This window comes from Cyprinus carpio, chromosome A14 (genome assembly GCF_018340385.1).
Source record: "Cyprinus carpio isolate SPL01 chromosome A14, ASM1834038v1, whole genome shotgun sequence".
NCBI lineage: Eukaryota > Metazoa > Chordata > Actinopteri > Cypriniformes > Cyprinidae > Cyprinus > Cyprinus carpio.
Window position 1 is genome coordinate 12568992 of NC_056585.1, and position 72089 is coordinate 12641080.

The 72089-nt window shown below is 35.8% G+C and overlaps 1 protein-coding gene across 1 annotated transcript; it reads right to left on the reverse strand.

Annotated features, from left to right (window-relative positions):
* Positions 1–1067: 1067 nt before the first annotated feature.
* Positions 1068–36720, reverse strand: LOC122147420 (gamma-aminobutyric acid receptor subunit alpha-6-like). The gene is made up of 9 exons (XM_042769897.1): positions 36625–36720; positions 36332–36450; positions 32528–32595; positions 29808–30028; positions 29381–29463; positions 24415–24558; positions 14879–15031; positions 7198–7454; positions 1068–1845 (listed from the first exon to the last, which is right to left on the reverse strand). Exons 1-9 carry the CDS (start codon positions 36687–36689, stop codon positions 1315–1317), a joined length of 1641 nt encoding a protein of 546 aa, XP_042625831.1. The 5' UTR covers positions 36690–36720; the 3' UTR covers positions 1068–1314.
* Positions 36721–72089: the final 35369 nt, after the last annotated feature.

Here is a 72089-nt window from a genome sequence, read left to right on the forward strand (position 1 = left end):
AATTAAAAAATGACAATGCAAAAAATGACAACAACTCAAACAAAGCTATCATATGAAATCAGAAGTCATTTAGGCTACTTTTATGGTGCTTTTTTGTTATTATTGGACTTTGACATCAAACATTCTATTAAAAATGTTCTTTTCTTGTTCCATGGCACCATTTTTTAGTGATATTCCTTTTATTCTGAGATAATGAAGACCTCAACCAATCACTGTTAAAATCCAGTTTACACATACAAAAACAGCCCTATATGGATCGGTCGAGGTTTTCGTCATCTTCTGGCTCTTGTATGACAACATCAGTCTATTTAACCCTCTAACTGTTCTAAATGACTGCAGAACCATCTGGCCCCTGTGCGGTTGCCACAGCACCAGGCTCCAGGGGGCCCATTGGCACATGCTGTGTGCTTCAAATGGTGAAACTCCTTCCCTATATCACACTTCTTTCTTTATAGCAGAGAATGTATCAGCTATAAGATGAAAAAATACTGCAATAATGAAAACGAAACCCAAATCGAACTGAACTAAAAACAAGCCATTCAACTTCAAAAACAAAGAGAGAAAATCATAATTTGTGCTTTAACGACTTAATTTGTAACGACAAAAATTCTTATAGTCTCTTTAAAAAATAAAAGACATGCATATGTGTTTTCACCAATTAGGACACACTCCGTTCCAACATTTTCTCTCGGCGAGAGAACAAAGGATAGATACCATTCATGCCTGATAGTTTACATACACCATGATGTGGTTTAAAATTAGATTTCATCACAACTGAAAGAAATACATTGTGTATTATGTCAGAAATATGTCTTCTTGGCAGACATCCACATGGTCAGTTCAGATCTGTTGGGTTTCTGAAAATTCTGGTTTTTCCGAATGAAGGATTTTTTTCCCGAACTGTCTCTATATAATAATAATAATAATCTTTATGATTATAGACTAAACAACCCTGGTATTGATTTTTCTATTCAGTGGCATTGTTCCTCCTGACTGGAAATATGGCTATTCAAAAAGACAACAGATAAATCTATGATTCATTCCTGTGAGATTGCTTGGATTTTGTATTTATTTAATTATTTTTACTTATTATAATATATCCACATGCTTAATCTTGTGTATGGCCCTTTTGATTAAAAAAAAATAATAATAATATTATTTCACCCAGATAATCTCTCCGTGCGCTTGTGCAGTTTTTGTCTGCTGTAATATAATTTAGTTTCTTGGAATTGCTTGTTAATGTAATCCTTAAGAGGGCTCTTTATTTCATCTGACTTGTTGAAAAAAAGGTTCAAACATCCAAGCCTGTTCTTGTTAGCCTCCCTTTGCTTCCATGGTGTCTTTGGATAAGTAAACCACCCAGTAAACCATGTTGAATGCCCCAAAGGACACTGGGAATAAAATACGTGCATATTCATCGATCTTGCTGGCTCCTCCGGTTGGAGGAGTGGCAGGTTGAGGTGCAGCCTTGGTTTCCTTCTTTTTAATATTCTCTAATTTAGGCCCCAGGAGATGGTGAAGAGGGGCGGAGCCTGGAGTTGCACTGGGTGATGGTTTCTCTGGAACTGTTGGCGTTGAGGGTGGGGCCGGCGGTGTTGTCTTGGATGCAGAGGATGAAGTGGCTGCATTTAATTGGCTGGCAGAACTGGGGCTGAGACGTGATTGGCTGGAAAAACTGCTGGTACCCTCTGAGGTGGAAGATGATTGGCTGGTCAAGGTCGGTTTGGATGTGGCTGCTCCGCTCTTGCTAGACGTTTCGGTTCTTTGGGTCTTCTTGGAGTCTGGTTGAGACTGAACATTGGAGTTGACACGTTTCCGCAGGTTGCCATTAGTGTCTGAGTTTTGCTGTTGGAGAAATTGGAGAAGAGGTAACTATAATGCACAACAGACAACTGTCAATAACTGTCTGTATAATGCTGTTCAAGTTGAAATTAATAAAATTAGTTATTGAAAAAGCATGGTTTTCATTATTTACATACTTAGATCAAATAGTTCAGGCAAAATTTTAATTTGGTGTAAATGTACTGACCTTCAGGTCTTCCAAGATGTATATGAGTTTGTTTCTTTATTGGAACAGATTTGGAGAATTTAGCATTACATCACATGCTCATTAATGGATCCTCTGCAGTGAATGGGGGCTGTCATAATGAGAGTCCAAACAGCTGATAAAAACACATCACAATAATCCACAAGTAATCCCACACGTCTTCAGTCTAGCGTTTTAATGCTGACGTCGCTTCTTGCTGAAATACAAGTCCATAATCCATAACAATGCTTCCTTGGTGGATGTGGATCATTGTGATGTTTGGACTCTTATTCTGACGGCACCCATTCACTGCAGAGGATCCATTGGTGAGCAAGTGATGTAATGCTAAATTTCTCCAAATCTGTTCCTATGAATAAACAAATTCCTCTACATCTTGGATGATCTGAGGGCAAGTACATTTTTAGAAAAAGTTCATTTTGGGTGAACTATTTCTTTAAAATGAACAACACCGTGTAAATTTAAAACCTTAAAGCAAACAGAGCTACAAAAATAACACTTTGTCTTCTTTAATATGAAGCAATATAAAATCCAGTTATAGTTTAATAATCTTTTCAAAATGTGTTGATGACACTACTGCATTGCCACATCTGAGCTGCCAAACTTTCATTTTTAATGAGAAGACACCTTGCAACAGACTCTGAATCAAACTGGTCAAATCAAAGCTCATTCATAACCCATTTTAAGAAGCCATTTTACTGCAGCCAAAATAATAAAGACTTTATTAATTTACACAAATAATATTTCTGGTTGCACATTATGCATCATTGAAACCTTTTTAAACAAGATGTCAGGAACCAAATGAAGTGCACCATGCAGTGAGCATGTGTTTGTAATGCACAAATGAACAGACGTCATGCTTGCAGTAATGTTCAGGGCTGTAAGGAGCTTTTATGATCAGATGGTTTGCTCTTTGTGGGTGTGTGGAGGAGGAGGGTGGAGCTATTCTATAAACAGCTTTTTTTCATATAAACAAGGACAAGAGAGATCAGTCCACTCAGTGTGTATGTGTGTGTGTGTGTGCGCGCAAAAGTTTAACAAATCCCAATGATATCAAGGGGGGATATTTTACAGCAGGGGTTGATGGGAATTCATGGTTGAAAGTGCGTAACAGTTTTCCATAACAGTGCTGACACTTATATATATATATAATTTTTTTTAAAGGATCAGCATATTATGAGTCTCGGGCCGGCAATATCACGACTGCGGTGCCCTTGAGCAAGGCACCAAAACCCCAACTGCTCCCCGGGCACCGCAGCATAAATGGCTGGCCACTGCTCCGGGTGTGTGTTCACGGTGTGTGTGTGTTCACTGCTGTGTGTGTGCATTTGGATGGGTTAAATGGAATTCTGAGTATGGGTCACCGTACTTGGCTGTATGTCACGTCACTTTCACAAATAATATCTCACAATGATATATATTATATTCAAATGTCACATTTCATAATTAAATAATTAAATAAGTCATATATATATATTTTATTTAATCAATCTCATAACATGGCAATTATTTACATTTATTTCATTCACTTAAAATCTTTACTTGACAGTCCTAAATTAAATACTATACATTCTACAGAATTCTAGAGATTCTTCCCAAAGTCAGCATCTAAAATGTGAATATACAGTAAGAGGTGAATGTGTGTGTGTGTTTATATACTGAGTGCTGCTCTGTACATGAGATAAACATGTACTGGGATTATAATGAAGAGAGATCTTTCTTTTTCTCACTGGACCTGATAACCCAGTTTCACCCTGATATTTTTCACCATTTCCTCTGAGAAATGAACAGTTGGCAAAGTGTAATTGGTGTCTCATGGTGTGTGGAAAATATGTTAGCGCAAGCTGTGAGGAGAGACAGAAAGTCTTATACACTTATACACAGCTCTGAGAGATGTAAACTGTGTCCAAATTCCTGTACCTTCATATTGTGTACTATATTTGATGAATTTAACTTCTCCGTTGAAAAACATTGTGTGGGTATGCATGAATGCAATATAAATGCATTTTCAAACATACTGCATACTTTGACTGATGATCAGACACACAAAGAACACCGTCACTTTCTCAGGGCAAAATCTGCCATGTTGTTAAACAAGAACTTACTTTTTAACTATAAGAAACAAAATTCTTGGTATCTACAGTCACTTACACTTAAAAAGAACCTCCTGGTTCACACATATTTTACAACTAGATCCTCAGCTCTGATGGCCTCATGGGATAACAAAGTGTCAAGTTCAAATCTCAGCAGATGCAGTACTTGGACACAGGGGTTGAAAATGATTCCTAGGATTAAACCCATAATGCTGAGTTCATGTCATTTCCCTGATCATTTGTATATTTTACTTGTTTTTCCCGTCTCACCTTTCTTTCTGTCTAGGAAAAGAAAATGTTCTCTTCTGTTCTTTATTCCGGAAAAGAAAAACGTATTAAAGGCAGCTCATTAATCCGTGGTCGTGCTGTGGTCAGCGTGTACATACACAGACTTAAATTGCTCCATATTGGGATTTCCTCTTAATGTTCCTTAATGGGTTCAGATCAAGCTTATTAAAACCCAAGTGGGAATTTGCTTAGAATGAACTGAGCTCATTGATAGTACCATTTAATTGCAAGCACTGTCGTAGAAAATACAAATCCCCAATAAGACTGAGCTACATAAGCATTTTTTTTAATCCACTAAAACTAAAGTCAAAGTTTTTGAATAATTCTGTATTTTAAAATGGTTTATTTTTTATTTTTATATAAAACAAATTATTTTATTTTTGTTTTTATTTATTTATTTATTTAAGGAGGCCCTTATTCTCTCCAAGGCTGCATTTCTTTTCTCAAAAATAAATAAATAAATAAAGTAAAAACAGTAATATTGTGAAATATAATTATAATTTAGTACAACTTTCTAGTATAATTTAGTATTTTCAATAGTAATTTATTCCTATGATGCAAAGCTGAATTTTCAGCGTCATAACTCCAGTCTTCAGTGCCACATAATTCTTCATAAATCATTCTGATTTATGCTGATTTGGAGCTCATTTATTGTCAGTTATTATTGGGGCTAAATAATGGTTCTTATTATCAATGTTGAAAACAGTTGTGCAGATTCATACTTTTGTTGAAACTGATACATTTTTTCAGGATTCTTTGATAAACAGAAATTTCAAAAGAACAGCATTTATATGAAATATAAATCTTTTTAACATTTTTAAATGTCACTTTTGAACAATTTAATGCATCCTTGCTAAATAGAAATATTAATTAATACATTTTTTATTTATTTTATCTTACTGACCCCAAACCTGTGTTTGAATGGTAGTGTATCATAATTTCCACAACAACATGAAGCACTACAACTGTTTTCAACATTCATAATAATAAGAACTGTTTCTTGAGCAGCAAATCAGCATATTATTATGATTTCTGAAGGAACATGTGACACTGAAGACTGGAGTAATGATGCTGAAAATTCAGCTTTGCATCACAGAAATAAATTACATTTTAAAATAAAGAAAACAGCTCTTTTAAACTGTAATAATATTTCACAATAATACTCATTTTTACTTTGTTTCTGATTAAATAAATGCAGCCTTGGTGAGAATAAGAGACTTCTTTCAAAAATGAAATTATGAAAAAATGTTGTAAATTCCCAAGCTGGATTATTTGTAATGTGTATAAAGTCGAATGTACAGTTCCTGCTGTGCTGAGCTCACCGACTGAGTCATACGAGCTCTGTTAACCTGCATCTGCTCAGACGTTCACATTCACCGTAAAGATCCCCATCATTACTCAGCAAATAGAAATGTGTGTTATGAGGAGCAGAAGACAGAGAGGGAGAAAAGGGGGAAGAGAAATATTGGTGATTTGAGAGTCTTACAGAGAGCCACCATTAGATAAGGTACATTAACATCTTTAACAGCCTGTAGAAATAAACGACATAAAAACAGGCCTGAGATACATCACATCAACAGTTTGACAGACACACTTTCACTAAGTCTCACAGCTGTCAGCATGTGCCACTTCTAATCCACCATCTCAGTTTACGCACATTTTACGAAATCCACAGCTCACATGCACGCTCTCAATGTGCTGTCCTTTCACTTGAAATTTGCAAAACTGAATGGTCATCTTACAATGCAAAAACACAAAAATACAAAGCAAATGACTTAACTTGGTATTATTCCTTCCTCCCTCTCTTTACTTTTTTTGCATATTGCTTTTGCACATCATACTTTTTAATCTATACCAATAGTTAACTGAATAAAAGTTATAAATAAAAGTTAACTGCAGTTCATCCCAAAATTAAAAGAAGAAAACTAAGCCTATTTAAGTACTATTAACTTGATTACTGTAAAAATACAAATACTGAATATATATATATATATATATATTATATATATATTATATATATATATATATATATATATATATATATACTCATTATATAGTCAAAACTTATGAAAATCACAACTATATGCGAATAATGATAGTTAAAAAAAAGAAAAAAAAAATACAGAAAAAGGTATGCATTGCAGTAATGATAACCTGAATGCAGGATGTGCTTTGTCATGACAATAATGCAAAAAATAAAATAAAAAAATAAAATAAATAATGGCTCATGAAATAGATTTCCTTTTCTTTTTGCAAAAATAAAAATATTGTTTTTATTTTAATACTTATCTTTGTTTGCTTGCATTTTGTGTGCTGTTGATGATAAATAGCAATAACGCTTGCCATAAAATAGTAAACATAGAGGGTCATAATAAGCAGCTGCCAGACTTGGGTGAGCAAACTACACTTGCCATCAGTCTTATTTGGCAGAATGATAATACACAAGGTATCAATTACACATCTAATGCACATTTTGTTGGACCAGACCTGAAAAAGCTTTCTGCTTTTAATGGTAAGTGAAAATATATATTTTTTATCTACTAAAAATATCTTTCATGCTTCTTTCATGCTTCTAAGTACCCGTAAGCAGGAAGCTTTCAAGAGGACTTGAAGGCAGCATGAGAACAATGTGGCACATAAATAATTGAATTGATGTACAGCGTAACATTTCACACACTTTCAGACATGGCTCACCGCATCAAATTTTAAAGCCAGAACTACGTGTTTTATAATGTATACGTAGTCTCTGTAATGCGTGTAACATCATCTCACCTGTAGAACCTCCTCTGTGTCTTTAGCTTTGCCTGACTGTGTGGAGCTCTTGGTGGCGGCTGCGGCCTGTTTTCTCTTGGCTCTCTCTGCCTGAACGTTGGTGATGTAGTTCACAGCCGCAAACTCGATGAGAGCAGAGAAAACGAAAGCGAAACACACGGCGATGAACCAATCCATGGCAGTGGCATACGAGACCTTGGGCAGAGAGTGCCGAGCGCTGATGCTGAGGGTCGTCATTGTGAGAACAGTGGTGATACCTGTGAGAAAAGCACATTAAAAATATTTATTACAATCACTAGTAGCAAAGGTTACTAAATTGGGAGTGTGCAAGCTTGAACGTGCATGTGTGTGTTTATGGTTGTCTGTTACAAAAAAAGTGTGTGAATGTATGCCTGTGAACCACTTTATATGATGTGCTTTTGATAATTAACGTAGTCTGTGATGAATTGATATGAGCATACTGCTTTTTAATGGTAATTTCAAAATCTTTATTGCTTATAACGAGGTAAAATACTTCACCTCTGACTGCAAATCATAAATGTAAACAAACTGTTTGAGAATCACTCCAATAGTCCATGTGTCCATTAGCGATTTTGCCTTTATTCTCTTCTCTTTCATATCTAAGTTTCCCTCGGGAGTGCTTTAAAACTGACCATGGTACAACAGCGTAATTTGCTGAGAGTTTAACATCAAGTTGATGAGCAAAACTATTAGTGCTTCATCAGTTTACCACAAAAGTCCATAACATTAGGCTAACAGAAGCAATGGGTTATAAAGACACAAAAAGGCACAATGAAGCAATAATTGAAAGAAAGACACTTTATAGATAATGAAAACTGAGTCATCATTTACTCAGCTTTAGTCATTTTCAAACCTAAAGGAGTTTTAAGTAGACTATTCCTTTAAAGTCAACATGAAATGGTATTCACAACCAATTTTAAATCCATAACCAGATGCATCTCCATAAACCCAGCTAAACAGGGAAGATTCTCGAAGCTTTGGGTAACATCCTGGCAAGGTTTTCAAACCTTTATCCAGTAATGTTAATAGAACATTTGTTCAAAGTTATCTGGTCTTTAATAATGTTCTCAAAACGTTGGCATAAAAATCATTTATGCATTGTTCATGGAATGTTTTTTTCACCTGAAACGTCTAAGTTGGAAGATCATCTAACTTTTTTTTTTTTTTACATTAATGGAACCATTAGTAAAATGTTAAAACATATTTTTGTTAACTAGGAAACAAGATACACTCTTAAGGCACTCTTAAAAATAAAGCTTATTTTACTGGTATGGTACCATAAAGAACTTTTAACATCCATGAAACCTCGATTACGCAAAAGGTTCTTTGTAAAGGAAAAAGGTTCTTTAGATTAACATGTTCTTCACACTATGTTTCTATTAAAAACTGATCACTAAAAAGTCCTTTGGGGAACCAAAATGTTTATTCTATGGCATCACTGCAAAAATCCCCTTTTGAAACCTTTATTTTTTAAGAGCGAATAAGAAAAAAAGGTAGCGATTAGCGAAGGTCTTGATTTTATCCATCAAAAAGACCTGGGCTGTGAAAAACTTGACAAATAAAGGGATTTTTGATGTCAATTGAAAAAGAAAGTTATTTCAGCAGTTGTTGCGACATTTTGCTTGGAATAATGTGGATAACTTGGAATAACTGGCGCACACACAACAATACATAGGGGAAGCATTTTCCCTTTTTTTAATTTTATTATTTGCATGTGAATTTTTTTCAAATAAATAAATAAATAAATAAATAAATAAATAAAAACTCTGTTCTCTGCAACTAATGAACAATGTTCAGCTTTAAGAACTTCTCCAAGCGTTCATGTTCACGTCCACAGCTCTTCATGTTCTAGGTTTTTCGGTTTATTCAGTCATCCTGTGGGCCTGACATAAATGTTAAAGGTTAGATCCGAAATGAGGTAGATTTCTCCAGCAGTAACACTTTAAACCACCAGGGGGAGTCGGGAATTCACTCTCAACCTGAATGTCTTAAGTTGGAAGCGTTTTTCTCTGAGTGAAACTAAACCCTGCCACAGAGCAGTGAGCATGCCAGACGTGAGTCACACATATACACCAACACACAAATCACGGAGGCAGCCAGTATCCCTTCTCCTCCCACACACACACAGAATATCTCTCGACTCACACATGCACCCACATGCATACACTAATAAAACATAAGAAAACACACACACAAACCTCTCGCACATCAAGCCAGGCCCGTACACAATACAAACACACTCTCCCACATATTCTCTCTGTATTCTTGAGTTTGCAAGACGTTAGAAATAAACACGGACATAAAAAGGCGCTTTCACACTATTAATTTGTTGTTTGTTGGTTGGCGTGACAGCTGTTTTCTTTCCACTTGAAATGAAACCTGTCAAGAACATGTCAGGGTCAGATTTCAATTCAAAATCAAAATAATTGAAATAAGCTTAAAATAAAACCTATTTTTTATGACCATTTATATTGTTTGCATTAGTATTATTTTCATGACAACTAAGCACATTTGCATTTAATTCTCACTATCGTAATGCAAACAAAATCTCATTCTCTCATTACTGTAATGTGTAAAGAAATTATACATGATAGTCAGCTTTTATGCTGATTTTCACAAAAACACTGTATTACAGTACTTTTTATACTGTAATAGTGTAAAAATACAACACTGCTAAACTACAGCAATGAAAATCATCTAGTAATCACGAAAAAGTATTCATTACAATAACAAGAATTTATGTGGAGAGTGTTTAATTGTCAAATATAAAAATATAAATATAGATATAAAAATATAAATATAAATATAAAAATATTGAAAAATAAAAACAACCTAATGGTCCAAAAATAGAATTTATATATTAAACAATTTAATATATAATTTATATATGAAGGTTACATTTAAAAATATGGGAAAGTGTTTAATTGTCAGGTTTTTTTATTGTCTTATTCCAAATTGTTTTTAAATAAACTATATTTAAATTAAAATACAAAAAACGATAACACATCAGTGATAAAAGTAGTATGAATTTGTGGAGAATATGTTACATTTTAATAAAAAAATATTGAGAAATAATAACAACCTCATGGATGCAAAGCAGGCTTCATTTTCTTAATATTTAAATTTTTTAATGATTTGAATATTATAATAAATATAATTATTATTATTTTTTATTTTATATTTTATTAAAAATAAAATAATTTATTAAAATATTTGAATCATTATAAAAAATATTAAACCCAGCTAAATAAATAAATAAATAAATAAATTCTTGAATTTGGGGTGAACCATGACCTAGGCATGTTCTTTATACTGTATCTGCACCCTATCATATTATAAAACGCCTGTCTCAAAGCTGCTCGTCTCTGAAGAAAATGCGTTTGGTGAGCAGCATTCTTTGCATCTCTTTCCTCACACCTGCAGTAGACAAATACAAGTGCTGTTCCATGTATGTTAATTTTTGTAAGTAACAGGAAAAGGACAAAACCATAAATAAAACAGTGAAGTTAACATCCTCACCTGAGTTACTTAGCTACAGTGGTAAACAGATACTGCTAGTGCTCACGGTGGCTCTCAGACCTGCGGGATTTGCATCGAGCTCAGGTTCAAATCAAATCAAACCCATGGTGAAACTGCCTATAAGATGAGCTCAGAGCTCTGGAGAATAATCCACACTCTCTGGAAAACTTCACACGATCACAGCACACTCACAGACACCCACGTAGAGACCGATCTGGAGTGATCAATAGGTACATCACAGGCTACATTTAGCCAGGGGTGCTGGATGTGTTGTGCACTGCTGGATCCACAGTGCTGTGAGAGCTTTGCTTTAGTGCTCTTGTGCGACTGGCTGAGAAGAATGAGAGAGCTCTGTCACCGAAATGAGCAAAGACGGATAATGGAACAAACAAAAGGGGTTAGAAAGCAAGACACAACCTTCAATCAGCTGCTAACTAACAGAAAAAGTAACAAATTTATAGTAAACGTTTACCAAAAAAGACAATTCTGTCAATATTTCCTCACCCTCATGTCATACCTGTTTTTTTTTTTTTTTTAGTATTCTGTGAACTTGGCTTCTGAAGATGCACCATGACAGATTTGATGTCAATGACACCAAACAACATTGGTTTTCATTATATCATTAAATTTTTTTTGTTTGTTTTTTTTCACAGAAGGAAATTCAAACAAGTTTGAAACGACTTGAAAATAGTAAAAGATGAGTAAATAATGACAGTAATTACTATGATTATTTCAGTATTTTTACAGTATTCTAAATTTCTTTACCTGGCCCTTCCCCCCTTTTTTGGCAAGTGTTGCAAAAATTAAACACACTACTGTAGCTTTAAAATTAAATGTACTTGCCCTCTATGACACTTATGTACATTAGGTACTGTATACACTGCAAAAAAAATAAAATAAAAAAAAAAAAAAAATATTTTTTTTTCTTTTTTGTTTTCCAGTACAAAATATCTAAACATTCTTAGATCTATATATATATATATATATATATATATATATATCTATATATATATATATACATACATACATACATACATACCCGATTCCAAAAAAGTCGGGACACTGTACAAATTGTGAGTAAAAAAGGAATGGAATAATTTACAGACCTCATAAACTTATATTTTATTCATAATAGAATATAGATAACATATCAAATGTTGAAAGTGAGACATTTTAAAAAATCATGCCAAATATTGGCTCATTTTGGATTTCATGAGAGCTACACATTCCAAAAAAGTTGGGACAGGTAGCAATAAGAGGCCGGAAAAAGTTAAATGTACATATAAGGAACAGCTGGAGGACCAATTTGCAACTTATTAGGTCAATTGGCAACATGATTGGGTATAAAAAGAGCCTCACAGAGTGGCAGTGTCTCTCAGAAGTCAAGATGGGCAGAGGATCACCAATTTCTTTTTTGGAATTGGGTTTATATATATATATATATATATATATATATATATATATATATATATAAATCTGTCAATAGGGTAAGAAAAATAAACTCAATTCAAAGGGTAAACAAGATTATTTTTCTTACCCCACTGGCAAATATTTGGTCGTGTTTTAAGCATAAAGACTTCATTTTGACCACCTAGAAAATCATTTTTTGAAGTGTATTGCACGGATATGCAAATATTGGTCTTCATATGTCATTATGGTTCTCTGACATCATAACTTTGACTATTTCTGATCTTGACCCATTTTTACACCTTAAACATTCTGGGTAGACAAAAAAAAAAAAAAAAAAAAAAAAAAAAAAAAAAAAAAACACACTCCCAAACTAATTTCTAACTACATTGTGCTGACAAAGGTAGAAAAAAAAAAAACAATTAGTAATGGAGCCATTTGGAAGCCAGTAACCTTCCAAAATACACCAGGGCCATGTGTAGAGAAAGGGAAATATGGAAGCCATCCCAGAACAGATAAACAACAGATCATTGTGATCTCCTGCTGTGTCCATTCTGAACATGCACAGGACATCAAAAACCCACTCTGTCACTACCCAGAAACCCCTTCACTAAGCACACTTCCATCTAGGACATGAAAATCTGCTCCTCTGGCCTGGGTCCAAGCGCACCGTTCTGTTAGTAGCCATCTGAAGGTGGGTCATTGGTACATTTTTCCAGTGGAGAATGAGAGCATGCTATTCTCAGTATCTCTAGTGCCGCAGGTGAAGTGTGGAAGGAAACAGGAGGTGCATGCACGAGTGTACACGAGCATGAACGAGTGTCTGCGGATGTAGAAGTGTTTTGTTGTGTTTGAAGCAGATAGATAAGGTCACAGCACACAAGGGTATTCAGGACTGATCAGGCACATGGTGCTAAAATGCCTATAGAAATGAACAGGACAGTTTAGCACGAAGAAGAAAAGAGACTAGTAGTGTACAACTCCACACATGCACCACACACGAGAAAGGCCTTTTCTTTTTGTGCTGTGGTTTTGGCTGTACACAAAATAAGACATGAACATGGCGAGCTTGTTTCTAATTTTATGTTACAAAAAAAGTGTGTACATTCTGTGTGTATTTTGTTTTGTTTTTTTAGTCTTGTTTTCCAGTACAAATAATACTTATTTTTGTTTTTTTCTTTAATGAAGTATTTTTTTGTTGAGAAATAATATATTATTTATTATTAGAAGTTATTAAAATGAAAAGACTAATACTAGTACTTACCTTTTTCTTTTTCTTGTCTATCATATTCAAAAAAAAAAAAAAAAAAAAAAACCCTGGCTACGTGTTCTGTACTAGACTAACTGAGACTTGTCATAGCACTTGTATACCGTTGTTGTTCTCTCGTTGATCTGATTGTTTCTACTGTTCTCATTTGTAAGTCGCTTTGGATAAAAGCGTCTGCTAAATGATTAAATGTAAATGTAAATGTAAAACTAGATAAAATATGCCAGTGGGGTAAGAAAAATAAACTTAATTCAATGGAAAAAGTATTCTTTTTTTCTGACCCCATTGACTGATTTTTTTCTTTCTTTCTTGTTTCAATCATAAAACCCCCTAATTTTGATACACTGTTCAGAAAACACTCATTTGTATCTTCACTTAAGAATGTTTACATATTTTACTGGAAAACAAGACAAAATGAATGAGTAAATCATTTATTTGCAGTGTCTGAAACCATCTTTTGAAAATATGATTCAATAACTTTCACTGAATTAGAGAAAAACATTTTATATGAAATGTGAAACTATAATAGGCATACACTTGCTCACATTTTGTGTTAATACAAACACACAAAAACCAAACTCTCTCTCTCGTTTTCATAGTACTGGGAATCGCCAATTACCTCATGATACGATACACATGGTGACACATGTTATGATTCAGTAGCTCATGAGGCATCACAGCATTGTAATTGGATCAGGACTAAAGACTCACCAAACTAAAACACAAACAGAAATATCCCTACAGAAAGATAGATTCAAGTGTTTCACACTTATTCTGGGTAAAAAAAAAAAATGCTTATGCTCAACAAGGTTGCATTTATTTGATTAAAGATATAGTAAAACTGAAAAATATTTTTACAAATTAAAATAGCTGTTTTCTAATTGAATATATTTTAAAATCTAATTTATTCCTGTGATGCAAAGCTGAATTTTCAGCATCATTACTCTAGTCTTCAGTGTCACATGATCCTTCAGAAATCAATCTAATATGATCGTTTGTAATATTATAAATATCTTTACTGTCCCTTTAATGAATGTAATACGTCCTTAGTATGTAATATGTCCTGTAGTATTTCTTAAAAATAAAAAAGTACTGACCCCAAACTCTACTGTACAACAACAGTGTGCCTACTGACTTGTGAATGTGAGCATGTAAATCTGCTCTAGTTGTCGTATGATCATACTACTGTACATACTGTACAACAGAAAATGCAAAAAAGAAAGAAAGAAAGAAAGAAAGAAAGAAAGAAAGAAAGAAAGAAAGAAAGAAAATATTGAAAATTGTAAAATTACACAATGAAATAAAACAAAAATAAAAAAGGAAGAGAAGCATAAAGAAAGAGAAACGGATAGAGGGAACGAGGAAGATATGACAGAAGGAAGCAGCATTTTTGTCTGTATTTGCATGAAAATGGTGTTGGCGGCTCAGAGGGGGAAACGGTGCAGAAGATTTGAGAGTAACACGTACCAAAGACAGTTCTGGCGGGCACGGATTCCTTATTTATCCAGAAAGACACTTGAGAAAGGATTACAGTCATGATGCAGGGGATGTATGTCTGAATCATGAAGTAGCCAATTTTCCGTTTCAAGTGGAAGTAGACCGTCATTACCACATATTCACCTGAAAGAACAGAGAAACAGAAACATTACCCCAAGAGTGGACACACAAAGGAACAAGGTCAGAATGACAGCAAACAGCAAAGTTTTCTGGCTGTTAAACTGCGCTGGCAGATTCATCTTATTTTAACAGAATGAGGCTCAAAGCCTTATTGGGAAACAGCGCTCCAGTAATCAAAACGCATCCTGAATGCTCCAAATCTCTTATGTAATTTTGATCAAAAAGATGTAATAAATAAACAAATGCCATTGTTTTTTTCCCGCTTCTGTATCACTGAGGCGCACACTTGCTAAAAAAACCAAGGCTATCTGCAAGCGCTCATGCTGACCTTAACATTTAAGCTGACATTAGGCCTTGTGGCATGAGCAAAAATGGTTTTCTTTTAATCTAGTTTACGTTGTTATCAGATATTCTCCATATGCTTTGATCAGGTGACTCGGACACAGACCAGGTGTCTCTGAACATGTGCACACTGATAAGATGGACTTAAGGCTTGTGGTATTTGTAGCACACAGGACAAACGGTTAAGGCATAACATCTGTGGGGGCCTGATGTTTAAAATGTCATTTTCAATTAGAGTAAGCAGTATTAACAAAACTAGATTTGCATCTACAGAAAGAAATAACAGTTTTTGAGTTTACGGTAAGATTAGATTTCCGTGTCAATTAAATATGTTGTTTCACACAGAGCCACTAGCCCCTTTCACACAGTAATGCCTGTAAATTGCTGTAAAATTACCTGAAAGACTTTACCAGTAAATACAAAAATGTGCCGTTCACACAGGTAAGGATGTTCCGTCTTTTTTCTGGTAAAGCACCATTCACACATCAATTGCAAAATAATGGAAAATTCTGTGGCTTCATTAACTGGAAATGACGTCTAAACGGCTGCGCGTCCCGGTGTTGTGTTTGTAAACATGGAGGGGTTTAGACTGTCAGTGTTTTTACGGATGTTTTCATTTTTGTGTCAATGTTCAAATTCATGCAGCGCTTTTGGCCCTGAGAGGTCGTATTAGATGACTTTAGACATTTCTTTGACTTCCATAAACAGAGCGTCGTAATGTTGTTATTGTTGGAGAGTAGTAGTCTGTTTTCTGCGTGTTCTGAACTCATACCGGTAATAATGTGCTGCGTTCACACAGAGCACATTACCGTTAATTTTCTGGTAATGTTACAACTTCTCATACCGGTAAGTTGCCAGAACAAATTTACTGTTGTTTTATAAAAAAGGTCATGTTCACACATGATCTCTTAGCGGTAATTTACTGGTAATTTACCAGTAAAGACTATGTGTGAAAGGGGCAACCATTAAGACTAACAGTTTGTTCTAACCAGGCACAACAAGGTAAGTTTACAGCAGCCAGGGCTGGACTGGGACAAAAAATCAACCCTGGCATTTTTTGGTCCCAACAGCCCACCACTACAATAAGAATTGGTCCAGTCAGACAGCACCCATCTATGTACACTGACATTCAAAACACACACAAACACACACACACACACACACACACACACACACACACACACACACACACACACACACACCCACACACACACACTAACACGGTGTGTGTATTCCTACTGTGTATACCAGTTTAAGTGGACCAGTGTGCTCACTCGCTCTTAACTTGCTGTTAATAGTCAGTCAACTAATTGTCTACAAAAGGCTATCTACAAAAACTAGAGATGCACAGATTAAGATTTTTCAAAGGCGATTCAGACTGTCAGCAAATGGGCTGATTCTGATACTGATTGCTGATTTTTTTTTTTTTTTTTTTTTTTTAAGCAAGAGACAAGAAACAATGAAAGAGCACATGAACAAGCTGTTCATTTTCTCTATTACAGGCTGAACTGGGCTTTAAAAAATCTGTAGCCATTTGAAATTAGAAGCAACCACTGCATTTTAATCACAGTCCAAACGAAAATGCTACATATGTGTAGCATGAGAAGTTATTATTATTATTATTATTATTAATTTTTTTTTTTTTTTTTTTTTATTTATATTAATTTAAATTAGATTGTACTATAACAAGATTTAAAGCAAACAGTGGTCTGATTTTAAATTTGTGAAATTATGCTAAAAATGCAAATTCACCCTCTGACAGCAGGTGGAGCTTATGAAACAGCTCCAATATAGCATTTCCTGTAAACACGGAAGCGCTGCTCTAATAAATATTGCTTTAATATGTACTATTCGGAGGTAAGATGAAAAGAAAATGCCATATAAACTCTTCCTTCACAGATACATTCCTACTGTATAAACCTCCACCACAAATTAAGTCTTTTGAAATTGCGGACAGTGAATTTGCTCTGCCTTTAACATTACAGTATTTTCTCTGTTGAAGCGTTTGTTCTCTCCTCTTTGCGTTTGTCTTTATCGATATTTTGTCTTTGTTGTATTTCTGTTTATATGTGTTTTTTTTGTTTATTTACTTTTTTTTATATTTGTTTATGTTTATTTGTGTGGTGGGATATTTGTGTAGTCGGAGCAAGACACTTTCACATTGCGATTGTGTTTATACTGTCAGTACAGTACAGAAGAGAAACCAATGCACTGCTGTCCCTGCATGATGGGCCAAAGTATCGGCCCCAAAAAGTCACCTTTATTTATAGAGCGCTTTAAACAAAACAGATTGTGTCAAAGCAACTGAACAACATTAATTAGGAAAACAGTGTGTCAATAATGCAAAATGACAATTAAAGGCAGTTGATCATTGATTCAGTGATGTCATCATGCAGCTCAGCTCAGTTTAAATAGTATCTGTGCAATCATTTGCAATCAAGTCAACGATATCACTGTAAATGAAGTGTCCCCAACTAAGCAAGCCAGAGATGACAGCGGCAAGGAACCAAAACTCCATCGGTGACGGAATGGAGAAAAAACCTTGCGAGAAACCAGGCTCAGTCGGGGGGGTCAGTTCTCCTCTGGCCAGACGAAACCAGCAGTTCAATTCCAGGCTGCGTCAAAGTCAGATTGTGCAGAGGACTCAACTGGTTCCTGTGGTCTTGTTCCGGTGGTCATCTGAGACAAGGTCTTTACAGGGGATCTGTATCTGGGGCTCATCTAGTTGTCCTGGTCTCCGCTGACATTCAGGGCTGTAGAGGTCCTTTCTAGGTGCTGATCCACCATCTGGGCTGGATACGTACTGGATCCGGATGACTACAGTGACCAACTGACTTGGATACAGATTGGCTACGGTGACCTCGGAATAAGAGAGAAACAGATTAATATTAGCGTAGATGCCATTCTTCTAGCAAGTACATCGGGTTTTATGGGAAGTGTTCCCGGTTCCAGTTTACCTATTTAATGCAGCCTAAAAATCCTTTTACGGATTTGGATATTAGAAGCGTATTAGTGTGTTATGTGTAAGCCAGGTTAAAGAGATGGGTCTTTAATCTAGATTTAAACTGCAAGAGTGTGTCTGGCTCCCGAACAATGTTAGGTAGGCTATTCCAGAGTTTAGGCACTGTATAGGAAAAGGATCTGCCACCCGCAGTTGACTTTGATATTCTAGGTATTATTAAATTGCCAGAGTTTTGAGAATGCAGCGGACATGGAGGACTATAATGTAACAAGAACTCATTCAAATACTGAGGTGCTAAACCATTCAGGGCTTTATAAGTAATAAGCAAGATTTTAAAGTCTATACGATGTTTAATAGGGAGCCAGTGCAGTGTTGACAGAACTGGGCTAATATGGTCATACTTTCTGGTTTTAGTAAGAACTCTAGCTGCTGCATTTTGGACTAGCTGGAGTTTGTTTATTAAGCATGCAGAACAACCACCTAATAAAGCTTTACACTAATCTAACCTTGAGGTCATAAACGCATGGATTAACATTTCTGCATTTGACATTGAGAGCATAGGTCGTAATTTAGATATATTTTTGAGATGGAAAAATGCAGTTTTACAAATGCTAGAAACGTGGCTTTCTAAGGAATAAGATTTATTGATTTTTCATTAATTTAGCCACTGCATTGAATAAATACCAGGGGTTATGTTTGTTTTTTTCTAAAAGAGACGAAAAGTAATCAGATCCAGCAGTTTTTAATGCTTTTCTGTAGGATAGGTTACTTCCCGCCAAGCAATACAAAATACCTCTAGTTATGTTTTCCTCCAGCTGTGCTCCATTTTCCAGGCTGCTCTCTTTAGGGTGCGAATGTGCTGATTATACCACGGTGTCAGACTGTTTTCCTTAATCTTAATTAAGCGTAAAGGAGCAACTGTATTTAAAATGCTAGAAAAGAGAGAGTCCATAGTTTCTGGTACATCATCAAGTTGTTCTGAGGTTTTCTAAGGAATTGGGATACATCAGGAAGATTACTTACAAAGCAGTCTTTTGTGGTAGAAGTGATGGTTCTACAATACTTGTAACAAGAAGAAGAATTTACAGTTTTAGCTATATGAAGTTTGCACAAAACTAAATAATGATCTGAGATATCATCGCTTGGCTGCATAATTTTAACACCATCAACATCAATTCCATGTGACAGTATTAAATCTAGAGTATGGTTTCGACAATGAGTAGGTCCTAAGACATGTTGTCTAACCCCAATATAGATCAAAATGTCTATAAATGCTGATTCCAGTGCATCTTTTTCATTATCAACATGGATATTAAAATCTCCAACAATTAAAACTTTATCTGCAGCCAGCACTTACTCGGATATAAAATCAGCAAATTCTATAAAAAAGTCTGTATGATGCCCTGGTGGCCTGTATCCAGTAGCCAGTACAAACATCACAGGGGATTTATCAGTAACACTTGTTTCTCTGGACAATGTTATATGAAGCACCATAACTTCAATTGAGTTATACTTGAAGCCCGCCCTCTGAGAAATACTGAAACCATTGTTATAAACTGAAGCAACACCTCCCCCTTTACCTTTTGGACGTGGCTCATGTTTATAACAGTAATCTTGGGGGGTAGACTCATTTAAAATAATGTAATCATCAGGTTTTAGCCAGGTTTCTGTCAAACAGAGCACATCTAGGTTATGATCAGTGATCATATCATTTACAAAAAGTGCTTTCATAGAAAGGGACCTGATATTCAATAAGCCAGGCTTTATCATTTGTTTATCCGTATTGCATCTGTTTTTTTTTTATTTATTTTTTTTATTGAACCTCAGTTAAATTGCTACCCTTAAATTGGTATGTTTTTTTTGTATTTTCTAGTTCGGGGAACAGACACAGTCTCTATAGTGTGATATCTAGGGGAAAGAGTCTCTATGTGCTGAGAATTAACTGACTTCTGTGACGTGAGGCGGCTAGCAGACAGTCGGTTTGGCCAGTCTGTCTGCTTCCTGACCTAGGCCCCAGTTAGTCAAGTACAAACTCTAAGACTATGTGCCATATTTCTAGAGAGAAGAGCCGCACCACCCCAGGAGGGATGAAGATCATCTCTTTTCAACAGGTCAGGTCTGCCCCAAAAGCTCATCCCATTGTCTATGAAACCTATGTTATTCTGCGGGCACCACTTAGACATCCAGCCATTGAGTGATGGCAGTCTGCTGTGTATCTCATCACCACGGTAGGCAGGGTGGGGAACAGAGCATATTACAGTGTCTGACATCGTGCTTGCAAGTTCACACACCTCTTTTAATGTTATTTTTAGTGATCTCCGACTGGCGAAGTCGAACATCATTAGCGCCGGTGTGAATAACAGTCTTACTGTATTTATGTTTAGCATTAGCCAGCACTTTTAAATTTGCCAAGATGTCAGGCGCTCTGGCTCCCGGTAAACATTGGACTATGGGGGCTGGTGTCTCTATTTTCATGTTCCGTACAATAGAATCACCAATAACTAGAGCACTTTCATCAGGTTTCTCAGTGGGTGCTTCACTGAGTGGGGAGAACCTGTTGAATGTTTTGATCGGAACAGAAGAGTGGTGTTTAGACCCGCGACTATGCCGCCTCACAGTCACCCAGTTGTCCTGCTGCAGAGGCGCTGTTACCGGAACCAAACAATGTACTGGACTCCCTGAGCAAGTCGCATCCAAAGCCGTATATAGAGCTCTCACATTCTTACTGTCCTCAATTAAAGTTTGGATGCATGTCTCTAATTCTAAAATCTTCTCTGTCGGCCTAACTAATTCCCTGCATTTATCACATGTGAATCCCTCGTTGCCAACAGAGAGAGATAACCTATACATGTGGCAAGCGGTGCAAATAACAATAGCAGGATAAGCCATTACTTACCGTGATTGACGAATGATTCTTACCAGAGTTGTTTGATGAAGTTGTGAAAAAAATACGGAGTGAGAGAGAAAAGAAACGGAGCGAGAGAGAGGAGATGAGAAAAGAAAACAGCGATAGGCACGAATGGAAACACTAATGACAAGCTAACGAATGCTAACGCGCTGCAGGTGCGCTGCACTCGCGGATTTAGAATAAAAGCGAACAATCAAATTAATCAGATTAGATTGATAGATAATATTAGAAATATGGTGGGAATTAAGTTATATTTTATCACTTTAAACAAGAGAGAGTAATAGTAAGATTCTACAGAAAAACAAAGCTACACGGAGCTACGATCACCAGCATCATCATCAAACCAGCAGCACAGCAAACAGGAAGCAGGATTAACACTTTAAGTAATTCAAGTAGTTAAATTCAAATAATTTAAGTAATGTCAACGTGACACAAATAACCCTGAAATGACGAAGCTTCCCTGATACTCATTTGATACTCCTTCAGCGTGTCGGCCCTCCCGGAAAATGCCCTATACAGTGGGAAAAAATATTTATTTGATCCCCTGCTGATTTTGTAAGAGTTTGCCCACTTACAAAGAAATGAAGGGTCTGTAATTTTTATGGTAGGTTTAATTTAAAGGATTGAGACAAAATACCAAAAAAAAAAAAAAAAAAATTTGATTTGCATTTCAGTGAGTGAAATAAGTATTTGATCCCAAAGCAAAACATGACTTAGTACTTGGTGCAGAAACCCTTGCTGGCAAGCACAGGGGTAAGACCTTTTTTTTGTAGATGGTCACAAAGTTCGCACACATCTCAGGAGGGATTTTGATCCAATTCTCTTTACAAATCCTTTTCTAAGTCCTTAAGGTTTCTTGGCTATCATTTGGCAACTTGAAGTTTCAGCTCCCTCCACAGATTTTCTATAGAATTGAGGTCTAAAGGCTGGCAAAATCACTCCATGACCTTAATGTGCTTCTTCTTGAGCCACTCCTTTGTTGCCTTGGCGGTATGTTTCGGGTCATTGTCATGCTGGAAGACCCATCCATGAATCCTCTTCAGTGTTCTGGCTGAGGGAAGGAGGTTCTCGTCCAAGATTTTGCAGTACATGGCCCCGGCCATTTACCCCTCAATGCGGTGAAGTCGTCCTATACCCTTAGCAGAAAAACAGCCCCAAAGTGTAATGTTTCCGCCACCGTGCTTGACTGTAGGGATGGTGTTCATGGGTTCATGGTCAGCATTTCTCTCCCTCCAAACATGGCGAGTCAAGTTAATGACAAAGAGCTCAATTTTAGTCCTATTTGGCCTCAGCACTTTCTCCCGAGCCTTCTCTGAATCATTTAGATTTTCTTTGGCAAACTTAAAACGGGCGGTTCATGTGCCTTCTTGAGCAGGGGGACCTTGCAGGCACCTTTCTCATGATCATCCTTACCCCATGAGGCGAGATCTTGCATGGAGCTCCAGACCGAGACCGATTGGTGGTTGTTTTGTATTTCTTCCATTTCCGAAAAATCTCACCAACTGTTGTCTCCTTCTCACCAAGCTTCTTGCTGATGGTCTTGTAGCCCAATCAAGCCTTGTGCAGATCTACAATCTTGTCTCTGACATCCTTTGACAGCTCTTTGGTCTTGCCAGTGGTGATGAGAAAAGTTGGAATGGAAGATACAGATTGTGTGGACAGGTGTCTTATACACCTAACGAGCTGACATTATGAGTAACTTCTTAAAGTGTTCTTAATCTGTGCTCCACATGGGCACATAACCAATCTGTGGGAGCCAGAATTCTTGCTGGTTGGTAGGAGATCAAATACTTATTTCACTCACTGAAATGCAAATCAATTTCTAACCTTTATATAATGTGTTTTTTTATTTTTTATTTTTCTGGATTTTTTGGTTGATATTCTGTCTCTATCCGTTAAAATAAACCTACCATAAAAAATTACAGACCCTTCATTTCTTTGTAAGTGGGCAAACTTACAAAATCAGTAGGGGATCAAATCAGTATTTTCCCCACTGTATGCCAGATGGCCAGTTCGCCCCTGACAGCAACAAGGCCTTTTGTTGTACTAAAAGTGAAAGTGCTGCATATTGTGACATAACAACATCCAATCAGAGCTTTTTTTTAATATATGGTTATGGAGATTTTATTTACCAGTGGTTTACAGATGGATGACAACATAGATAGAACCCAAGCAATTGACAAAATGTCCTGTCATGTGATCAGGACTGGTTTGGACACGTTGCTATAAATGGTTAAAAATAAAAAAACTTGACCAATCATCATTCTAATATGAAAATAGATATAAGAAAGAATTTAGAATGCAAAAATTGTGATGTCATTGCCCTTAATGCTGAAAGTTCTATCAATAAAAAACTGTTATACTTTAAATAAATGAAACATTACAAAACCCCAAAACAAACTGATTCTCTCTCTTTTTTTTTTTTTTTTTTTTTTATTAAATGAGGTATATATTGTGACCTGAATTAAACACAGAAATGTAATATATAGAGATTGGTGTTTAGACTAAATCCCAACCACAGTGTTTGAGAAATATCAATACACTTCAGCATTGCAAGCACTACATTACTGTTCAACAGTTTGGGGGGTCAGTACAATTTCTTTGAAAGAAATGAATACTTTTCTTCAGCAAGGATGTATTAAATTGATCAAAGCTGTCAGTAAATATATTTACAATGCAAGATTTCTAATTTAAATGCTGTTATTGGACCTTACTATTAATCAAAGAATCCTAAAACAATGTTTCCACAAAAATTTGAAGTAGCACAACTGTTTTCAACATTGATAATAATAATAAGCAAATCAGCACACTAGAATGATTTCTGAAGGATCATGTGACACATGTGACTGAAGTAATGATTCTGAAAATTGTTTTCCATCACAGCAATAAATTACATTTCAAAATATTTTCAAATACAAAACAATTATTTTAAATGTAATAATACTTTACAGTATTACTGTATTTGATTAAATAAATGCAGCTAAAACAGTTATTTTAAATTGAATTTCACACAGTTATTTTGATCAAATTGCGGCCTTGGTGATAATAATAAGAGACTTCTTTCAAAAACAATCCTACAGACCCCAAACATTTGAACGGTGGTATCCTGTATATTGCAAGATATTTGTAGCAAAAATGTTGGTGTCACTGTGAGAGTATGTTATGTGTCTGTACCTGTGATAGATTTTACAGTCTCGCTTGACACAGTCTGTCCGATCAGGTCGTACTGTACCAGGCTGGACGATTCAGGTGGGACTTCCACAGAATGCTGCGGGCCTTTGGTCCAGGTGTAGATCATCTCAGTCTTTGGGTAGGCATCTGACACACAAAACAGAGCTGTCATAACAAGACCCTACATGATACAGTATATAGAATATATGTGAATATATGTGTATAACACTAACAATCAGACCATATCTGTGGCATTGTGTGTATCCCAGTGGAAATTAAAAAGACTAATGTGATTAAAAAGAGAGTAAATGGACACTCCTGCTGCTTTTTTTCAGTACAAATATCTAAACATTTTTAAATGACAATGCATCCACTAGAGAAGTAAAAATTACTTTAGATATTACGTTTTCCTTTCTGAAAAAATCTGATCAAAATTAAGTGCGTTTATGCTTCCAAACAAGAACAATTATCTGCCAATTATCAGTAAGAAAAATATATATTTTGCACCCTTGAAGTTTAAGTTTATTTTTATAACCTTACTGAAAGATTTTTTTTCTTCTTATTTTAAGCATAAACCTTCTTCATTTGGATGCATTTTTTTTAAAAAAACAAGACATAATACCTTAAGTCATTTTACTTCTTTAGTCAATATATCTTGATTTAAGAATGTTTAGATATTTGTACTGAAAAACAAGACAAAAATATTTAGGAAGAAACAAATGAGATATTAAAGAGATCTCATTTGTGATTTTTCTTTCCAAAAACTGCTGCAGTTTGGCAACAGGAAGAACAAACTCCACTATATCAACAACTGTCTCGTTTTAGCTATTTTTATTTCACCAAAGGAAATAAAGGAGTTAATACTTCAATTAAACATTTCTAAGAACATTATTACATCTCCTGAGCTATGAAAGAGCAATCTTTGAGCAATAAATCTTCCTCTGGGTATGCCTACGCATGGAACTGTGCGTATTAGTCCTCGAGCTCAGGGTCGAACGGTCGCCGCTTAGACACTGATCTTTCTTCACTGCTGCCCACTTCCTCCACTGTGCGTGCCAATCTCAAATCCGAGCCAAACAGAACAATCATCCTGACACAGAAATCAGATCCGCTGAGATGTTCTCCTGCTCGGAATCAGACAGATTTCATTTATGGGGGAGAAATCCATACATCAAACGGCTCACGCTCTCGGAGTAGAGTCTGACTGAACATCCAGAAGTCCGTCAGCATGTTCCCTGTGCTCCTGTCCTCCTTTGAGATCATCATCATCATCTCTATCTTCCTTAATTCTCTTTTTTTTCTCTCTTTCTTGCTGTCTCTTTCTCCTTTGCTTTTTCTGAACCCCCACACACTGGGAAATAGAGCGGAGGAAAGGCTTCCAAGACACCCACCAACAACCCCATGAAAATAGAAAGAGAGTGAGCAAGGGACAAGAGAGACGGGACAGAGAGACTAAGCAAGTTTTGTTCCAAAGTCACGCTGGGCATGACAGAAATTTTCAAAGGAAACTGAACGAACCCATGCGGGAGAAAGAGATGGATCAGTAAAACATGAGTATAATTACAAACTATTTTCTGAAGACTGGAACATGTCAGCACAAAAGTTTCTGTCACGATGCTTATGTTTTGTTTCTGGTTGCCAGGGTTATTTAAATGAACTAAAATAAAATCATTTTCTTGTACAAAATGAATGTTAACCTAAATTAATATAACAACCTATCTATATATAATATAACCTATAATAATAACCTATTTATAACTTGAAGTACCAAAATAAATAAAACAAAAACTAATAAATACTAATGAATAAAAACTGTTTAGACATATAAAAAGCTAGTAAAAATTACAAAACACAACACAATTACATATAAAATGTAAAAATAAATAACTAAATAAAAAACCTGCAATAGTATATAATCAATATTAATAAAATAATACTGGTGGTTACTAAGATAATCAATGAGTTACATTTAACATAAACATTACAGGCAAAATCCAGTTATTTTATTAGGAATTCATGCAATAAGGAGTTTCGCCATATTTTAAAATAAAAATCATGAATATGATTTACATTTTTTTTTTTTTTCTTAAAAGCTTAAGGTTTGCTGTGTTTGTTTTTAGGACTGTGCAGTTTTGTGAACACTTTTATAATTGTATTTCAATATGACAATAAATAATAATTGACTGTACAATAAAACTATTATTATTATTATTCTGTTTATTATAAAATTTTATTACTAAATTAAAATATTAAACAAAATAAATAGGGCCTATTACTATTGAAATATTTCATTGTAAAATAATAAACTGAGTACTTAAAAAAATATAATAATAATAATAATAATAATATTTTTATAATAAATATTATATTAATTTACATTACAACTATAAAATTATAATACCAATATTTATAGCTGCCTTAATCACTTCATTTTCAAATATTAAACCAATGTCAAGTTTTTATGGCAAAAAGTAGGAACGCAGGGCTAAGGAAGTGTAGTAAATCGCAAAACTGTGCTACAATGTTTTTTATAATTATGACAATACATTTGAAACTAGTAAGATAAGAGAAAACACCAGATCACAATATCAAGAACCATAACAAGCTTTGGGAAGAAGGTTGGTGTACGTTGTGTTCAAAAATTTGACCCAAACTCAGAGCAGACGCAGAGATGAGTTCTACTACAAACTAAGAGACTGAAAACAGCAGATCACAAGCTGCGTGTGTAAACGAACAAAGTGCGGTGCTTCACTCTGAAACATGCAGCGCATGTATTTATTTTTTAAATTGCAGCCTTTGATAATGATACTACAATTTCAGTTTTTAAAGTTTAGTACTTGAACAGTAAAATCACTAATCCTTACTCTTATAGTGACCCGAGCAAACATCACTAATACATGAATACAGAAAAAAGAGAATGACATGACATGAGAGAGGAGCAGAAAACTGTATCAGAGTGTAAAGGAAAGACTGTAAAATGAAAACGAGAGCTGTTATAGGTCTGCGATGTCCCAGGGCAGGAGGGAAAGCTGTGGTGACCTTCTCGCCTCTACAGGGGAAGAACAGCTCTCTGTCTAGATGCTTCCCCTCCGGCCCAGAGAAAGGACAGAAAGATGTATAAGAAGACAAAGAAGAGAGAGCAAGATATCCGTCAGCACATTAGCACAGTCACCACTAAAAAACCAAAACATCAAGATCGTCCTCCATCACAATGTCACAATGCGCAAGCAGGAGCTCTCTGGATTGATTTTTATCTCCAGATCTTCCAGCAGTCTCCATAAAAGAGCCCTACCCACCTGCCACATATTCCCATTTGAGATTACGCCTTCTTTTCAGATTTCTCTTTCTGTTCCTGAACTTTTTTTCCCGTTTTCGTTTTAATTTTTGCTGACCGACTGTCACGAACAGTCCTGCTGATATGGAGATTCTTTGTTCAGTTTTTAGAACCAGTTTTATGAACCAACCCTGTATTTACACACTTGGAGGAAAAAGTAATTTCTCCTTGTGGAGAGGAGCTGCTTTTCAGACCTCTAGGTATTTGCTTTTAAATTAAACTTGTAGCTTATATACTGTGTTTATATTTATATATGTATATTTTTGCATTTACTTAGCCAACTGTGAAAAAGTAATTCTAGATGAAGAACTGTTCAGCGTTTAAACTAGCAGCCAGGGAAACTGGCAGTGTACATACTATGCAGTAAACATTGAATACTGCATGCTATTTCAATTTAAATAAACATTTATTTATTTATACAAAACTTGAGAGTCTGACTATTAAGAAATATATTTTTTAAATTGTAACATTACTTGAAAAGTCAAGCTGTGCAGATTGCATTGTGGGAAGCAGTATCCCATGCAGTATGGTCTCCTGAACACTATAATTATTATTATTATTATTATTATTTTTTTTTTGGGAAATGTAGTAAGCAATTCAGCTATTACACATAAAATACACATTCTATTTACTGTATACACTATCTATCAAAAGTTTGGGGTTGGTATAGAAATTACAATTTTTATTCAGATACACTCATTTGGCCAAAAGTTTTAGTAAAGACATTTATAATGTTTCAAATAAATGCTGTTCTTTTGAACTGTTATCAACATTTATAATAAGAAGAAATGTTTCTTGAAAAGCAAATCAGCATATTAGAATGATTTCTGAAGGATCATGTGACACAGAAGACTGGAGTAATGACGCTGAAATTCAGCTTTGCATCACAGCAATAAATTACATTTTACAATATGTTCAAATACAAAACTATTTTAAAATGCAATTGTATTTTACAGCGTTAATGTATTTGATCAAATAAATACTGCCTTGGTGAGCATAAGAGACTACTTTCAAAATCATAAAAATTCCAACTTTTGAATGGTAATGTATACTGTATACTATATAGAAATAGTATGTGCAGTGTGCTGTTTTGAACACAGCCGTGTTTTGACAAACACAGTCTCAATTCAGAATAGTATTCTGAATCAGCCACCTTTCCAATGTTTGTTTTTGGTGTGTTTTAAGATGAAGTGATATTTGCATTCTAGAAAGCATTTGATGGGACAAAAACAAATGCAATTAAATTCAAACAAGTTATCAATAGGTTTGGCCTTTTCCTGAAAGCTTTTGAATTTTAAATTTGCATGCTATAAGTACATTTTGTCAGCTTTTAGAAGTACACAAGCATATAGATGAACTTCAATTCTGAATTTGTAGAGTCAATTAAAATAAACCCTTAAATAATCAATTCTTTTTCCCGTATGAATTGTTTAGTCATCTAACAGTGAAGAGAGAGAGAAATCCATTTTTTAAAGAAGGGAATATTTCAGTGCTCTTCAAGAAACACTTCATAAGTAATGTTCTTCTCCTCACTCCAAACTGCCATGTTCCTTTACTCTGAAATACTGTCTCAAATCATGCTTTAGTGTTCTGTAAAAAAAAAAAAAAAATCAACATATAAAGTGTAATCCTCACAGCTGCCAAACTTGAGAGGGCAGGAGTGGCCATCCATCGGGAAATTAACCAGTCTCATTGGACATTCTGCAATTATTGTCAACCTGTGAAAAAAACACAGATAAAATGGTTATAATATTGAGGATGTGATGTCCAGCAACACCTTCAAAGTTCTTTTCACCAATTAGGACATGTTCCTGGATCAACATCCTTTTCTTTCAAACAGCTAGTATTGTACTGTTATCCTTAGGGTGGCGTTTGAGGCTTCAACAACATTCATATCAACCGGCAATTTTCCACTGAACACAAATGTTGTTGCAGGACCAACAAAAGATGATCCAGGAACACATCCTACTTGGCATAACGTCAGTCACCCACGAGCAAACACAGTCTGCCAAACTCTTTTCAGCGTAAATTGAACTCAGGACTGGACGGATGCGTGCTGTACCTCATAGTGTACAGGATAGTGCCGTTCTTCATGATTCGGAAGAGTCTGTTGGGTGCCGTCATGTTGTGAGCCACAGATCTTTTGCCGTTCCTGAAGAAAGTGTCAGGGGTCCAAACTTTGGTCACCATCAGGTTATTTAGCCGGAGGATCTCCACCGGGCCATCGTACCTTAACCGCCTATCCACCCACGTCTGGCGGAAGAACACGTCCATGGTGTACTCCTTGAAGAAGGTACAGATATAGAGCAGTCAAAAGAGCATGCAAATCAATCTGATTTACTCCTGACAGAATGCTTCATTAGAGTGCTTCTGTAAAAAGCAACTTCTCAATAAAAAAAGAAATAAAATAAGAATCCACCATAATCTTGCAAAACCACTGTCTACACACTTAAACAAACACTTGCCCTCATGCTGACAAATTGTGCTCCTGAAAAATTCCCCTGCAACCCTTAAAAACAATCAAAATGAACCCTATTTACTTTTTAGAATAATCTCGGTATGAACTCAAGGATTTCTATGGTGCCCAGGAGCTGACAAGGTCAGTTCACTTAGTTTTTCGTGGCCATGTCATAATAACTCGGGGGAACGTGATGTTAAGTCGTGGCCACGAGATATTAGTTTGTGTGAACGTCATATTAACTCGTGGGAACTTGATATTATGTTGTGAACACAAGATCATTTTGTCGAGTTAACGACATCCTTATGTCGTGGCCCAGACATGCAATTTTGAGCAAACGACATCCATTTCTCTTGGCCACGGCTTCTTATGTCAAGGGAACGACATATTTTTCTCGTGACCACGAGTTTAATGCGTAAACAAACCTGCGCGACCATAGCAACTCTGGATTATCAGAGATAGATAAAACATTTTTATTAAATTAAAACATTTAATTTAATATTTGTATCATTATATTATTATTATTATTATTATTACATTAACTTATAAGAGCTATATTTTATATTTATTATTATATATGCTTATTTCCCCTTTCAATTTGTGTATTGCTTTTACCTTTGTAACATTTTTGTATAATTATGCTAGAATTTGCTAGCCTACCATATATTTTGCAAATAAATGCCTGACAATTATGCCAATAAACTTTATGATTGTATTTATGCCTATGTGTGCTGATAAATGAGTGTGTTGTGTTTTCATTTACAAATTAAACTATGTGAATGATTAATTCCTCAACGAAACACTATAGTGTTTATAATTACGGTCTATTAACTAGCCGAAATAAAATGAAATATTGCATGTAATACAGTCCGGTAGCCAAGGCCTATGGTTAATATAATAATTTAATAATGTAATAATTTATATAATAAATAGTAATTAAATATAATAATTTCTTAATTCAAAATAAAATATTAATGAATCCATCTCTGATAATCCCAGGTTGCTTTGGTCACACAGGTTTGTTTACGCATTAAACTCGTGGCCACGAGAAAAAAATGTCGTTCCATCAACAAAATGAGCTCATGGCCACAATATATTATCACATTCCCATGAGGTATTATGTCGGGGCCACGACAAAACTAAGTTAACCGATCACGTCAGCTCCCGGGCACCATAGATTTCTCATCAAATTCTTCCAATAAAGAGATTTTTTGTAAGAAATCCACTGTAACACTTAAAAATAAAAATCTTACTGATACAATTATATACAGTCAAACTGAATCCTATTTATTTTATTTTCTCAAACTGTGCAGATTCATCAAAAAGTATGCAAATACCAAAGTATGCAATTTAGTCAAGTCAAAGGTCTCAACATGAACTTAAACATTTTCAATCAAATTCCTCCAAGAAAGAATTTCCTTGTAAATAAATAAATAAATAAATGAACATGAACCCTATTTACTTTTTAAAGAAATGTCTCAAACTGTGCAGATTATTCAAAATACCAGAGTATGCAATCTAAAGTCTAGGGTCTCAATATGCTCTCAAGCATAAATTTTCTTTCTTTCTTTTTTTTTTTTTTTTAAATAAAAAAACCCCTGTAACTGTAACACAACAAGGTTGTGTGGGCAGGGAAAAATAACATTCACCAATAATATTATAGGATTTTTTCAAAAGCCAATCAAGTCCACTGTAAATATGAATTTTTCAAAGTTGTGAATAAAACAAAGACTGCTGGAGCATGTTTTACAATTAAATACAGTTTCTTTCTTTTTTTCTACTTGTGTTGTGTTGCTTGACATTTCTTTGTAATTATTTTTTTGTAATTATTGGAGTGAAAATTGTTTCTAGACTTTTTTTTTTCTCAGTTTACTGGAGAAAACCAGCTGAATATTATATGAATATATTCACTTGGAAACATATAACAATACGGAATTTTGTGCATTCCTTTTTGCTGGTTTTAATATTGCAGGTGCCAATCTGCTCTAAACACTGTAAGTTTGGTCACATTTAGTGCTGTTATGCTCTTGTGCGAGGTGCTGAACCTCATATTCTTCTCAGGGAAAAAAATACCTGCTGAAATTGTTGACTCAATCACAAATTTTATATATATATTTTAACCTCTGCCACACAGTACTTGATTCACTCTGACTAAGCAGATACCTTGCTCTGATCTAAATGGCAAGCTGCCTGAATTATTAATTTTAATCATATCTCAGTGGATGGATATGACACCTTATATAACAGCTGCTTGTGCACACATACATGTACTCACACAAATCCAACCTGTTCACACATAATCATATACATCTCAGAGCACTCACCATCTCCACGTCGGAAACTGGGCCGAAACTTGTGACGTAAATATCGGTCTTCACTTCTGTCACTGGACCTGGTCGGACACAGAAATCAGAATCACATTAAACCTCTTATGACTAGAAACTGATCTGAAAGAAATGCACAAAACGTATGTGATCTATGGATGTGACCCAAACCAGATATTACCAAAATAAATAAATAAATAAATAAATAAATGGATTAACACAGCATTGCTTTTGCTTTTTTGCTCTCAGGTCAACATGAACCCACATTCTCGACTCACTTGCCTTCTTAAATGAGAAAAAAATGCTGGGCAGGTCTTTTTTGATCAATCAGGAACTTATTTGATGATAGTGTGTGTTTCATATCAGAATGGAATCAGAGCTAAATGTGAGTCATAGCGGAGTGGAAAATCTGTAGTTATTTGCTAATACTGCATAACCTTTATGACAATGTTAAGCAGCATTAGATAACAACTCCTTGGTGCATTACCTACAGTATTATGGTAGTCTAAAACAACACCTAAACAGCTATTTGGCTAAAAGGAATAGTTCACTCAAAGATGATAATCTGTGGAAAATTCACCCTCTGGCCATCTAAGATGTAGAGGAGTTTGTTTCTTCAGAAAATTTAGCATTACATCACTTGCTCATCAATGGATCCTCTGCAGTGAATGGGTGCTGTCAGAATGAGAGTCCAAACAGCTGATAAAAACTGACTTTTTCACTGAATAAAGCAATATTATGGATAGAGGACTCATATTTTATCCAGAAGCAAAAGTTTGAAGTTCAGAACATTGTAGCAATGGGTTTGTTTTCATACAGCATTTTGCTTCACTAGACGTTAATAGATGGAATCATGGATTATTTGTGGATTATTGTGATGTTTTATCAGCTGTTTGGACTCTCATTCTGACGGCACCTATTCATTCCAAGATGATCCATTGGTAAGCAAGTGACGTAATGCTAAATTTCTCCAAATGATGAAGAAAGAAACTCATCTTCATCTTGGATGTGACATCAGCCAAAAGGAAAGTTAATTCTGAGGTAGATTATACAGATTTCTTTCTTAAAAACCTACACTGCCAAGTACTTCACAATATGACCAGGATTTTGTATTAGGAAAGGAAATAGCGTCAGTTTGGATTTCAGTTTTCCCGGTTTTCTCTGACTGAAACCATTTCTCATTTATTTATCTACTTTTACCAAATTCTTGTGGAGAGAAAAATGAAATAATTAATAAACAAATAAATAAAGAATAAAGTGTCACTGAAAACAGACTCAGGCACTCAAAGCTCTAAATCACATGATATCACTGAACCGTCTCATTGGCTGAACTTGTGAGGGTTAAACTCTTAATGTTCTAGAGGTTCTCTGATAGATGCTTGAGTAAATCACTTGAGAGAGAAGTGCCTTCAGTCAAACACAAGAAAACGGATCATCTGTCATTAAACAAAGTTTAAACTCTGAGCATCTCTCACAAGTTGACAACCATGAATCCTACAGAAATATGAAAGACAGGAACAATCTCACTCAGTCCAATGCACACAAAAATAAAAAAAATAGATCTTTTTAATATCTCAAATGTTTCTACAACACAAAGGAGATTAAACTGAGAGTAAAAGGAGGTTTCTTAGGTCTCCAGCTTTCAGATGCATCTCCTCTAGAGATTTAAAAGAGATCTCAACAGTCCCTAAAACCGTGCAGATTTGCCAAAAAGACCAACGTATGCAATCACAAGTCAAAGGTCTCAATATGAAACATTTCTCATACCAAAGCTGCTTTTCACATTCACTTTATCTATACGCTTACTGCGGGACAATTATCTCATTTGTTTCTATTGAAACACAGAAGGAAGATTTTCACACAGCTTTTATTTTAAATACAGTTCATGCAATGTAAAAATTATTATTAGTAAAAATTATTATTATTATTATTATTATTTTAGAGTTGTAAATAAAACAATGATTACTGCAGTGCATTTTGCAAGAAAATAATAATTCAGTCTTCAAAATTTCACATTTAATTTAGTGTTACTTGCTGTTTCTTTGTTATTATGTGCAAAATGTAGCAATTTCTGAGAATTGTTAGAAATATTTGTGAAATTTGTTTTAAAGTACTGTAAATCCTGCACCTCTTTTCAGTAGTGATTAGTCATGCTCTAGAAAGTTCCAAAAAACTAAAAAAAATATATATATATTTTAAATGTGAAAAAATAGTCCACATGACTCATGCTCTATGTTCCAAGTCATCTGAAGCCATAAGACAGCTTTTATGAGAAACAGTAACTCAAAATTTAGCTTATCATTTACAAAAGAAAAAATCTTTCCTTCAAGCCACTGATTTCGGAGGGCTTGGAATATAGTGGACAAGTAGTATGGACTAATTTTTTTTGTGCTTTTTTTCATATGCACCAGTGATCCAAATTTGCTATTTTTATGTTCCACAGAAATAATAACAGATTTGTAACAACATTAGAGTGAATTTTCAATTTTGGGTGAATTACATAAAACAGTATATTTTGAAAAGTGTATTTCTTCAAACCCAAGTCCTCATGGTGCAACAATCAGACGACAACAACAAGGCCAGTGGTAAGAGACTAACACCCGAGCCCTGATATCTATCATCTCTGAAGCAATGGATTCTTTGGCAAGGGAAACTCATGCGATCCTACTAGAACTGTGAACCCACACCATCTAGCTGAGAGCTGATCAAGCCCCTCCAGCCTGATCTAGCTCCGCTAGAGAGCTCTTGTCATGTGAAGGTGGGTGTGTGCTGCTCTGTTTGGGAGAGATGTGCTCTCTGCCTCTTCACTAAAGTTACATAAAAAACCAGAGCTTCATTCCCTGAGCTCCAATCACATCCTGGCATTACGCATAGAGAACCACAGTCTTTGATTTGATTATTTATTTCTTTGGGTTAAAAAATTAAATGAGGGAAAGGAAATGCAACTGTGATGTGTGCAGCAAGTCTTGATGTTTTTCTTTATATAGTAACTTTCATCCATAAGTCATTAATCAATATTATATAATGATTAATAAATCACTAGCTCATGTTTCTAGGCTGAAAATATTTAATTCCATTTCTAACAATTTGCATGCAGACAAATTAATGATCTCTAAAGCATCATATAATCTAATATGCGGTTTTGCTTTTTCATGCTATAAATAAAGACATAAAGTGTTCAATTTTACACGCGAAGTTTAATATCCAGATATTTTGGGGCTATTTTTTGGGCTATTTTTAAATTTTTCCAAGCACACTCTAAGAGGTTAATTCTGAAGTTTTTAAGCACAATGACCACAGTCAAATCTTCCGTGATATTGTATTCAAAAATAGAGCAACGTTATTCGCTCAAGACCAACCTTTACACAGCAGCGAATAATTTGGCTTCGCAAAACAGGTTAAAACGCTGATGCGCGCTGTTTAAAGATAGGAGAGTGTGGGCAAAGTGAGCGGTTTACGCAAACAGGCGAACATCTGTACTCTTCCTACTTAAAATGTGTGCATTAAGCGGATTCCTTGGCGCGATTACATAACTAAACTCGCTTAAAGGACCAAACGGCACCGATAACAGATACATGGAGAGCAGAGAAAGAAAGTGGGCAGCAAAAGGACATTTGGAGTTGGCTTACACCTCCATCTCCCCTCAGAGGACACCAACCCTCACCAAACAAACAACACTTGGTAAACAGCATGCGACCTGCGTAAAAACACAACATTTGGAGAGCTTGTTTTGCGCGAGAAGCTTTAAAAGCAACGTGAGCTTTTTTTTTTTGGCCAAATGATTGTGAAGATTTTGGCACGTACCCCCAAATCCAGGTCGGAGCCTGTTGTCGTATCCATCCAGAAGTCGGTCCAGAATGCGTGTGAAATTTTCCGGGTATAATTTCTCATCCTTTCTGATCTGTCCAGATATTCTCTTTATGCTAAAAACAACACAGAGCAAACTGTAGCATTTTAACATTGCGCACACATGAAATAAACGCCTATTTTTCGTATCAATCAACTGCACAAACAGTTCAAAGACGCCCGGGTTTGTCGTTTGTAACCTCGAGGCGTAAAGATGCCATGCGTAACGCTCACATCCAGTTGGAACTCACCAAGCCGCCACACACAGAAAGTAGAGGAGAGTGGAAATAGAAGTGGGGTACATCGCAGTCACCATCTCCCTCCTTCTTGGCAGAAACCATGTTTACATGCCATTCTTTAAGCCTTCTTCACATTTCCCTTCGCCAAACGTCCCGAGGAAAGATCGAGGAATCGTGCGCAAACACCGCGCAAGATGCGCTTCACCATCACCCGCAAAGCCGTGCCAGCGAAGCATCCAAATCCAGAACTCGCTCTGCGCCCGATGGATTGCCTACATCCAACCCCGATCTCAGTGGTTAAGAGAAGCATATGGTGAAGCATCATGTGGAATCGTGCGTCTCGCTGTGAGGAGGTTAGAGGGGAGAGAGTAGAGGACGCGCTGGGTTCCTACACACTCGCCTTAGTGCCAAAACTGGGACGTGTGTCCGACGCGCAACACACTCACGAGCGCACTTAAGAGAAGTCTGCCTGCGAACGTTTGTACAATATCACTTTGGTGATGTAGTGGCAGCATTGCGCATGAACTCACTTTACTCTGCAATGCTCACGTCCGATCTTGCCCGTGGTAAACTTTGACTTAGGGGGACAGGTGTTATTTATCTTGGCAACTAAAAGGTGCAAATTTGAATTCTGGCGTTCTTGGTTTATAATTGAACCCACTTGCATTACAAGATTAAAAGCTCCTTCTCTCTCGAAAAAGAACAAACTTATACGGGCTTGCCAACATTACAGCATATTGAAATGGGGTCAGTGTTTGTCGCAACGCGGTAGTTACACACACGCTCCGCGCACAAGCCAAGGTACAGTCACACTGTACAGGAAGTAGGACACCACCACACGCAGCTCCTGTACACCTGGGACGGGACAGTCTTCGATGTAGTATGCGTGTGTGTGTGCGCGTGCGTGCTGTCCTGCGAAGAACATGCTTGGTTTCCATCCTGGTCCCACATTCGATGGTAACCGTTCTTAACCGTTAAAAGAAAAGCTAATTAACTCTTGTTTTTTTTTTTTTTATTGCCCAGATATTATAATGAGACACAAGCTGACACACTACACATGCATAATGACTCCAGTCTGTCACTATCACAGCCTATATAAAGCATCAGATTCGAGCTGATCCAGGATCAGCTACTGTGCCGTATTTAGTTGGCTATAAAAAGCAAAACCTTATCCTCAATCAGCACTCTTACTCTGGTTTATAGAGTATGATCTGTGGGCAGCTGGTGGCGTATTCACCGGCCTTATTCTCACAGGTTGTTCGTGTGTGAGAAAAAAGCTTATAATATACATAATGAGCTAGAGGTGGCACTCTAGTGTAACATCACATATGAATATGTGGTAAAATAATGGAGACTACAGAATTCTATTAGCTTTCCATGTGTTTTGAGTGAAGAAACCAGCTAGAAGTTTGCAATTAAAGTTGTCATCTTCATTATTAATTAGAGAGAAATGTTTAAATGCGCTTCTCTTTCATGTCAAGTTTTCATGTCATGTGCATGTTATATTTATATATATATATATATATATATAGATATATATATCTTATATATATCTATATATATATATATATATACACACACTCACTGGCCACTTTGGTACACCTTACTAGTGCCGCCGGGTTGGACCCCTTTTGCCTTCAGTACTGCCTTAATTCTTCGTGGCATAGATTCACAAGGTGTTGGAAACATGCCGCAGAGTTTTGGGTCCATATTGACATGATAGCATCACACAGTTGCTGGCAGATTTGTCGGCTGCACATCCATGATGTGAAATTCTCCCGTTCCACCACATCCCAATGCTGCTCTATTGGATTGAGATCTAGTGACTGTGGAGGCCATTTGAGTAAAGTTAACTCATTGTCATGTTCAGAAACCAGTCTGATATGATTTGAGCTTTGTGACCTGGAGCATTATCCTGCTGGAAGTAGCCATCAGAAAGATGGGTACACTGTGTAGTCATAAAGAGATGGACAGGGTCCAGCAACAATACTCAGGTAGGCTGTGGTGTTTAAACAATGCTCAATTGGTACTAAGGGGCCCAAAGTGTGCCAAGAAAATATCCCTCACACATTACACCACCACCAGCAGCCTGAACCGTTGAGACAAGGCAGGATGGATCCATGCTTTCATATTCTTTACGCCAAATTCTGACCCTTCCTTCTGAATGTCGAAGCAGAAATCGAGACTCATCAGACCGGCAACGTTTTTCCAATCTTCTATTGTCCAATTTTGGTATACCTGTGCAAATTGTAGCCTCCGTTTCCTGTTCTTAGCTGACAGGAGTGGCACCCTGTGTGATCTTCTGCTGCTGTAGCCCATCTGCTTCAGGGTTCGACGTGTTGTATTGCCGTTCAGAGATGGTATTCTGCATACCTTGGTTGTAATGAGTGTTATTTGAGTTACTGTTGCCTTTCTATCATCTCTAACCAGTCTGCCCCATTCTCTTCAGACCTCTGACATCAACAAGGCATTTTCGTCCACAAAACTGCTGCTCACTGGATATTTTTCTCTTTTTGGACCATTCTCCTGTAAACCCTAGAGATGGTTTGTGCGTGAAAATCCCAGTAGATTAGCAGTTTTTGAAATAATCAGACCAGCCCATCTGGCACCAACAACCATTCCACGTTCAAAGTCACTTAAATCCCCTTTCTTCCTTCTTCCCTTTTCTGATGCTCGGTTTGAACTCAGTTTAAACTTCGATATTGATGTCGTCTTCACCCATATATATATATATGCCTAAATGTATTGAGTTTCTGCCATGTGATTGGCTGATTAGCAAATTGTGTTACCAAGCAATTGAATAGGTGTACCTACTAAAGTGGCTGGTGAGTGTATATATATATATATATATATATATATAATATATATATATTAGATTGATTATGATGGTGAAGAGAATACGACTTTGGAGGCTTGTCCTAAGAGTCTGCACACATCAAAAAAATGTGATATTTGTGAATATTAATTTTATTTATTTGTACAGTGAATTCGGCCAAATTTTGCATTGTTCATCAGTGCACATTGTTCTGAAGGTAATATAAATTTTTTTATAATCTTTCATTAAAACATAAAAGCTTTATCCACTTTTCAAATTATTTTTTTTCTGTTCTGCTGATGTTACCAAGCCTGCATGTATAAGAAAAATTATATTCATAATATTATTAAAAATCCATAAAAAAAGTTTTTTTTTATGTTTTTTTTAATGAAATCAAGACTTAGTTATAATGAATGATATTTACATGCGAATACATTTGGTCAACAAATAACAGAGAGGGGGAGTGCTCTGGAAACCTGTTTGAAAGCAGTATTTTTTTATGCAATTCCTTTAGGTGCAGCTAGATGGACAGAAATTACACACTTCACCTCCAAATATAAAGCTAACGTGCATAATTGTATTGAAATATGATCAGACATGTTATAGGCTTTGCTGGAGATCTGGCCATTTAGGGCAGTTCATCAAACTGCACACCTGCACTGTAAAATCTTGCTGAGCACACCTCAAGTATTCTCATCCACCTGGTAAATTGACATTAATGTGATTTGAACTGATTTTGTAAGAATGTATCTGATAGTATAAACTTGACTAGCTTAAAGGTGTGGTTTTATTTGTGAGTTTTAATTTTTTTAAACTTTAGTTAGGTGTAGTAGAGCATATAAACAACTTCTGCAAAGTTATACAATGCTCAAAGTTCAATGCAAAGGGAGATATTTTCTTTTAAAGAAATCACTGTTTAAGGACTACAAAAAAAGCTGGTAAGGACTACAACAAGCTTTTTCCTGGGTTTGTGAAATCACTAACCCTGGATGTTCACATAAACCCTGCCTTCAGGAACATGCAACTACCCATAATGGTTAAAGGGGTGTGGCGTTTAGAGAATCACAACACACTGAGCCAGCTAACCAATCTGAGCCTGACTGAATATTTGACACTGAGGGAGGGGCCTCATAGAACCAGGAACTCAACAGACCATTTTAACCGAGAACAGAAACAGCGGTGTAGAATAAAGGTAAAATATGTGCATGCTCTCATTTTTAAAAGTTTTGTTACATGCTGTTCACACATTGGCAATAAAAAGTGATTAATACTTGAACATTATTTCATAAATCCCCTTTAAAAAATCATTTTGTCCATAGAATCAAGTAGCTAACTTAAGCGAGCAAGCTAACGTCATATGTCAGCTAAAAAAGAAGTAGAGCAGCACAGCTTTTTCTTCTGTTCCTGTAATAATTTCAGTGAGCATATCTGATAGTATACTGTATATTTTTAATACCTAACAGTTTTCACTGAGCACCAAAACAGGTTCTTTTCATTGTTTTAAATTTTAGTTTCACCCAAAAATGGAAATGAATCTGTCATTAATTACTCCACCCTCATGTGTTTTCAGACCGATTAAGACCTTTTGTTTCCTCTTTGTGAACACTAATCCAGTCCCTCCAGGATTTCGCGGAACTTTTTTTTCTGATTTTTGCGGCCTAAAATGACTGATTTTTTGCTGCTGCTTTTCTCAAAATTTGCGTGATATTTCCGGCATTTTCTTATTGTTTTGGTTTGTGAAAATAACCATAGACAACATTCCTTCTAACACTGAACACTTTTTCTGACTCTCGAGAACCACTGTAGGTCTCCAGACTACGTTTTTGACACACACCAGAACTAGTGCCATGTAAGTTCTACAGAAGGTGGGCCTCCATCACCTGACAGTAAAGTTCATGTACATCTCGGAGACATCCTATTTAATGTCTGCTCATTTATGCAAGATGTATTTTTAAGAGTGCTTTTGTTCATCTGCAACGTACGTCTCTAAGATGTTTTCTTTTCTGTCAATGTCAAATAAGACAGTTTATTAGAACGCATGTAAAACCTGCTTCTGAGATTTTATCAGAGCACACAGCAGATGATTCCCAGATCTTGAAGCAGACTTCTACAGATATAATAAATATATTACATCTGATAAAATGTACTTTTATTACTGTCATTCATAATGTCTAAATATAATTTAATGACTACGAAAATGTACATATTAGGGAGTGGAAATGGCATATAAGTACTTTTCTGCAGCCATCTACTAGTGGTAATCTTTTTTTTTATTTTTAAATAATTGTTTTGCTTTCCTACATTATGAAACTTTTTTGTTTTATACATGGGGGAAACCTATGAAAGATGAAGAAATATCTTCACATTAAAAAAAAAAAAACTTTCAAATTCGGTAATACTTTAAGCTTTGAAGTGCTTGGAAAAGTTGTGTGAAGCATTTAAAAACACTTGAAAACATTAGTTTTTCCTGTAGTTTTACTGCTTAAACTCAGTGGTGCACCGGGTGGCGGTGGTGGAGAATTTGTGTTTTTTATTGAACAATGGTTTTTTCCTTGGTTTCCACATCAGTGGCATTTGTTTCTGATACCTGTAGCTGTTAACCCAAATCTCACATAGCGCCGAACTTTTGAGATGCTTTCTCACAAGATCTTTAAGAGAGATGTTGATTCTGTGGCAAATTTGACTGCTGCTTCCTCATCACATTGTACTCCTCCCAGCGCTGCGTGTATATCAGTGGCACGTGATCAAGATCCTTACGCCCCCCACGTGCTCCGCTCGAGCAGATAAATGGCCTGCACTGCATAGCCCAAATTAGTAGCGTTGTTTTGTTCTGCTCTTTTGATTCGTTTACTCCAATTGTACTTGTGGCTCTTGTAAATCGGAATCATGATGAGACGACAAGGCTTGTTCATTTCCATCCAACTGAGAGAAACAACCGGTTTCTTTGACTGAATGCGCATTGCGATGACATCCCGAATGACACAGTCTAACTGCCCAAATTCTTTAGAAAAGTTTCGTGTCAATTATGAAAATTTGCATATGCTTTTTGCGAAAATTGCGGAGTTTTGCTTGGATTCTGATTGCATAGACCAAATCGTGATGCGATCCGCAAAACACTCGACTAAATTCCTGGAGTAACAATGCGAGCTGATCTCGAATAAGATACTTTATGACTGAAAGTCTGAGATGCTTTCTGGCCGGCATATCGCGCAGTCAATGGCAACTACGTCTACTCATTCAAAGCTCTAAATGGTCTGGGAAGCAGACATTAAACGTAGGCGACTTGTCCACTTATCTGCCGTGGTTTAACCTCAGTTTTCATGAACGCTCCCGTTGCTTTTGTAATTTCGATCACAAAAAGCAGAAATCAGTGTCTACCATTAATTTTAATAATGGCCATATAACATCATTTCGCCGTGATATCATTCATTGTGATTCATCAGAGTCATTACATAAACTTGCGCATATTCTGTGTGTTTGTGTTGATGCGATAGCGAAGACTCACGGCACTCGTTCAAGACAACTCCACGTTCCTTACAGTTCCAATGATGAACACATTTCTTACTAGCCGATGGACTGACATCGAGCGGTGCAGTCAGTGTAATGACAGAGTGTGTATAATGTTCATTTGTGGTGATACTATAACCCGTGTTAGACCGCCGCCGTTGATGGATCCAATCATAGAGTCTAGTGAAAAAATAGCAAACTTATGACAGCCATTTATTCACCCTGGCTAGTAGCAAACTGATGCGTGATAGACTTGGTACTGATCTTTGTGACGTCAATCCTAGCTCACTTAAGCCGAAGGTGAAAAAAAGTAAATATTAGGATTATCCATGAGCAATAAACATTATCGTACTTGCTTTTGTATTTCAAATCTACAGAATAAGCGATAAACATGCACTAAAGACAATGTCTCTCATAGCATGCGATATTACTCAATTACTAATTTACATTTAGATTTCTTTCTTCATATCACTAACACATACAAAAATGACAGCTAAATGTAATGTAATACATATTTTAAATACATTTCATTAAACTAACTCGCCCATCATTCTCCTGCTCATATGGACAGATGCAATCTTTTCCTTCAACAATTAGCCGCATACCAAGAAAAAAAAACACTGTATTACTATGTGTCTTTCTTCAAGCACAGAATATAACAACAAGGGCTTTAATTACAGCAAGACAGAAAACCCACAAAGCCCGTGTCCAAAAACATGCGCATAGCCAATTGATGATATTGATTTTATGCTAAATCAGTTCATCGTCATTTTAGATGTGGACAGATTCAAATTGCTGCAACAAGCTCAAATCGCAATCTCACAGATTTATTTCTGATTGAATACAGGTGAGTTTCTCGTTGTTTACTGTCTTATTCTGTTGTGTTTTGAGACTATATGAGTAGACATCAGGTGTCAACATAGACTTAATTTAGATGATATGTTTCCCAGATGTTACCAAAAGATTAAATGACCAGATACGTTTCTATAGGAGATCCTGCATACGGCCATACTATATATATAATATCTAGTATTATATCTATATATGACACTATATCTTGAAAACTCAATAAAACTGTGTGACAGACACAAACAAAAAAGCAGAACTCAGAGTGGTGGTGCCAGCTAGGGGATAAATGGATGAGAATCAATGAACTCATGTTTTCGCCACTTTATATCTTCACACCAAGCTTTACATCATTGTCCTGATGTCCAGGTAGGTTTGATTTTGCTTCAATTTCAGCATGCTGGGATACAGCCATATATTACTGCTTTATCTGATGTGCATTAACACTCACGACTCGACATGGTGAGTGAACACATGGGGGTATGGACATTTAGGGAACGGCTCAGCTGCGAGAGTGGTTTTGCGGTTGTTAGAGCATAGAGGAGCGTCCAGAAACTACCGAGGATGGGGGTGGGATATAGACACGATAAGACGGGTGAAAAAAGAGAGAAGAGACCTCAGCAGAGAAGAGTGCCCTTCATTTACGGCATGTTACTGCTCTTTCTCACGAGTCTCTTTATGGAAGGGACTGGCAAATGAAACTAATGACATCAGAACTGTGACTCACAACTGGCTGGTAATCCACAATCCGATCCAACAGAAAAGCACATTGACATGAGCCAAACATAACGCAAGCATGACACCCAAAACATGCCACATTTTCTTAATGACACACCTTGCCTCCTGACAAATCCATTCCCGGTATTATTGATGCTGAAAAAAGCCTAGTCTGCTGCCAACAATCGTTCTCGCCGCTGAGCCCACACTATCCACAGCAATCTTTTAACAGCCAACGCATCCTTGCATCGTTTCACGCAAGCTTACTACAGGCTGTCCCTTGCTTCTCTGACATTTCATATATCCCTATCCCGCAACCTCGATCTCTCATACACTTTAACCGCTCACCTGGATGTGGCATCCATCACCGTGGTAGTGCGGGTTTTTGTCCAAGCTCGTTTGTAAGATCCACGTGGTTTCACGCTCTGGCTTTGTGGCAGACATTTTTTCTAAAAGGACACTTTTGTATTTTAAAATCATTTGTTTGATTGTCAGTACGTTCTCACTCTTGGGTGTTTGTGACCCGCAAATGGGCCGCTACCTCGGTCTGGCTTATGATGAAAAGGTTCTGTGAGAGAGAAGGAAAAAACTATGCTAACTGTAAATGCAATAAATTGCAACTAACCACATAACACAGCTCTGGCATCTTGATCTCCTCGCGCACTGATTTGCAAAAATATTACCGAATCTGGTGATGCTGAGTTAAAGAATAGCATAAAACTTTCCGCATGTATTTTTTTTATTTTTTTTTAACAACTAAGAATGAATATTTTATCAAATTATATAATTGTATGTACAAAGCAGTAAAATTAATATAATAATAATAATCAAATAATAATCACCCATTTAACTTATCAACTGCAAAGAAAAGTGGTAAAAGTGAAATCAGAAGTAGCATGTGTCAGAGTCATAACATGTGAAAATTGTCTAAAAATTAAAAAAAAAATCTGGCTCAGAGGAAATATCAATTATAGTGCTTTGTGGCCGATTTTCATGGTGATTCAGGTATAATGCAATTTATAAGTGGTTGTTGCTCAAAAGCATCATATTTCAGGAGAAAGTGTACATGCTCAAGGCAAAACAGGCACGAATTTTTTTTGGAATCCGCATCCCCAAAATTAGTAAGAAACAAGTTACTGGATTTATTATCAGACAAATATTAGGAGAACAGTGTAATCTTGCATATTAGGTTCAACGATACCTGTTAAAGCTGTCTGTGAGCATTCACATTTATCTCAGTTGATTTAAGCGCGAGCTACCCATCAGAAGTATTTGGCATCTTTGTTCTAAGGGCCATCAATTTCCCCAGAACAACATGCTGGATTGACTGATGGCAGCTAGAAGAACATGAATACCTTTGTTGGCGACTAATCCTAACGATGTCAGAAACATCAGACAATCGAGAAATATACATTTAGTTCATGGTCTTTTAAGAGCGCTCCAAAAACAACTGGTAAGCATCTCGATAATATGATCACATATTTGTTTGCTTGGGAAGCAAATACATGGCAATTTGAATAACTATCACTGGAAAAAGATGCCTTTGCCAATGGTACGAGGTGGTATGGTATCTTTCCCGCGGGGCTAGCAATGCCGATGCTAAACCGCCTAATCATATAAAGAAAGCCTATCGAGTGTTAAAAGGCATAGAAAATGCTTTGCTATGATTTTTTTGTTTGATGTCAAGGGCTGCATGTCCAATCAAACCTACAGTATTTTGGCACCATGATTGATCTGATAGTTAGAAGCAGCGCAAACTAGGCAGAATGCCAAAACGACAGGTTGCGTTGACTGCCTCATCCTTGAACACCTATGAATCAACTACACAGTGGTACCACAAATACACCAACAGTATTCAAAAATAGAATCACAGCAAGGATAAACATGGTTTAGTGCCAGCATCTACCCTCTTTTGTGTCAGCGAATTACTGGCTGCCAAGAGCATGAAACCCACTGAAATTAAAGACACATCTTAGGAACCAAATCATCACTGTCCTTAGATTTTAAGGACATTTTTGTCACACTTTTGTATCATAGGTACATGTGTTGTTTCCCCATCGGGTTCCTGCAAGCAAAGAACTGTTGAGAGCCCTCTGTTTTATTCTGATTTCTCCAGAAAATCGTACAAAGGTGGAGATTGTGGACACCACTGCATCCACAATCTGTGATCTGGCCTCGGCAAGATTGAGCAGGCAGGACAATATGCTCAGTGCTGAAACATGTAAAACATTCTCTTGAGCCTCAAAAAACAAACAAACACAAACACAGGCAAAACAACAAACACAAACCACACACACACACAACAAAATACAGGGGATCATTTGCCTGTAGTTTTATTTTGGAGGGTATTTCTGATGGGTGATGTTGCTTCCATTGGTTTTAGTGCCAATTTTGTCTCGCCCTTCGGCTCAGCACAAAGCCCGCAGAAAAGTGCGTGGGGCTACGATCTGGCTGCTGTTGGTGGGGGGGTGGTGTTCCGCCACGGCGAAAAAATGGCTGAGGAAGTGATGCAGGAGCCAACAGAGTAAAAAATTTTCCATGAGTGTGAAGTGACGATGGAAAAAAAGTATTTTTTAATTTCTAAAAAAAGGGAGGGAAAGAGATGGCCACACAGGGAACAATTAAGGAAGAGACCCATAGCCACACGTGAATAGCATCGAACAACTACCGCCCACGTTGAAACTGAAGCATGTAGTAGATATTAGTTACAAAAAAACTTTAGAGAGAGACACATTCAAAACCCCAAAGTCCTTAAAACCAAATTCTGCTTATATCAACAATGTAGGGCTTGTTTCTAGATTACATAACTACCTAAAGGAATGATGATTTCCCCCCCCCCCCCCCCCCCCTTTGCAGTTTAAAGTGACTTAATTCACATTTTAAACATGATGATTATTTCCACATTTAAATATTGGTGTTGTCAAACTTCTGCCACATTTTAGAAGATAATTTGAGGACAATATTTTTGAAGTGTATTATAAAAGTCCTCATTAAAGCTGTCTTGGGTGCTTTTTTTTTTAATGTACCATTTCTTGTTTATAAATAATCTTTTTTTTATCTATTTTTATTTTATTGTTTGTATGGTTGTCTCAGACTTTCAGTTTTAAAAATAATAAAATTTTTGCTAAATTAAAAAATAGTTTTACATTGGATTGTATGAAAAAAAAAAGTTCAAAAAAGAATAAGTACCACACATACACACACACCCATGTCTGGCTGTACTATCCTTGTGGAGACCTCCACAGTCATAAATGGTTTTTTATACTGTACACACCCATATATTCTCATTGCCCTACATCCAACCCTATAACACCTAAACATACCTCTACTACTAAGAAAAACTTTCTGCATTTTATACATTCTCATATTTAGAAAAGCTTGTTTCCCCAGGTGGACCCTCTAATTGAAGTCCCCACGTGAGCACGAGTTCCCCATGATTTGGTGTGTATTTATTTAAATCCCCACCAGATAGAAAAAACACTAAGTGCCAAGACAAACATACTCACATATATACGTGTATATATACATATATAACATTATATGTTCTGTCTTCGCTGTCACTATGTAGTGGGTGTGTGTTTGTGTGTGTGTGTGTGATGTATTGGGGCAAACATTTAATGTATGAATTTTCTATTTATCAAAAAATTAATATAAAACATTTATAATAGGAATATTTCTGAGCGCCAAATCATGTTAGCAGAGGATCAGTGATACTGAAGACTGTAGTAATGATGCTGAAAATGCAATTTTATCACAGGGACTAAGTAGACATGTTTAATTTAAAAATATATCAAATAGAACAGGGTAATTTTTAGGATTGTTAGAATATTTAACAATATTACACTTTATCACGTGTAGTTTTTGATCAAATCAATTCAGCCGTTAGAAGTAAGGTGCGAGACGTTCAAAAACATTTAAAAAAATCTTACTGACCCCAGACTTTTGGAATGACGGGTGTATAAATAACATATGTTAAAAAATCATGAAATAATTTTCATAAAATTGTACATTACCTTCATTAGTACTAATAACCATACCATAAAAAAAAAAAAAAAAATTAAAGACACATCTGTCTGTGCATAACTTAGACAGACTTGCCCTACAAGGTTTACATTTTTCTCTCTATACTCATGCCCAGTGTGTTAATTTCACAGGTTAGATGGTACTCTGGCTTAGCTTGAAGTAGTTTCAGACCCAATAGGATCTTAGCTGTGAACCCTGGGGATCTCGAGTGTTCTATATGGTTGTAAAAGCAAAAACCCGACGCATCAGTACACTGATGAAACTCAGTTAGGGGGGTTGATTCTCCTCACAGGAACCCCATGAAGAAAAGTGCAGCGCATTGTTGAAAGGGTAGAAGAGAAAAGCATGTGGAAGACATGATATAAAACCAGGGGAGGATGCTAAATATGTCACCTAATTAAAAGATTTGCTCAAAACAAGCCACAGAGCGGCGGTATTGTGCGGCGGAGTGTTGTGGAGATTACTGGATGTTTACAAACAAAATTGTGAAGCCTGCAAAGACAAATATTTCATTACGTTTAAAAAAAAAAAAAAAGAGGATAGAGTTGTCAACCAAGAAGTCAAAAGGCGATTTCTGATTCTAGAGTACATTTCTTTCGTTTTTTACAGGTTTACACCATTAACTCCTGATCGGCTACTCTCAGGACAAGACTAAATATGGTTGACCACTTGGCTACCTGTATGTCCCTACTTCGGGTTGCATTAAAAAGCGAGTAGTGATGACCTGCTGTCAAACATCAGAACTTAACTTCGATAACCCCAAATCAACAGGAAGGCTGCTTCCCGCTGTCTTGTGCTGCAATATTCAGACCTCTGTGTAGTGACGTACCAAAAGCGACGGAGATAAGAGCAATGAAAACACCGAAAAAAGGCAGAGCGAATCCCTACTGTTTACACAAGCGCCAAACCCCAGACTTTATATCTCTTTGCCCTTTCATCCATCACACATCACCTCGGCCAATGACCTTTCCACCGTCCCCATCGCTCTCTCTCTCTGGCCTGGGGTCTATGAGTATTGCAGAGATGTGTAAATTGCCAGTGTTCGTCAACGCATCACTGCCGCCCCATGTTAAAACAATAAATACCTGCAACCTACTTGGCCCCTGCAACATACGCAAGATCACTCGCTGTGTTGAGTGTCCTCTGCACATCAGTCAGTCTAAATCCAGAGTAACAGCTGGTATCAGATCCAGAGACTTCACTGCACTGGGAATATATCCAGCTTATTTCCCCCCTCTTACACTACGTTCCGAAATTCAGCTGTCTGTAGACTTTACTCTGTCCTGACGCTCAGAGTAGACAGAGAAGAGCAAAAAGAATTTGTGATCTGTGTTATGAGCATAAAAATATCAGAGATTCTCTTCCCAGTATGTAGTGTCGGACCAGACTGTAACAGATTTTGTGATTGTATTACATAGTTCAACAAATATTAAATGAATGTTATGGATTAAACACACCTTATAGTGAAACATTATTTGTGACCAATTTTATATCTGTAATTTGATGCCATTCTGAGTGAAACAGAATATTTTATGAAAAAATATGAGCGGCGGGATTTTGCTTAGACTGTGAGGTGACATTCCATATCTACCCGAGCCAGACCTGGATGTGAGTTTGCAATTTGTCTATTGTTTTAATCTGGCTATTGGTAAGTCGGTCAATTCAGTCAATGCTCTGGCTGACAGCAATTTTATTTCAGTAATATGTATAGTAATTTTTTTAAATTAACATACATCATATATTATATATATATATATATATTTATATATATATATATATATATTATAATATATATATAGATATATTATTAGATAGCTATAATATTTTGAATAAGGCTTTTATGTTTAGATACGTTAATTTATTTTCATTGTATTTTTTAACCTTATTTAAAAAATAAATAAATAAAATTATTAAAAATAACTAGATTTTGTCATTTCTTTATTAGTTCTTGCTTTTACAATTTTTTATTTAGCTTTAGCGTTTATTTCAGTTTTAGTAAGATTGTTATCCCTTCATCTTAAAATTATTCTATTTCAGAGTTAAGGTTTACAGAGCAACAATTTAATTTTTGGCTAATATTTATATATTTCATTTTTTTGCTAATATTTAGATTTCAGCTTTTTATTTCAATTAGTATTTTTAAGAGTTTTTGTTTTAGTTACAAAATAACAACATCATGGGCGTTTCTGTGGTTTAAGGGAATAGTCTACCCAAAATAAAAAATTTCCCTGAAAATGTACCTTTTTCCTTTCCTTTTTTTTTTCTTAAAAAAATAAAAAAAAAAAAAAAAAAAAATCAGCATTTTATTACTGACCAGTGGATCCTCTGCAGTGAATAGGTTCTGTCAGAATGAGTCCAAACAGCTGATAAAAACATGCCAATAATCCACAAGAAATCCACACGACTCCAGTCCATCAGTTAACGTCTTATGAAGAAAAAAGCTGTGTGTTTGTTTTAAAAAAATCCCTCAATAAAGCATTTTAATTTGTAACCATTGCTTCACACCAAACCACCAGTCAATAATCCATTATAATGCTTCCTCCAGTGAAAACGTTTCATCTTCCTGTCATCTTCTCACAATCAAAATCCACCAATATTCATTTAATAACTGTTTTGGACTGTTTTTTGCTTTGAAACGATGCTTAATCTGTGCATAGAAATCTTCTTCTGATTCAGAAGAATTATTTTTCCACTGAGGAGAAAGCAATGTTATGAATAGAGGACTGAAATTTTGGCCAGAAGCCGCATGGTTTAATTAGAAGAGAAGGAAGCTGGAATTCTTAGGCATCATCTACACTCTCAGAAAAAAAACAAGGTACTCAAGTTGTCACTCTTGGGTACCTTTTCAAAAGGTACACTTTTGTACCTAAAGAGTCCATATTGGTACCTTAAAGGTACATATTAGTACCTAAAGTGTACATATTAGTACATAAAAGGTACAAAAGTGTACCTTTGAAAGGTACCGCCCCGGGTGACAGCTTTTGCACCTTTTTTTTTCTGGGAGTGTAGCTTCTGAGAAGCAAGTGTGGTTGTCGGTAGCACAACAGGTCCAGTCTATCCAAATCAGGTATAGGAGTCTCTTATTACACATCCAAGCATTTTGTATGTGTGTGGAGTAAGGTCGTGTAAGCATTGTCTTAGGAGTGTGTGTGTGCCTGTGGTTTGGTGGTAAATTATGAACACACAGGAACAACATAATGAAAGGAGTAAAACCATAAAATGGTGTAAAGTAACATGGAAGTAGTGTCCCCAGCCACGTCACCAAGAGGGTTTCTGAAGAGTTAATATAGGATGCCCAAAGTTGGGCAAGAGCCGGTCATCGCCATCTTGGCAGCGTGCCACTCCCTGAATATCCAACATATATTATTGCGCTGGCAAGTACTTTGGATCGTGTCTATTTTGGTAGTTTCACCGAATCAAAAATGGCGCTTTTTATAAGATTCTGGGGGGAGTGGGGGGAAGGGACTTTTGCAAACAGGTGAGATACAGCTTACGGCATTCTCACTGCATTCCTATGGTGAACCGTGAAAACAAAATGCATTGAGTGTCACACAACTCTGACTAAAATTCAAATGACATCAAGGGTCTGGACTAGTGATACAGTTGGATTAAGGCACACGTGATCCAAGTTGACTCATGTACGCTTTCTCCAACAGCCAAGAAATACAGACCCTCGATTCTCCCTATATTTAAGACAATCTCTGCCAAAGAGTCATGATGTGGGCGGAGCTGGTTTGCTTGAATCCACACCCACCCACAGTAGCTCGACGGTTGTGAAAACAGCGGCAATCCAGCTGTCAAACAAAATGACCACGCCCTTAAATTTATTCAGAACTTTAATGCGTTAATATAAATTTTAACGGATGAGTTATAAAAACAAAAAAAATTCACCCACAAGTTGCACTGAAGGGCTTAAATTAGCTATATAGACCTACAACTCACTGTCCTCTACACACAGCTGCTCTCCAATTCCAGTCCTCGCGACCCTTGCTCTTGCCCTATTTTGTATGTGTCTCTCTTATCGCGATCAGATGTTTGTTCTGTTCGAAAGTGCCCCCTGGGAAGTGGATTATGACAGGATATTCCACTATAATTCCCAGTCTCGGGGTTTAACGTATATGTTTTTCCATTCAAAGTGCACTGATAGTGTGGCGAGACGTGAATTTTAATATTGTATTTATTTCATCGAGGTAATATGATGTCATACACTTCAACCATGTGTGGAAGATGTTGCACAGGGCGGGGGAGAGGGGCAATCAGTGTATGAATTATCCAAAGGGAAGTAAACTTCACATATTTCCCCTGCCTCCAGGGCAGTAGGGAGCAATGAACAACTGTGTAGGACCCATGTCAATCGAACACAGTTCCTGCACTGAAGCTCATTTCTCTAAAGAGAGAGCTGATTATCTGAATCAGCAGTGCTAACAAAGAGAGAGTAGCAAAATGTACACAGAGCAGGGGGTCGCGAGGACTGGAATTGAGAACCGCTGATCTATACAGTACAGCTACATGCAGCAGGGTAAGCTGTGGGCACAGGTGCAGCTAATAAAGCCTGTGAGAAAGTCCTGATTGGCTTGAGATTGGAATTTGGGGCTAACAGGGAAATTAACAGGCTAAGAGGAGTGGGCACTTGCTTTGAGGGTGTAGCTTATGCCGAGTTCACACTGCATCGATTTTTTAGCCCTGATTTTCACTCCGCCGACAGGTTTTGCAATATTGGAGACAAATGTCCGAAATCGGAGGCAAATCGATGCTTGTTCTTGCGAGTGACAATCCGCAGTGTGAAATATCAAGACGTGATCTGAGAGAATCCTGCTGTGTGAAATGAGTTTTGACTGAACAATACATCGGTCTGATGACCTATAGCCAATGAGAGAGCAAGATACAGGGCAGCGGGGAAATTTGGGGAGGAGTTCGCGACATCTCCCCCCCCCCCCCACATGCGTTTGGTTGTGGAATGTAATTTGCGGACCAAACAAAGATGTTGGTGGATTCTTCTATTGCAAAGTCGTGCAGTGTGTAACCTCCTCTCCTGATACACAGTGCAATGTGAACACAGTAGCAACTGAATGCTACCCCAGATTAGTCGTTCGCAGTGTGAAAACGATGGTGATCCAACCACGCTTTGAAAATCATGCAGTGTGAACTCGGGATTAGGACATAAAAACTTCCCAACGATAATGATGACTTTGTTTCTTACAAACACAACTTTTTCACTTCAGAAGATATTAATTTGATAGACTGAGTTGTGTGTGATTACTTGTGTTTTGGACTCTCATTCTGACGGCACTACCCATTCACTGCAGAGGATCCATTGGTGGAGCAAGTGATGTAATGCTCAATTTCTTAAGATCTGTTCCAAATTAAGAAACAAACTCAATCTTGGATGAAACGTGGAGTACATTTTCAGCATTTTGTTCATTTTTATTTTTTTGTGGAACTATTCTTTTAAAACAGTTCATTGGAGAAAGATTTTCATAAAATAACACAAATTTCTAATCCACACACAAAAGCTTTTTGTATGACTTTAGAGGACTGGAAATAGTAGCATACACCAGTCATACTGCCCACATTTTTTCAATGATACTTTAATGGTGCTTTTGCATCTTTTTGCAAGCCTGTAATTGTAATTTCTACTGTAATTGCATAGAAAAGTCATAAGTAGCATTATTTTCTTGGCTTGTCCCTACATGGAAGAAAGAAAGTCACATGACAGAAATGATAGAATTTTAGTAATATTCCTTTAATGCTATAAAACGCATCTAAATGTACTTTAAAGCATGTGCTTAGCTATGTGTTTTGTGTTTTTTTTTTTTTTTTTTTTTTTTTTTGTGTGTTTTGTTTGTTTGTGTCACCTGATATGATATCCACAGATTCCTTTAATGCTTGATTAAGTCAAACACGTGTACTGTAAAAATCACTAATCAAACGCAAATTACAAACCATCTTATAGACAACAGGCCAAAACCGCGACCGATAACTTGGCTACCCGTTAACAGACATATTTGTAAAACCCTTCCCCGTCAGTTTAGATTAATCTGAACTTTACTCTAACTGTATATTTCGTTGTCTTTCTCTTTTGCCAATTCAACTTACTTGTTTTGTGTCAATAGGCAGATCCACAAACAGGCTGCGCGTAATTGTAATTTTTTTTTAATTTTTTTTCAACACCTCTGTTTTCTTTATTGCTGCTGGTTGTGGGGCACTTTCATCACTGCAGGAGATTTGAGTGCTGACACAACTGATGTTGAGGAAGTGACAATGTTGCTGCCGCGGTCTGCGCGCACCTAAGAGAAAAATGGCTTAGTAGTCATCTAGGATAAAAGATAGGAGAACTGCACAAATAGAAAACGTGTTGCCAGAACATACATTATCAGGACTAGGCTCGGAAAGATCGAACACTCAATCTGCAATCTAGTGTGTGCCTCTATAGGAAACAAATGGAGGCCTGTGCAAAATGAGCATTGTAAAAACATGATTGCAAAAAGAAGGCATGATAAGTAATTGACATATAATGTAAAATGCTTTCTAAGGGACTCGGTTTTAAAATAGTCTCTGTAGAACAGTATGATGAAGTTAGCTGACATTCAAAATGTTGAGTATATGAATAATGAGAGACTATAAGAACATACAGGTGAAGGTTCAAGGTTCACACTGAAAATCTGGAACTGCAAATCTAATTTCTTAAAGCTGGGGAAAAGCACATGAGGCTCTTTAAAACATTCTCAAATCACGCTGGAAAACATTATCGTCAAGCTTCGTGTCACGTCAAGCTTGAGGTGCTTTGCTGTCATTAAAGCAAAGGGAAAAAAGGAAATCTGGATGTGCAGTTTGCAATTTGGCTATTGTTAAGTCTGATTGATTTGTTCCCAATGTAAATGGGTTTATCAACTTGTTTTATGCTGATAAATAATTTTAATGAGGAAAAATAATGCAAAAATTAATGAATTTTTTTCAAGTTGAGTTTTGGACCCTCACTGTATGTTGCTTTATTAATGAAATTTTTTATATTTTAAATTAAATAGTAAAAATCTAAGAAAGTGATGACAAAACAATGACAGCAATAGAAACAAAACGGTAGCACTTTATATTTCACAGTGTCCTGTTCCTCATGAACATACTATGTACCCTATTATAGTAATTACAATACCTATGGTTAAACCTACCCTGAACTTACCACTAAACCTAACCCCTACCCCATGTAGTCACCTTGTATTACCAGAACTTTCTTAGATAAATACACTGTAAGTACACTGTAAGTACACGTAAGTACACATACTGTAAAATAAAGTTGCAACCAACAAAAACAAACAAAACAAACAAAAAAACCAAACAATAAAAGCAATAAAAAAAATTCTAATGTGTATCTACCATAATTTTTAAAAGCTGGTGTCAATTTTGAAAACAAACACCTTCCTGTGTCAGGGTGGCTTTGTCCTCACACCTGCTGAGATCCCAACACCTGGTTCTTCCAGCATTCTGTGGCTGTGGAAAATCGTTGTAATTCTGAGGAGGAATAAGTGTTATTTACAGCACTGTGGCAGCCCACTGACCAAATCTCCCCATTACAAAAAGCAAGCGATTAGAAAGTTCACCCGCAGGGGACTGAAGCAGAACACATTCACAGAGAGGGAAGCAGAGGCTTTCAAAACGATCCTGCAGTAGCAAAGAAAAACCTGTGTTAGTTAACCATCGTGGGCCACAATATTGTACAACTGCAACCATGAACCATGAAAAAAAAAAAAAAAAACAAATACATTCAACAGATTTCCACCGTTTCCAGTGAGTGGGAAATAGGCTTGAAGTAGTATATATAAGAAGAATAAGAAAGGCTTGTAACATTTTTCAAGTGTATTGTGTAGGAACTTAACATCAGAAGTTAGTCTACACTGTCATCTCTTTAAAAATCACCCGCACTTTCTTCCAGATTGAAAATCTCTCTTCCCGTCAGGACGCTGGTGCTCTTACCAGCTCCTCTTCATTCAGGATCCTGTAGTATAAATAGGAGCTCCAGAAATAAGCATCATTTCTCCCTGGGAGTTCTCCGGAGATGGACTCGTGGACTTGGGAGATGGCCACGCTTCCCAACCAGCCGCCAACGCTCAAAATTTGCAAAAAGGACACACACACACACACACACAAAAGGCACACACACACACACACACACACACACACACACTACACATCTCTCTCTCTCTCTCTCTGAAACATAAAAGAGAGGGTGAGTTAATAAGTTAATAAGCAATTAGATTGAATTGAGAGCAAATTGAGACTTTTGGTGAAGTCCTGTGGATAATTGTGAATCTTGGAGTATTATATACAGTACATTAAAATAAATGTTGAAATGTAAAATGCCTTCATGATTATGTAAGTTTTGAAGTAAATCTTTAAAAGTTACATGACATGAAACACAAAGTTCACTTATAAGTGTAGTTTAAAAAGCACACAACATGTTTATCCTGTTCATTATATAAAATGATGGTTGAATGGATTCACTGACAGAGTTTTAACTTAACTTTAACATAATTAGTTTTTTTATAATTAATAGTTTCTTTATTTATGAAAATAAGCAACGAAGCTGTGGAGGTTTTAAATATGGGAGAGGAGAGATATGATGCCGTTTATATATTTTATAGATATTTGAAAAAGAAAAATCGATCATTAGACGAGCACCTAATATCGCCAATCTTAGGGTGCAATCTTTGGGGCAATGATTTACCGCCACTTAATTAAACATATTAAAGCCTATTATCTCGCCATTCTACCACTTAACCCCAAATGCAGCATCTCTATTAAAATAATAAATGCTTTTCTGATGACGAAGATAACCGTGCATACTGACCTTAGAATGACAGTTCTGCGATCGCAAAACGGTCAGGGTGTCTGCAGGATTTTTAAAAATCAAATTTAAGACAATTTCTGTCATAACAACTCTCGCAGGATTGGCATGGTAATTTACATGGCAATGTTAATGTATTTGTTCTTGGCGGAATAGATCTGCTACGCTGCTGCTGCAGCTACTTCCAGTACATCCACAACATGGTGCTGTGAGCATGTAAGAAATATTGCTGCTGCAAATATAACATACATGAAATAACCCCCATATAGCATACATGAATCACCCCAGTGCAGCATATCTATACAGGTGGAGCACTGGGGGAAGGTGGAGGGTTTTCTAAAGCAATCTGCACCTGCTATGGTAAGCCCTAGTCATATATTTGAATGCTGAGCAAGGAGCTCATTGGCTACCGATACAGGAGATAACCAATCATCTGTGACATGTGATGATGTCATTAGGTCAGATTGAGTTAGACCTATCGGACTGCGCCATCTAGAGTTTCATGCCAGAACTCTGTATGTAAGACCTTTTTAAGACCTTCACTACGAAATAATACGCTATATGAGCTTTGTTTAGGGCAATGTTTATGGTAACATATTACAAATGACTGTAAAGCATGATTTGAGTTAACATAAGGTTTTCCACAAAAACAAAATATAAAAATATAAAAGTCTTTAAACATGATAAACTGCACATTTTTAAGCCTTACACATTATTTATTATTTTTTATTTACTTTTTTTTTTTTTTTACGAACCGGGAGTGAAATCAAAATGATCAATTAGGGTAGATGGGTGAAGAAGCCCCCAGTTCACTGTCCAGAATAGAAATTTCCTAATATTTACTCAAACCCATGTCATCCAATAAGTGCATATCTATCTGTCTTCAGTCACAAAGAAATCAGGGTTATTGAGGAAAACATGTCAGGATTTTTCTTCATATAATGGACCTCATTTTTTTGTTTTGTTTTTGAAACTTTAAATTACTTGTTTAAAGGGAACTAAATTCCAAAAATGACATTAATGCTCCCAAATTATTAGTAAATTAACATTTTTAAAATTTCTCAAATTACCCCCAAACCCCGAAAGACACTTTGATGGATATATTTGTTTATTTCGTGTTTATGTTCATTGCCTATTTATGAATATATACAATTACAATTCACAACAGCTTTACTGATAATGTAAAATCTGATTTGTTGGGTGGGGAAGTGTAGAGGCTAATCTACTTTATTGTATTTCTCCCGTAATTTGTTCGGCCCTGTAATTAGGTCCCCAGGTCTGGTGACTCTTAATAATCATCGTCATATTTGCAAGAACATTCGTATGGTGTTTCACATAACACTTCAGAGCCCTTATTAGATGTGACATTTCTGTCTTTTTCAACGCTTTGTGTCACCAGACTCTCTCACGTACCCCATCCAAAAACAAAAATGCTGAAGTGAACATATAGAATTATTAAATAGATTTATTGTTTTCACTGACTGGATAAGCTGAAATGACAGTTTCAATGGAATGTTGGCCTGCTTGAAATGCTTCCCTTGTTTTGCACTGTCCCCAGCAGTGGCGTACACAGCAATAAAAACATAACCTCAAGGGAGAAAGCTGTATTGCTGGGGGGGTCTGTTCGACCAACAGTTCCCAAAATTAAAGAGAATTGAGTATGATTGGGGACAGTCATTAGCAAAAACAACCTGCCAAACAGATGTGATGACGACTTCCTCTCTGATAATGGCTCTGAAACCACAGAACAGTTTATTCTAATAGAACCATAATAGGGTTTGATGTAGTAAAGAAAGAATGTTTACACTGAACGTTCCACCTCATATTGTAATCCTCACTTCATAAACAGACACATGCATAGCACTCACAATGGGATTTGGGCTGTCATTGTTTGAGCATATAACCAATAATTACTTTATTATCATTGTTTTTGTGATACAGAATAGCTAGTTGCAACTAAATTACTATATCATTCTAGTGAGTCTACCCTCCTCGCTCCTGCTTTCATAAACTTTGCGGGGTTGTCCATGACAATCAGTTCATGTCCATTTTCCAATCTTGGTTGTACATACTGTAGTTTAACATAATCATGATATCTTCGTAAGTACATTTATGCTGCCATCTGTGGCACTAAAAAAAACCTTAAACAAAACCAAAACTGCATTTTGTGTTCTGGTCAAACGCTTAGTTACATTTTGACTTTAGCGAGATTACATTTCTTGGTCATTGTGCACGTGGTCAATTTTATTAGAAACCTTCACTGCAAAATGATGTAGACTTTTTTTTATAATTTAGTTCTTTATTTACATTTAGAACATTACTATTACAGCCTTCACAAAACAATTTCAATCATTTTAAAGAAATGGCACAAGTAGCACATTAAATTAAATGTATATATTTGTAAAACATACTCCAATATTCTTTGTTTTCTTTTTAACCTCAAAAATTAATTTTTACAGTGTATTAAATTTTTTTTTATATTTTATTTTAGAATTCGAACTGTAATACTGTTTAGGTTTAGGGCCTTTTTTGTTTCAGTTTATACTATGAGCAGAATTTAATCACAGGCGTACAGTTTCCATCATTAATGCATAATTTCTGTATAAATTAATTTATTTGGGGCCAAGTTATATATTAGATATATATATATATATATATCAAGATATATATATATATATATATATATATAGGGCATGTGACTAGAAAGATTTATACACATGCATGTACAGTAAAAACCTCTAACCTGCATGCATGTTAACACAGACACATTTGGCCTGTGTTATTTTCTTGTCGTTCTTCACTATCTGCTGCTTTCCTAATACAGAGACACAAATGCACTTTATATGTTGCTTAGAAACTCCTTGAAGAACAGACGAACACTTTTCATTTGATAATTACAAAGTAAGGCAAAAACATCTCAGTCATTAAGAGTCCGAAGTGGAGGGTCTTTGGTTTGTGTGTGTCTGTGTGTGTGTGTGTGTGTGTGTGTGTGTGTGTGTGTGTGTGTGTGTATTTATTTATTTATTTTGCTCATGGTGTTAGGTAACAGCTAGTGTAGTTTACACACTACCAGCTTATTCACAACCAAGAGCAATGCAGTAAAACATTGCCAATTTGTGCTAATTTGAGTCAAAAATGATTCACACAAAGCAGAACATGATTTTCATCAACTCTGAGATGAACCCCAAAAATATAGAATATACATTCAAAGGAAATGCAATGAAAACAAAGTGACAAGAAATCACCAACCAATTTATCAAGAAATGTTTGCATCAAAAATTGTCCACATAAACATGACATTAATTTATTTTAGTCCTTTTAGCAAATGCTTTTATCCAAGTGACTTACAAATCAGGAACGCACACAGCAATTTATCATAAGTGCTTTCGGAAGAGTGATTGTTTTTTCAGTTGTTTTCATTATTTTATCTCCTTGAAGGTCATGATGGTCTCAGCGGGATGATTTGGAAGCTTGCAGTTTTTCCCACCACGGTGGAACAGAAAGGGATGTATCGCTGATAACAAATTGTCATCTGCCTCTGAAAAAATAATAAATTAAAAAATAAAGCACACACACACACACACACACACACACACACACGATTCATCTGTCCATGTAAAAAAGGGTGTTTCATAATATAATAAAAAACAATTCTTAATTAAACTTTCTCTTTCTCAAACAATTTTGTACTTTTCAGAAAATGTCTCCTATATGAGAAAGTAACATTAAATCAAATTTGAATTAAGTGTGGCTTTTAAACTTATATGAAACCCCCACTTTTCTTTATCCAGTCAGATCCTGATATATAAAATAACGTCGCCGCTCCACCATTTCACATTATGTGATGGCGAAAGTTTATATAGGGTTGCAAACTGTGAACACTGTTTGACTTTAAGTGTATTTGTTTTTGCTCAGTCAACATGACATGACAGAACCCCTGCAATCTGAGATTAGAACACGTATCGCTTTCTCTCTGCCTGTCTCTCTCTCTCTTCATTCTCGTTTGTCTGTCTGTCTATCTCTATTTGTCTTACTCTCTGACCGGCTGTCCGGCCAGCAGGACCAGATGAGCACTGATAATTACCAACCGGCAGTGTGGGGCAAAGGACACCTTCAGTGTGTGAGTGTGTGTGTTTACGTGTGAACAATGGATTCGGCCAGGGCGAATGGTTTCGGTTTGGGTCCCAGAGGCAGCGTAGCGCAGTCATTGTGTGTTGGACCCCCAGCCGCATCCCAGCTAAATGGGTATGGTGACAAGGAAGACAATGCAAAGATGAACGATATGATACATTGTCAAATGAGGTAAACACCTCAGTTTACGAGAGCAGGTGTGTTGTGGCGCAGCATCTGAACTGTGTCAATTTGTTTAGGCACCCTATTAATGTGCAACAACCTAAAAAGCTTGTTTTTCACCACAGGTAATAAAAAAAAAAGTAATTGTGACTTTTTATTTTTACAATTCAGCAATTTTATTTTCCCTCTCAATTATGAGTTTATATCTCACAATTCTGACTTGTTGTCTTGCAATTATAAACTTTATATTTAACAATTCTGACATTTTCCCCAACACACATTCTGATATATAAACTCCAATTATCCAAGTTATCAAAGACAATTCCATTAAGTTATTACAACTTGGTTTAATCATGGTTTAACTTAATCAGTAAGTAATTTATAATTATTTATTTATTTATTTATTCTTACAACGATGCATTTAATTATGTTGTAGTAATTTGTCCTCAAGAATGACTTGAACATAATAAACTGAACATATCAACTGGACACATTGCTGCAGAATTGGCATATAAATAATTACTTTTAAAATCTTAATTCTAGACACAAAAGCTATATACAACTGTAGCTCACACTCTGAAATGTTTCATGACAATATTGGGAGGATTTTTTTTTTTTCATAATATGAATCTCTCAGCATGCAAAAGTCAACAATTGGGTCAAGAAGATTGCTAGTAAATTTCACAAATAATTGCAAAGAAACAGCAAGTAACACATTGAATTGTTACATTTTGAAGTATAAAAACTGAAATGGCATTTTCTGGTAAACCATAATCCAATAATCTTTATTTACCAGTTTATTTGTATAGCTAGTAATCATGGACCCATTAGCCCCTGCTGTTATATGCTGCAACTACACTATCTGGCTGCAAGCAACATACTGTATATATCACTAATATTTCATTTATATTTCCAGTGGATTGTCCTGTGTGGCGGCCAAACAGCTGCCGATGAGATGAATGGGAATGCAAACGGATGGCTTTCCTCCAGGCCTCCTTACACACAACCTGGTTACCAGCCTACTGACGCCTTAGCTGGATCATAATTTATACAAATCTTCCAACCAGTTTACATGATGCATTTGGCAGATGCATTTATCCAAGCGACTTACAGTACATTGCATTGTTTTTTTTTAATTAGTTCAATTGCATATCTCTGGAAGTTGAACCCATGAATTTTTTGAACGTTGAAGGCGCCATACTCTACATTTAATCTCTAATTTAAGCTTCATCTTGTAAGATGGCTTGCTCTGATTTGAACATAGCAATAATGCTTTTGTGTTTTGCATAAAGTGTAAGTAATGTCTCTGTTTGAAGTAAGTGTGAAGGTGTAAGCAATCATTTTACTTACAACCAAATTAGACATATATTCTATAGTCATACATATATTTATCTGTCAAGCAAAAGCAAAGCAAGTTTAACATCTGTTTTCAAGCGCTTTGAAACTCTCAGCTCTCTCCAGTGATGAAAAGTGTGTTCACTCTTGTCTTGCTTCTTTTTTGGTCCCATTGCATTTTGGTGTCTTTATTTTCTTATGTCTTTCTATTCTATGTAGGATATTTGGCTGTGTAAATAGTTCAGATTCCGTCAGCGATTAATCGGCTGTAACTATCAGTTCTGTAACTTGTATTAATATCAAATGTAAGGTGAAAACACTCTTTATTAACATGGTAACAAGATCGGCAGTTTGAGACAAACTTTTAAGCACAAAACACAAGATACTTATCTTTTCATTATAAAAAAGACTTTATTGGACAAATCTAAAACATATAATCTAAAACATACACACACACCAAACATTCATACAAGTTGCAGAAAGATATATATCTATATATATATATATATTTATCCCAATAATAAACTATGTATTGATGTCTAAAGCAGTTAAGTCTAGCCTACAGAAGAAAACGTTGTCTTACAGTCAAGGAGGGATTTGGCAGCAAAAAAGGAGGTTAAACTGGAAATTCTAAAAGCTAAACAAAGGTATAGAACAAAAGTAGAAAGTAAACTTGCTAAGAAGAATATTGCTTCAGCTTGGTATGATGAAAACTATAGCAGGTATCCAGCAATGTACTCATAGAAATTATATTGGCATGAATGGTTCCAGGTCAAATAGTGAACTTGCCAATGCTCTAAATAATTTTTATGCAAGAATTAATCAGTTTGATTTTAAAGTGAATATTGAGGAATTGAGATGCAAACTCAAATATAATCATCATCTCATCCAAGAGTAGAGAGCAGTTGAAAAGTATTTTCTTTCTCTAAATTTAAACAAGAGTCCTGGTCCAGACAATATTTGTGTCAATCTATTGAAATGCTGTGCAAGCCAATTAAGTCCTGTTTTAGTGATATTTTTGATATGTCTTTATATCTTCAATATGTACCTAACCTGTGGAAGCAGGCTGTCATTATCCCCGTCCCTAAAAGTAATAGTCCCAAGGAATTAAATGATCTCAGGCCAGTAGCCCTCACTTCTCTTGAAATTAAATCTTTTGAAAAGCATGTGAAGCAAGAGATTGTAAGGCAAACCAAGCAAGCTCTCGTCCATTTGGAGTTTGCTTATAGGGCCGCTGAAAGGGGGGTTCCTAGGTTGTTGTTGTTAGGTCTAGTAGTCATTCGGAGTGATGTCTTGGGGAGGCCAATTGTTGGGCTTTGGCTGAAGGATGGATGGGTGCGGAGTCATGGGCTGGTCGAAGTTTTGGCGGTGGGCACAGACGAGGTTGGACTCAGAGACACTGTTTTGTGGCAAAACCCAAAACACAAAAACTCTTAACAGAATAGAAAGAAATTAAAGTAAAAGAAAGAAATGAAGAGTATGACAAGACTAGATGGCTTATCTCCTCATGATGGTAGCAGAGCAGCTCCAAAAAGGGTACAAAGGGTACACTTGAACGAACACTTTTCCCAAAAACACACAGAATTGTTCAGGTCATGAGGTTTTATACTCTGCTGTTAGATACATTCTTGATGGTGTTTTGACCAATTTGACATTGTCTTAGCTTGGGGTGTACTGTAGCTATGTTTCTTCTCCCAGTACATAAATCAATATGTTATCTTGTGAGTCACATGGTCCGAATTGGCTCTTATAATTTAAACATGAATCTATAGCAAGAATATTATACCTTTTACAAAACAATGATTGATTTGAATCACGAACAATCAAACACATACATACCAAACTCAAATATAAACCTATAAACTATTCAATAGTCATTCAAAAGGACAATGAGTGATTCAAACATGGGTGGGTCACATGATATGGATTTACGCCATGGACTGATATTCATTTATAAGCCCTTTTACGATCATTTTGGAGTGAGCTGATGCATTTTATATATGCAATTTGTCTGAAAGAAGAAAGTAGGATGGCTTGAAAATGAGTAAATCATGGGGTAATTTTCATTTTTGGGTGAACTATCCCTGGAACTCTTGATTTTCCTCATGGATGTGTTGTCTCTTTGAACATTAATCTTGGGTTGCTCACCCCAAATTTGACAATATCCTTCCTGGCCATCCATGTTGTTCGGGGCCTCTTTGGGGAATTTGGGTCTTTGTGTCTCTCTGTTTTGACTGAATATTAAATTGTCTGATTCGCTCTGATATCCTACATACTACATCATGTTTTTTTTTTTTTTTTTTTTAATTGCAAAACAGCAAGGAAAATGTGGTCACATTAACTTTTTACCATCCCCAAACAGTCTGGAATGGTCCAGATGCGTTAACGTCCTGTCAATCTGACCTCACGTCTAAACTAAAAAAAAAAGGCATTTTACAGCGATATATTGGCAGTGGACTCAAATTTCATATGCTTGATTGTGAGTCATAGCTTACAACAGCAAATCAGGCATAAAATAGAAATAAAAAAGAGGAAGAACACTTGCCTCCATGAGGAGAGAGGGATCGGCTCCAGTATCCTGTTTCTCCTGGTCTCCAGGGTTTGAACACACTTCAAGTGGGACAGATTTACAAGAAGCCTAATGAAATAGGGTGCTATTTTTAAATCAGTATTAAAACCGCATATGGGACTGTGAACGTCTGCTCATGAACTTAAGGCTTATGTGAACTTACAATCTTTATATAAATCAAATATAAAGAAAAAATATATATACCTGATCAGGGTTTCTTTTTATATTCTTCCTGAATGTAGAATATTGAATAATTTTATATTTTATAACAAAATAATATTTTATTGTTTCTGTAATTTATATATAATGTATTACATATAATATTTTATAATATTTAAATTCTATAATTTTGTTATAATAATTTACCATTTTTATTATTATTATGTCATTTTATGACATTGACATCCTAAAACTCTGTGACATACAGCACAAAGCTCTCTTACCCCAAAGACACGTCCATTTGAGTCCTTTTCAATGCAGACATTTAATATGTCAAGATGAATACACTCTCAGAAATAAAGGTACAAAAGCTGTCACTGGGGTTGTACCTTTTTAAAAGGTAAACTTTTGTACCTATTGGGTTCTAATATGTACACTTTAAGTACTAATATGTACCTTTAAGGTACAAAAATGGACAAATATGTTCCTTTTGAAAAGTGACAGCTTTTGTACCTTTATTTCTGAGAGTGTAAGAACAGCTTCTTTTGTGTCTCTCATTGGTGTACGAGTTCAGTGGAAATTGAGCAGTTCTTGACAGAATAAGCTTCAATGGCAATTAATCTTCTCGCAGTGTGTTATTAAACGTTTCCAACTTCCATTTTCAGCACTCACTTTCACGGTAAGGCGCTTTGCAATTTGGGGAAGGTCAAATATTCAATGAGCTCTTATTGTTTTCTGTTATTATTATTATCCCATTATTTCAGCTCATAGTCACACAAGGTTAAAGCTGTCAAAAACGTGATATCTTCAAAAATAACCTGATCAGTTTAACGTCCATGTGTTGTGAGTCACTTGTGTCGGTTTAACCTCCTGTCACTATTTTTTGTGCATATATTGGAGGGTCATATAATAGAAAGCCAAAATAACAAGCAGAAATGTATTATCATTGCCTATCCAGTGAGGTAAGAATCTGCTCTCTTTGCATCTCTGCTAATTAAATATTGATGAACTTTATTTACATTTTATTTACTACACATTATTTATAATTTATATTCAGTATGAAAAATATAGCTTATATTTCCATGAAGTCTGATGAGTCTGTTAAAGACCATTATGTTTTGTTTGGTAGCTGTGAGCCGCTAAGGCTCTTTTATGGCTCAGAAACATCAGATTGATACTTTATGACTCTTAATCTTAGGAGACCAGATTATAAACACAATTTAAATTTAATAACATGCTGCAAATGTCCTGCATGAAAAAATGTTGTGCTTTATGTTGGGGAGTGAATAAATTAAATTAATTTTAACATCACAGCATTCTCACTTTTGTTTACAATGTATCGCATTAGGTAACACTTTATAATAACTTTCTTTAATAAATCATTAACAAATATTATATAATGCTTAACATATCATTAGTTATCATATATTCACACATCTAGAAATATGAGATATGTGCTTGTTAATGTTTACTAATGTACTTATTAAACATTACCTAATAATTAACAGATCACTATTGAATGTAAAAACTTACAAACGTCATTAAACATTCAGTTTATATGATCATGTATAAAAAAAATGTTTAAGCGGTTTTGACAAATGGTTTACAATGAGTAAAAGCTTAATTAATAAATTATTAACAAATAGTATATAACACGTAATGGATCATGCTTACAAATATCATTAAACTTTCAATTCATCCACTCAAGCACTTTTTAAAAATCTACAAATGATTTAAAGAAAAATCATACAGTATTTGAAAGCTTATTTGTTAATGTACTTTTGAATGCTAATAAATACCATTAAACTTCAGCTCACATATTACCTAATGCTCTTTTTTAGAATTACAAATCTTGTGAAAAATTTGCTTAATTAGTAATTTTAAGCACTTCACAAACTTTTCATGGTGTCATATTATTCATTAATGCACAATCACACTCTGTAAAAGTCATATATTTGATCTTTGTTTGTTGTGTAGACTTTTGCTATTTGCACATATTAAATAATTTATTAATTTATTCGTGTTTTTGCAGTACCCAATCTTAAGTGGAATTATTGATTATTTGTAAATGTTTACTAATCATTAGTACCTTTATGAGCAATCATCTCAATGGCAAAAAGTGTCCCAACTCCCAAATGACCCGGATGCACCATGTTTACACATCTTAACCAATCATTTTTAATCATTGTTTAATTAATGTTTTTGAAGTACCAATCAAAAGTTGAAACTACTCATCATCTGTAAAATGTTTATAAATGTTTAATAATCAGTATCTTTACGGACATTGGACTTTTAGCTGCTGTAACAAGGTTTGTGTAAAGGGTGGTTAGTTACGTTTAGCTAAATGCTTGCCTAAGACATACTGTAACACATTGGAATTTCACAAAACATGTTTTTATTGCCTCAGCACTTATATACTACTGTATACCATTAAACAGGATATTCCTTGAATCACACATCAACAGGAGAAAACAAACAAGTTTTTAAAGAAAATACTTTGTTTATCAAAAACAATGTAATATAAATAGATTGAACCGTGTTCTCTTATAGTAAACAAATTGACCCCTGTATAATTCTGACGCCTTAAGCAACCCTTAAACCTGTCATTTAATTATCAACATTATCTCAGATGTTTCACCTAAAAATCGTAAGGTCTGAAAAAATGTGTAATGTAAAAATAACATTTTTAAGGTGTTATTAGAGTGTGTTTTAAAAGAAAATACTTCAGATTTAATGTTTAATTCAGTGTGTGACTTGCTGTTTATTTTTGTTTGTGAAATTTATTAGCTATTATTGAAAGAAGATTCTTTCTACACCCTTTTCTTTTTAGTGTGGAAAGCTTAGCATTGAACATTTGTTCTTTGAAGAATTTGATGAGATCTCTTGACTTTTGATTGCACATTTGGAGTCTTGGCAAGTCTCACATTGTTGAGAAAACATTGCTGAGATCTCCGTGAGTTAAATTGGCTCCTTTTCTCATGCAGAAAAAAATCTCTTTGCTGCCTAGCAGAAGCAATTAAGATATTAAAGATGTCTCGTTTGTAATTTCTTCCTATGAGATCTGATCTACCTAAAAAAGAACATTCATATCTGATGGTTTTATTACAAAAATGCAATGTATGTTTTTCCAGATATGTGGTGCATTGTAGTTGTAGGTACTGTGGGGGTAGTGGCCGTGGCATTGCAGGGCATCCGGCGAGCTGCAGTAAGTAGTTGGAATGATCAGGATTTGAGCTGGAGAGACAGGTTGCATGACCAGGATCTGGCACGGGCTGGGAGTGCGGTCAGTCAGGTGGGATACTGTGGAGTTGGACTGGCACTCCAAATAAATTTGAAGGTTGGAGACCAAAGACACAGTAAGGTGGAGTCTGCATATTTTTGCAGGATTTTTATAGCTAAGTGCATCGCTATCCAATTTAAAGTCAACATGATTTCAGATGAACAATCCCTGGTTGTATTGTGAATGATTCTTCAGTGCACATTATTTAAAAATGCAGAAAATTTGCTGAAAATGTACTCAACCTCAAGTTGTAGATGTTTTTTTTTTTCATCGAATTGGAGAAATGTAGCATTACACTTGCTCACCAATGGATCCTCTGCAGTGAATGGGTGCCTTCAGAATGAAGGTTCAAACAGCTGATAAAAAACATCACAATAGTAATACACAAGTTACCCACATGACTCCAGTCCATCAATTAACATATTCTGAAGCAAAAAGCTGTGTTTTTTTTGTAAGAAAATAATTCATTTAGTTATTTTAACTTGAAACCACTTGCTTCCAGCTATAATACAAGTCCATAATCCATTCTATTACTTTCTCCAGTGAAAAAAAGTCATCTCATCTGAAACAGTAAGAGACACTATGCACCGATCAAGCACTATTTAGAACTGAACACGTTCTGACAAATATGTAGATGGATTCTGATGTGAAAGGACCTACAGGGGATGATTGTTATTGGTTATTATTATTTTCACTGGAAACTAGAAGCGACGGTTGAAAAGTTAAAACCGCATTATGTGATGAAACTGATTGTTTAAAAAACATACAGCTTTTCACTTCTTATAAGACATTAATTGATGGACTGGATTTCTTGTGGATTATTGTGATGTTTTTATCAGCTGTTTGGACTCTCATTCTGACGGCACCCATTCACTGTAGAGGATCCATTGGTGAACAAGTGATGAAATGCTACATTTCTTCAAATCGGTTCTGATTGAGAAATTATTTGTGCAACTCACATTTAGTAAAACTTTACAACTGCATTTTTTTTTTTTTTATAATGAATTTCTGTTCTCATTATTCTCTCTGTTTAATATTCTGTTTCACTTGGAAAATGCAGTATTTCACATTATGGAAGAACAATGAGTTGATTTATATTCAATTAAAAAAAAAAAAAAAAAAAGTGAAAAGGAAAACTGGTGGAGGATAATAATTTTACCGACCAGATTGTTGAACCTACTTATATGGGACCACTACTATGAATCCTCTAGTCCCTAGAACATTAAGGCAGAAGGACAATCAGACAGCCAAGACTCAATGAGCACGCGGACGATTTGAGTATTATGGAAGGTAAAATTAAATAGGAGTGTATTATGCTCAGATTGTAGGATAAAGGGCTTTGGAAAGTAAGTCAAATTTGGACAATGGCACACATTATGTTGTGATTTTCTATCTGGAGATGCTTATAAGATGCTTTGTAAGAGGACAAGATTACAGTTTAATTGTAATAATTTTGACCACTATAAAATAGGACAGAGTGAAGCAGGACAGATACATGCAGATAATGACAGCAGTGTCAGTGTGAACACACACAGGGTTCATTACACCATTGACCAACTGACCCATTGATTCTTTTATCAACACTGTCTGTGTCTTCATCCAGTAGCAATTGTAACTAAATGACTCTGATATTGAGTTATTGATCAAGTATTTGTTTAAAAAATACACATAAAACCTGCTTTGTCTCATGTTGCAATAAAAGTAATAACTGGAATGACCATGAGGGTTTCTAAGAGAAGCGACTTCCAAATTCCTGAAGATTAAAAATCTCTAGACTCTCAGTTAATCTGCCACAATAATTACCACATTTCTCTTGGGAGATCAATAAATATATCTGAACATTCTATCTATAAAATGAAGAAGTCCTCACAAGAATTTTCTTAAAAGCTTTTTCTCAACCCACTGCGTAGAAAAAATAGTGCAGAAGTAAAAAAAAAACCGAATGAAAGTTATTGAGAAGAAACTCCAGGAATCCTTACAGGCCTTTCTGTGTTAATAGCCCATTAGAGCATCTTGCTCACAGAAAGATTTAACTGGTTTACAAGAAGTTCCTTTTGCTTTCTTATTTAGTGGTGTTGCTGAGGATCAAGAATCAATATTACAATTATTCATTCTTTGGGTTAAAGATTTTTCTGAAGTGTAACTCATCCTGCACTGTTTTGTGCCGACATGAATGATACCCCAAATTCTTGTTGCTTGTTGACAATGAAATGAGGGAAAGGAATAGAAAATATAAATAAATCAACAACAGGGAACATAGATTTACATTGAGAGGGTACTTATATAACGTTTATATATATATATATATATCTATATATATAATATATATATATATATATATATATATATATATATTATATATATATATAGATATATTTCTTTTATATTTAAAGTTTTCATTTTTTTTTCCAATTTTTTTTTTGTCTTTTTTTTTTTGTGTGTGTGCTTTTTCTTTTTACTATTTTTATTTCAGTTTTAGTTGTAGTTCAGTTTTGTCATTTTTTATTTATTTCCAGTTAGTAATTTCCTGGTTCAGTTTAAACATATTTTAGTTTATTACCAGGGACAATTTATAACTTTTCATCTATTATTTTGTTTTGTTTTATCTCAGTTAACAAAGGTGTTTTAGTAGTTTTAGTAAACAATGCATTTATTTTAATAATTTTATAAGTTAAAAAAAAAAATATCCATTTGTTTTATTTAATGCTAGCAATCAACTATATCATCTTAGCAACAACCCAATAACTTCTTAGCAATTGCATAGTGACATCCTGACAACTCTTGTGCACATGTATTCACTACTCACATTTTGTTTACAAATTCAGATATCTATTTTTTTTTTTTTTTAAGGGTCAATTGCTTCACATATCAGGGGCTGATGAAGGGTAAAGTTTTGCCTTATCCATAGAAGAACTGATCCTGAAACAGACATCTGAGGATATCCATATGGACCCAGATCAGCAGGGGGAAGTGAGTATTGTCACCAGAGAACGTTCAATGCCAGTACGACTTCCACCACTCGCAGCCTTGGATGGAGCCGCTATGACAATTCACAGCCAAACTGCCATCTCTTGGGCTGCTGAAATGCGTTCTG

Bases quoted from the DNA above. Each gene is read 5' to 3' on its own strand.
- LOC122147420 (XM_042769897.1), bottom strand. From the start codon at position 36,689: ATGGTGACTGCGATGTACCCCACTTCTATTTCCACTCTCCTCTACTTT. The intron at 36,451-36,624 runs GTGAGTTCCAAC...TGTTGTTTTTAG, and splicing joins TTTCTGTGTGTGGCGGCTTG to CATAAAGAGAATATCTGGAC. The intron at 30,029-32,527 runs GTGAGTGCTCTG...ACCTTCTTCAAG, and splicing joins CAGTTTCCGACGTGGAGATG to GAGTACACCATGGACGTGTT.